Source organism: Oncorhynchus keta, chromosome 37, assembly GCF_023373465.1.
Source record: "Oncorhynchus keta strain PuntledgeMale-10-30-2019 chromosome 37, Oket_V2, whole genome shotgun sequence".
NCBI classification, from domain to species: Eukaryota; Metazoa; Chordata; class Actinopteri; order Salmoniformes; family Salmonidae; genus Oncorhynchus; species Oncorhynchus keta.
The window spans coordinates 16327750-16398992 of record NC_068457.1 but is presented as its reverse complement, the minus strand read 5'-3'; the positions used below and the strand labels follow the sequence as shown (position 1 = coordinate 16398992).

Sequence of the window (71243 nt, the reverse complement as noted above, 5' to 3'; positions counted from 1 at the left end):
GCTGAGAGTGTGAATGGACAAGAGGTCAGTCTGACCGATAGAACTGGAATTAGTTTCAATCTATTTCTAGGATCTGAGCTTACTCTACAGACAGCTCTCGCAGGTCTTTCAACTCCTGTGGAGTTGTCCTCCCTGCAGTCTCTAAGAAGGGGCTTTGTATATGTAGTATCTATGCTCTTTTTATCTTACCATATCATTCCTTGCCTCTTTTTTGTCACTTCTCCCTCTCACCCTCTGTTTGTATTTTTCTGAGACCATGCGGTGCAGCGAGGGTTTATAATGCAGAGCTCCAGCTCTTTGTTTTGTCGTTGTCTCTCTCTCTCTCTCTCTCTCTCTCTCTCTCTCTCTCTCTCTCTCTCTCTCTCTCTCTCTCTCTCTCTCTCTCTCTCTCTCTCTCTCTCTCTCTCTCTCTCTCTCTCTCTCTCTCTCTCTCTCTCTCTCTCTCTCTCTCTCTCTCTCTCTCTCTCTCTCACTCTCAGTGAGAATTCATTAAGTAGATCTCTAGACCAGACTGGGGAGGATATCACCCACAGTCTGGCTGTTGGCAGTAGTCACACAGCTCCACGTGGCTCTGGCTCAATGGACACACTGATGATCCAACTCCCTTCTGATCGTTTCCCACACTAATATAACTCCCATAATGACATTCTAATATTCGGAAAGAAATGTTTAGGCGATGTGATTTGTTATTTTCAGTTCCCTGTTTTGACGATCTTTCAGGCCCCTACAGTAAGTATTGAATGAATCTGCCACTAAGTATAGTAACATTGCCAGTGGTTGGTTGGTTTTGGGCTCCCGAGTGGCATAGTGTTCTAAGGCACTGCATCTCATTGCTAGAGACATCAAATCCAGGCTGCATCATATCTAGCCATGACTGGGAGTCCCTTAGGGAGGTGCACAATTGGCCCAGCGTTGGCTGGGGAAAGGCTGTCATTGTAAATAAGCATTCTTTTCTTAACTGAGTTGCCTAGATAAATATATATATATATTTTTAATTGCATCTCTCACTATCTTTCTATTTCTTGTCTAGCACCGTTGGCCTGCTGTCTCTACCAATCACAATGTGCTTGATACAAACACAACACTGCACGGTTCAAGGACACAACCTCCATTCCCAGCAGGAAATTCCACCTCCTGCAGGGGGGCTGGGGAGCAGGAGGTCACAAACTCACACCCTCTGTGTCTCCTGCAGAGAAGCTAATTCACACACCAGAAAGGGGTGTCGGAGAGTGTTTGAGGGTGTTAAGTTTGGGAATAGGACAACCGATTGGGTTTTTGTGAAGATGAAAGAGTATGATAGAAAATGGTACGCCTTGTGTAGCCTATGTGGGTGAATGTTGCTTCAGTGTGGTGTTAGTGACACCTTTGAATTGGATTTGCACTGGTTGTGTGGTACACTCCCCAAGAATCATCAACACCCTAGCCTCAGTGTGAAGTAGAAACATCCACGACTTTCAAACCTCTTATCTACCAGTATCACACAATTATGGCGGAAGTAAGGGAAGGGTAGGAACGCTAGTACACAAGTACCAGGTCAGACAACCGTGATTTATTGAAATGTCTGATGGACTTATTCACCTCATTGGATTGGAATCACAGACAGTAGTCTCAGTTTGGCCAAACTTCCTATGGGGGGACTTCGTGCACAGACTTAAAACAGTCAACACAGCAGAAGAGTAAGAGATGGTGCTGCAGTGGATAGCAGCCCTTTTACGGACCAATTCTGCTTTTTGAGTGTATTGTTACGCTGATCGTAACTTCTTTGTACATAACGTGTTCGCCATAATTTACTATGAACGAAAACAGCTTACGGACAGAACAGCGACCACTAACCTTGATTTGGATGACAATTTATACTTCAATGATTCGACAGCTCTGGACTTGCTGCTTACTCCAGACCAGGCGCTAATCCCCGGGACTCGAAAAGAGGAAGCGTCAGCCCAGGAAAGGCAGAAGAGCCGCCATCCTGACAAGGTTATGCTGATGAGCAAATAAACCGCCTCTACCCTCTGTTCTGTTGGCGAACATACAATCACTAGAGAACAAACTGAAGAACTGTAATATTCTATGTTTCTCCATCAAATATTACAGGCCTTTATGGTTGAGTGGCCAATCGGAAGCCATTCCTCAGTAAAAGGCACAGAACAGCCCGCTTGGAGTTTGACAAAAGGCATCTAAAGGACTCTCAGACCACGATAAACAAGATTCTCTGGACTGATGACACCAAGATTGAACTCTTTGGCCTGAGTGCCAAATCTGGAGGAAACCTGGTACCATCCCTTCGGTGAAGCATGGTGGTGGCAGCATCATGCTGTGGGGATTGTTTTCAGTGGCAGGGACTGGGAGACTAGTTGGGACAAGTCTCTGAATGTCCTTGAGTGGCCCAGCCAGAGCCCGGACTTGAACCCAATCAAATATCTCTGGAGAGACCTGAAAATAGCTGTGCAGCAACGCTCCCCATCCAACCTGACAAAGCTTGAGAGGATCTGCAGAGAAGAATGTAAGAATCTCCCCAGATACAGGTGTGCCAAGGATGTAGCGTCATACCCAAGAAGACTCGAGGCTGTAATCACTGCCAAAGGTGCTTCAACAAAGTACTGAGTAAAGGGTCCACACCTCTCTGATTCACAGGGCTTAAATGCGGGAAGACACATTCAGTTGAATACATTCAGTTGTACAACTGGCTAGGTATCCCCCTTTTCCTTTCCTTAGCTAATACATATTTAAATGTCATATTTCCGTTTTTTTTATACATTTGCAAAAATATCTAAGAACTTGTTTTTGCTTTGTCATTATGGGGTATTGTGTGTACATTAATGAGGGGGGAAAACGATTTAATACATTTTAGAATAAGGCTGTAACGTAACAAAATGTGGAAAAAGTCCAGGGGTCTGAATACATTCCGAATGCACTGTACATCTCGCTAGTTTTTCCATGCATCGTCAAGACCGGTCGGCAGCCTCAGGTAGAACAAAATGTCTCTTTGGTAACAACAGCGGGTGCATGATATTTAATGTTAAGGAAGTCTCAAGTTTTTGTTTGCCTGAGTTAGAATACCTCATGATAATCTGCAGACTATTTACCAAGAGTTTTCATCTATATTTTTCTATATCTATTTTCCACCACAATCCGATGCTGGCACTAAGACTGCACTCAATGAGCTGTATAGGGCCATAAGCAAACAGGAACATGTACAGACAGTACATACTGCGGTGCTTCTCATGGCTGGTGATTTCAATGCAGGGAAACGGAAATTAGTTTTACTGCATTTTTACCAGCATATCACCTGTACAACTAAATGCAACAAAACTCAATGTCACCTTTACTCCACACACCTAAACTCATACAAGGCTCTCCCCCACCCTCCCTTTGGCAAGTCGGACCAAAACTCTATCCTCCTGATTCCTGCTTACAAGCAAAAATTCAAACAGGAAGTACCAGTGATGCGCTCAATACGGACTGTTCCGCTAGCACAGACTGGAATATGTTCCGGGATTCATCTAATAACATTGAGGAGTTTATCACATTGGTTACTGGCTTCATTGATAAGTGTATCAACAACATTGTCCCCACAGTGACCGTACGTACATATCCCAACCAGAACCCATGGATTACAAGCAACATCCACACTGAGCTAAAGGATAGAGCTGCCACTTTCAAGGAGCAGGACTCTAATCTGGAAGCTTATAAGCAATTCGGCTACTATCTCCGACAAGCCATCAAATAAGCGAAGCATCAATACAGGATTAAGTTCGAGTCCTACTATGCCGGCTCTGACGCTCGTTGGATGTGGCAGGTTTAGTTTAACTATCACAGATTAAAAAGGTAAACCAACTGCCCAGTGACGTGAGCAAACCAGATGAGCTAAATGCCTTCTATGTTCGCTTTGAGGCAAGCAACACTGAACTAGTGTCACGCCCTGACCATAGAGAGCCTTTGTTTTTCTATGGTATAGTAGGTCAGGGCGTGACTGGGGGGTATTCTAGTTATTATTTTCTATGTGGGGTTCTAGTTTAGTTTTTCTATGTTGGTGTTTAGTATGAATCCCAATTTGAGGCATTTAGCGAAATGCTTGTGCTTCTAGTTCCGACAATGCAGTAATAACCAACGAGTAATCCAACCTAACAATTCCACAACTACTACCTTATACACAGTGTAAGGGGATAAAGAATATGTACATAAAAATATATGAATGAGTGATAGTACAGAACGGCATAGGCAAGATGCAGTAGATGGTATCGTGCACAGTATGAGATGAGTAATGTAGGGTAAGTAAACATATAAAAGTGGCATTGTTTAAAGTGGCTAGTGATACATGTATTACATAAAGATGGCAAGATGCAGTAGATAGTATAGAGTACAGTATATACATATGAGATGAGTAATGTAGGGTATGTAAACATTATATTAAGTAGCATTGTTTAAAGTGGCTAGTGATACATTTTTTAACATACATTTTTCCATTATTAAAGTGGCTGGAGTTGAGTCAGTATGTTGGCAGCAGCCACTCAATGTTAGTGGTGGCTGTTTAACAGTCCGATGGCCTTGAGATAGAAGCTGTTTTTCAGTCTCTCGGTCCCTACTTTGATGCACCTGTACTGACCTCGCCTTCTGGATGATAGCGGGGTGAACAGGCAATAGCTAGGGTGGTTGTTGTCCTTGATGATCTTTATGGCCTTCCTGTGACATCGGGTGGTGTAGGTGTCCTGGAGGGCAGGTAGTTTGCCCCCGGTGATGCGTTGTGCAGACCTCACTACCCTCTGGAGAGCCTTACGGTTGTGGGCGGAGCAGTTGCCGTACCAGGCGGTGATACAGCCTGACAGGATGCTCTCGATTGTGCATCTGTAAAAGTTTGTGAGTGCTATTGGTGACAAGCCACATTTCTTCAGCCTTCTGAGGTTGAAGAGGCGCTGCTGCGCCATCTTCACGACGCTGTCTGTGTGGGTGGACCAGTTCAGTTTGTCTGTGATGTGTACGTTGAGGAACTTAAAACTTACTACCCTCTACTGTCCCGATCATATTTAAGTAGCATTTTTTTCCACCTGTGTTTTATGGGATATTGTTTTGAGTTAGTGCACATAGCACCTCTGTAGTCACGGTTTGTTGTTTGTGAGTTTTTAAATAAATATTACGTGGAAACCATATGCAGTTTGGTCCGATAATTATTCCAGCGAACGTGACACAATATCCCATCGAATCAGGACCAAGCAGCGTGCCCAAAGAGGGAAGGATTTCTGGACATGGGAAGAAGTGATGGGGAGATGCAAAATCCTTCCTTAGCGACAGACAGAAGGAGATTATGGAGGACAGCGACGACGAAAGGGTTCGCGGCTACAGAACGCCTAAGGACAACCCCAAGTTTATATTTGGGGGTGGGACACATGGAGCTGGCGGCTGAGCAGAGGGAAGAGCCAGAGACTGTCAGGGAGGCAATGACAATGTTGGGAGAGAGTGAGATGAGAGAGACGTTGTTCAAAGTGTGTTCTGCTCAACATCTGACCAGAGGATCCAGTTAGCAGCCTGGTGCAACCTGTGCCAGTTCCATACTTCTGGCCTCAAGTGCACCTCTCCAGTCCGGTACGTCATGTGTCTCCTCCTCGCACTCTCCCTGAAGTGCATGTCCCCAGTCCGGTAATTCCTGTGCCTGCTCCTCGCACTCTCCCTGAAGTGCGCCTTCCCAGTCTGGTACGTCCTATGCCTGCTCCCCGCACTCGCCCGCAGTGCGTGTCACCAGTCCGGTGCCACCTGTGCCGGCCCCACACATCAGGCCTCCAGTGCGCTTCCCCAGTCCAGAGCTTCCGGCGACGATTCACACTCCAGAGCTTCCGCCGACATTTCACAGTCCGGAACCTCCAACGATGGTCCACAGTTCGGAACCTCCAACGACGGTCCACAGTCCGGAACCTCCAACGACGGTCCACAGTCCGGAAACCTCCTGAGAAGGTCCAGCTCCATGGCCGGAGCCTTCCTCTGCACTGACATCCAGTCCAGATCTGGTGTCCAGTCCCGCTCCATGGCAGGAGCCTTCCTTGACACCGAGGTCCAGTCCAGGCACACAGTGTTCAGCCCGGGTCCATGTCTAGATCCACGGGATGAGCGGGTTCTTCGGCCCACACCAGAGCCGCCACCAAAGCTGGCAGATCCACGAGCTGAGCGGGTTCTTCGTCCATCACCAGAGCTGCCTCCGATGCTGGCGGATCCGCGGGATGAGCGGTTTCTTCGTCCCGCACCAGAGCCGCCACCGACACTAATTAACCCCCCTACCCTCCCCATTTGGTTTCAGGTTTTGCGGGCCGGAGTCCGCACCTTTGTGGGGGGGGACGACTATCACGCCCTGACCATAGAGAGCCTTTGTTTTTCAATGGTATAGTAGGTCAGGGCGTGACTGGGGGGTATTCTAGTTATTATTTTCTATGTGGGGTTCTAGTTTAGTTTTTCTATGTAGGTGTTAGGTATGATTCCCAATTAGAGACAGCTGGCTATTGTTGTCTCTAATTGGGGATCATATAATTTTTCCCACCTGTGTTTTATGGGATATTGTTTTGAGTTAGTGCACGTAGCACCTCTGTAGTCACGGTTTGTTGTTTGTTTCGTTCTTTCGTTGTTGTTTTGTGCGTTTTCAAATAAATATTATGTGGAAACCATATCGTGCTGCAGTTTGGTCCGATAATTATTCCAGCGAACGTGACAACTAGTGTTGTCACGATACCAGCATTTTGACTTCAATACCAGATTTAGTATCACAATACTCAATACCATCACGACACTCAATACCAAAACAATTCCAAAACGATACCACAGCAAAAAATAAGGCATATTAGCCAATGCCACAGAATGGCACCTCATACAGACAGATAAACTCATCTACTGCTCTGTTAAATTGTTGGACATCTTTTGAGCGCATTTTTTTACATCAACATATTTCAGAGACAGTCATGTATACATTAATGAATCAATTAGACATTAATGAATCAATTAGAATGGTGAAAACCCGGGAAGAATTAGAAACCAGGAGCAAGAAACAGGCAGGAGCAGGGGAACAAATGCTGGTAGGTTTCACAAACAAAAGAAACTGGCAACAGACAAACAAAGAACACAGGTATAAATACACAGGAGATAATGGGGAAGATGGGCGACACCTGGAGGGAGAGACAAGCATAAAGACAGGTGAAACAGATCAGGGTGTGACAGTACCCCCTCCCCCTCTCTCTAGAGGCGCCACCTGGCGGAAACAAAGGGCTGTGAGACATGGGTTTAACTCTGGACACATGAAAGGTCAAAGGACACATGAAAGGTGGACACATGAAAGGGTACAGGAGCCGGGGTCCGGTGGCAATCCGCTTGTCGTCGATACCTGGAGGTGGTCTTGAGAAGGGCCGACCAGGCTCTCCTCCAGGCACGACGATAGCGGCGGACAAACATCTGGGCAGAAGGTATGACGACCTCTTCATCCTTTTCAGGGAAGAGCGGGCTGATACCCCAGGGAACTCTCAAAAGGTGATAGACCCATGGCAGAGCAGGGAAAGGTGTTGTGGGCGTATTCGACCCACACAAGCTGCTGGCTCCAGGTGGTGGGGTTGGCGGAGACCAGGCAGCGCAGAGTAGTCTCTAGGTCTTGGTTGGCTCACATCGACTGGCCTTTGGACTGGGGGTGGAACCCGGATGACAGGCTGGCCAACGACCCAATGAAGGTGCAGAATGCCTTCCAGATCCGGGACGACAATTGAGGACGCAGGTCGGAGACCATGTCAATGTGCAGTCTATGGATCCGGACATGCTGACATGCTGCACCATGAGCTGAGCCGTCTCCTTGGCAGAGGGTAGCTTGGGGAGAAGAATGAAGTATGCGGCTTTGGAAAACCGATCCACAAGGGTCAGGATGGCGGTGTTGCCATCAGACAGGGGGAGACCCATGACAAAGTCTAGGGAGAAGTGGAACCAGGAACGGTGAGGGACAGGCAGAGGTTGGAGGAGACCAGCCAGAGCTTGCCGAGGAGTCTTATTCAGTGCACAGACCATGCAAGCGACGACAAATGCAGAGACGTCAGGAACCATGGTAGGCCACCAAAATCATTGTTGCACAATAAGCCAGGGTCCGCTGGGAGCCCAGGTGGCAGGCAAGCCTGGAGGAGTGGGCCCACTCCAGGACCGTCGAGCGTACTGCGTCAGGAACGAACATCCGGTTTGGCTGGGAACGCTGTGCCTCCCAAACATGCTTCGCTATTCCCCAGCTGGGTGCTGTCGCCAGGCATGAGGTGGGTAGGATGGTCTCAGGTTCTGGGGTACAGCCCCTCTGTAGTCAGCGCAGCCTGCACCGGGACGTCTTCCTGGGGCCTCGGAAGACCTACATTGAGGACTCCCTAGCAGCTTAAATTTAGAGAGGGAGATATAAAACTCCAGCTTCAGAGATTTTTGCAATTCGTTCCAGTTATTGGCAGCAGAGAACTGGAAGGAAAGGCGGCCAAAGTAAGTGTTGGCTTTGGGGATGACCAGTGCAGTATACCTGCTGGAGCGCGTGCTACGGGTGGGTGTTGCTATGGTAACTAGTGAGCTGAGATAAGGCAGGGTTTTACCTAGCAAAGACTTATAGATGACCTGGAGCCAGTGGGTTTGGCGACGGATATGTAGTGAAGGCCAGCCAATGAGAGCATACAGGTCGCGGTGGTGGGTAGTATATGGGGCTTTGGTGATAAAAAGGATGGCACTGTGATAGACTACATCCAGTTTGCTGAGTAGAATGTTGGGGGCTATTTTGTTAATAACATCGCCAAAGTCAAGGTTCGGTAGGATAGTCAGTTTTATGAGGGTATGTTTGGCGGCATAAGTGAAGGAGGCTTTGTTGCGAAATAGGAAGCCGATTCTAGATTCAATTTTGGATTGGAGATGCTTAATGTGAGTCTGGAAGGAGAGTTTACAGTCTAACCAGACATCTAGGTATTTGTAGCTGTCCACATATTCTAGGTCAGAACCGTCCAGAGTAGTGATGCTAGTCGGGCGGGAGGGTGAGGGCAGCAATCTGTTGAAGAGCATGCACTTAGTTTTACTTGCATTTAAAAGCAGTTGGAGGCCACGGAAGGAGTGTTGTATGTCCTTGAAGCTCGTTTGGAGGTTTGTTAACACAGTGTCCAAGGAAGGGCCAGATGTATACAGAATGGTGTCGTCTGCGTGGAGGTGGATCAGAGAATCACCAGCAGCAAGAGCACCATCATTGATATATACAGAGAAAAGAGTCGGCCTGAGAATTGAACCCTATTCCACCCCCATAGAGACTGCCAGAGGTCCGGACAACAGGCCCTCCGATTTGACACACTGAACACTATCTGAGAAGTAGTTGGTGAACCAGGCGAGGTAGTCATTTGAGAAGCCAAGGCTATTGAGTCTGCCGATAAGAAAGTGAGTTGATAGCCTTGGCCAGGTCGATGAAGACGGCTGCACAGTACTGTCTTTTATCGATGTTGGTTATGATATTGTTTAGGACATTGAGCGTGGCTGAGGTGCACCCATGACCAGCTCATAAACCAGATTGGATAGTGGAGAAGGTGCGATGAGATTCGAAATGGTCAGTGATCTGTTTATTAAATTGGCTTTTGAGGATTTTAGAATGTCAGGGCAGGATGGATATAGGTCTATAACAGTTTGGGTCTAGAGTGTCTCCCCCTTTGAAGAGGGGAATGACCGCGGCAGCTTTCCAATCTTCGGGAATCTCAGACGATACGAAAGAGATGTTGAATAGGCTAATAGTAAGAGTCTCAACAATTTTGGCGGATAATTTTAGAGAGGTTCCAGATTGTCTAGCCCAGCTGATTTGTAGGGATCAAGATTTTGCAGTTCTTTCAGAACATCAGCTGTCTGGATTTGGGTGAAGGAGAAGCGCGGGGGGGGGCAAGTTGCTGCAGGGAGTGCTGAGATGTTGGCCAGGGTAGGGGTAGCCATTTATTGAAATGATCGATTATCGTAGATTTATCGGTGGTGACAGTTTTTCCTATCCTCAGTGCACTGGGCAACTGGGAGGAGGTGTTCTTATTCTCCATGCACTTTACAGTGTCCCAAAACGTTTTGGAATCAGTACCACAGGAAGCAAGCCTTAGCTTTCCTAACTGACTGAGTATATTGGTTTCTGACTTCCCTGAAAAGTTGCATATCGCGGGGGCTATTTTATGCTAATGCAGAACGCCACAGAATGTTTTTGTTTTTGTCAAGGGCTGTCAAGTCTGGGGTGAACCAAGGGCTATATCTGTTCTTAGCTCTACAATTCTTGAATGGGTCATGCTTATTTAAGATGGACAGGAAGGCACTTTTGACGAGCAACCAGGCATCCTCTACTGACGGGATGAGGTCAATATCCTTCCAGGATACCTGAGCCAGGTCGATTAGAAAGGCCTGCTCGCTGAAGTGTTTTAGGGAGTGTTTGACAGTGATGAAGGGTGGTAGTTTGACCACGGACCCATGACGCATGCAGGTAATGAGGCAGTGATCGCTGAGAGCCTGCTTGAAGACAGCAGAGGTGTATTTAGAGGGCAAGTTGGTAAGGATGATATCTAAGAGGGTTCCCATGGTTACGGATTTAGGGTTGTACCTGGTAGGTTCCTTGATAATTTGTGTAAGATTGAGGGCATCTAGCTTAGAATGTAGGACGTCCGGGATGATAAGCATGTCCCAGTTTGTGTCACCTAACAGTACGAACTCTGAAGATAGATGGGGGCCGATCAATTCACATATGGTGTCCAGGGCACAGCTGGGGGTTGAGGGGGGTCTATAACAAGTAGAGAGAGAGAGAGAAGTGTTCCTGGAACTGGTGGATTTTTAAAAGTAGAAGCTCGAATTGTTTGGACACAGACCTGAATAGTATGAGAGAACTCTGCAGGCTATCTCTGCAGTAGATTGCAGCTCCGCCCCCTTTGGCAGTTCTATCTTGACGGAAAATGTTATAGTTAGGGATGGAATTTTCAGGATTTTTGGTTGCCTTCCTTTTTGGTGGAGTGTGCTAAAGCAATGAATTAAACAAACTTAGGGAGGAGGCTTCTAATGTTAACATGCATGAAACCAATGCTTTTACAGTTACAGAAGTCAACAAATGAGAGCACCTGGGGAATGGGAGTAATGCTGGGGGCTGCAGGGCCTGGGTTAACCTTTACATCACCAGAGGAACAGAGGAGCAGGATAAGAGTACAGCTTAAGGCTAAAAGAACTGGTCGTCTAGTACGTTCGGAACATCGAGTAAAAGGAGCAGGTTTCTGGGTGCGGAAGAATAGATTCAAGGCATAATGTACAGACAAGGGTATGGTAGGATGTGAGTACAGTGAGGTAAACCTAGGCATTGAGTGACGATGAGAGAGGTTTTGTTTCTAGAGGCACCATTTAAGCCAGGTGCGGTCACCGCATGTGTGGGGGGTGGAACATAAGGCATATTGAGCAGGGCTGGAGGCTCAGTGAAATAGACTAAAATTACTAACCAAAACAGCAATAGACAAGGCATATTGACATTAGGGATAGGCATGTGTAGCCGAGTGATCATAGGAACCAGTGAGTGAAGCCCAGGAATTATCTGATGAATTTCTTCGGCTAAGTCGGGAGATGGGCCTAGCTTGAGGCTAGCTCCAGGCTAACTGGTGCTTGCTTGGGACAGAAACCCCCTGGGACGGTTACGTCAGTAGACCAGTCGAGATGGATCGGCGGGGCTCCGTGTCGGCAGCAAAGGATCCAGGCTAATTGGCAAAAGGGGTATTGAAGCCCGGGAATTATCTGAAGGATTTCTTCTGCTAGCCCAGAGATGGGCCTAGCTCCAGGATAGCTCCAGGCTAACTGCATCACCGCTTGGTATGGCAACTGCTCGGCATCGGACCACAAAGCACTACAGAGGGAAGTGCATACTGGGCAGAGCTCCCTGCCATCCAGGACCTCTATACCAGGTGGTGCCAGAGAAAGGCCCTAAACATTGTCAAAGACTCCAGCCACCCAAGTCATAGACTGTTCTCTCTGCTAGCGCACGTCAAGTGGTACCAGTGCATGAAGTCTGGAACCAGCAGGACCCCGAATAGCTTCTAACCCCAAGCCATAAGACCGTTCAATAGTTACCCAAATAGCTACCCGCACTATCTGCATTGTCCCTTTTTGAACTAACTCTTTTGACTCATTACATACACTGCTGCTACTATCAACCCTGTTGCCTAGTCACTTTACCCCTACCTATATGTACATATCTACCTCAATTTCCCCTGTGCATCAACATTGTGTATTTATTCCTCTTGTTGTTCTTTTTTATTGTTAAAAAAATGATCTCTCCTTTGTTGGGAAGGGCCCGTAAGTAAGTATTTCACTGTCAGTCTACACCTGTTGTTTATGAAGCATGTGACAAATAACATTGTATTTGATTTGAGCCATTTTCCAGGAAGTGACTCAATTCCACCTCATCAAGCCAGTGTGTGTCCTTAATAGTAATGAATGAGAATTGTCTTGGCTAATATTGATCCCATGTTCCACATTTCCTCTACGGCGCGAGTTCCTTTAAAGCCTAAGCAAGCGAGGGGAAGGTGAGGGGAGGCAAGGGGGAGACAGCAATAGCGTCAAGTTTGCCCCACACACTCCGGGAAATCAATGAGAGGCTGTCTGCACTGCAGATGAAGGAGACTTGGAGATCAGGCCATAAGAGGGGCATAGAAATAGAATTCTAGGTCTATGGGAATACAAGGTGTTTCAAATCCTATTGCTCCTGTTTTAAGTGTCCCGTCCATTCATTTAAGTTAGTCATTGAGTGCTTTGTCTGATATAGCAGCATACTGTTTTCTTAGAGTTTTATTATTTTTTATCATAAGAGTTTGTGTCCAAGTATCTTCCCGACTACCATGGGTCCGAGTACCCATAACACCCTCTGTTCCCCTCAGACATTTCTAAACCAGAGAACTATGTCTAAAAGGTCAGCAGACACTGTATAGCTTACTGAAGTCCAGTGGATACAACTCCAGCCGTGTTAAATGCCATAAGCCAACTTTGCCCATTTAGTTTTTTTTTTAAGTATTTGACCAATTATCTTTATTCAACCATCCATCAGACAGACACTGGGAGTTCTGGCAGGGCAGTATTGATTGCTTGCCCAGAGTGCTCCTATGCACTGTTGAAATGGTCTGTTATGAATGATTGAGTGGCACTCATCTTATTAGTGGATAGAGGCCTCTCTGCCACTGGGTCAGATGCATCTAAAATGGCACCCTATTTCTTATAACAATTCACTACTTTTGTCAAAATAAGTGCACTACATGGAATAGGGTGCCATTTTAGACACAACCATTGCATTGACCATGCCAGAAGATGAGGGGTGTTCTTCTGAATGAAAATGATTATGTCGTAGTGAATTACGTTGTTGCTCATTTACTTACTTTCCCTATATTGCTTGGTTTGCTCTTTTATCTCAATAAATATTAGTGACTTCGTGGTTATGAATATTAAGTTATTTCGGCTTCTTACAGTACATGTTCATATTCCTTGTTGTAACACAACTTGAATTGAAGTTACACAGGGATTTTGTGAGAGCAACACAGAGAGGAGCTGGGCTCATTTCAATCAATCAATCAATCAATCAATCAATCAAGTGTATTTACCTGCACCTCTCTGATTGAGCTCTGTGCGAATAGTAGTTTGTTTCTCAATGAAGTCATCAGACAGGATCAGTCCTCCAGCCACGCTAATAGAATCCGAGCTGTCTCATTCCATTATGGAAACCCAGTAGAATTCACACATATTCATTAGAGGAGTAGCAACCCGCTACAGCTGTTGAAACAGTGGGAGGGAGTTGTAGTGTAGACGGTCATCTAAGGTCAGGGTTAAAGTACCGGTTTGAGGATGGTAAGCTAGATCTGTCCATCTACCTGCAGCATTTAACCTTTTACTGCAGTGGGCTGAACAAGGGTCACACACAGAGTGTTTCTTGGTAGTCTTAAACAAATCTTCTTTGAAACTAAATTATACACACATGGTTATGGGCTTTGAAAATAGAAGACACATGTACCATGTCAGTTAAATAGTTGAAATGGATTACATTTTGAGTTTGCATCCCGATATTACACTTTATGTACATTTACATACAAAAATATAAAAACTATTTGACATAAACCCACCAGATATTCTGTGATAAAAAAATAATTTATATCAATTATGAAATTATGAAAAATATGATGGACCCTGAGCATTGTTTGAGTGTCATTTATAAGGGATCGTAATATATGTATAAGCACACAGAGTATATACGATTTGGCGTTAAATAGTTTGGAGTACAGTTTCACAGCATGTTTTATTTAGATTTCATCCCATTTTATAGATGACTGGCACTAACACAGTAAAACAAGCCCTCAGGCTCTGGTCAGCTTCAAGTGACTGGAGTTCTTTCTGTGCTGTAGAAATGAAACTAGTATAATGAACAAAACATATAAATGCAACATGCAACAATTTACAGTTCATAAGGAAATCAGTCAATTGAAATAAATTCATTAGGCCCTAATCTGTGGATTTCACATGACCACCCACTGGGGAGCCAGGCCCAGCCAATCAGAAGGGCTTTGTTTTATCAGCTGTCCGGGGGGCTGGTCTCAGATGATCCCACAGGTGAAGAAGCCGGATGTGGAGGTCCTGGGCTGGCGTGGTTACCCGTGGTCTGCGGTTGTGAAGCTGGTTGGATGTACTGCCAAATTCTCTAAAACGACATTGGAGGTGGCTTATGGTAGAGAAATTAACATTCAATTCTCTGTCAACAGCTCTGGTGGACATTCCTGCAGTCAGCATGCCAATTGCACACTCCTGCAAAACTTGAGACATTTGTGGCATTGTGTTGTGTGACAAAACTGCACATTTTAGAGTGGCCTTTTATTGTCCCCAGCACAAGGTACACCTGTGTAATGATCATGCTGTTTAATCAGCTTATTGATATGCCACACCTGTCAGGTCGATGGATTATCTTGGCAAAGGAGAAATGCTTACTAACCGGGATGTAAACAAATTTGTGCACAAAATGTGAGAGAAATAAGCTTTTTGTGCGTATGGAAAATGTCTGAGATCGTTTATTTCAGCTCATGAAACATGGAACCAACACTTTACATGTTGCATTTATATTTTGGTTCAGTATATATGTAAATGCATGGAATGTAGCCAGTCTGTAAGTCAACATCCATCCTGTTACAGAATATGATGTTGTCCCAGGTCAATAACATGCCAAACGTGTGCATGTTGAAACAATGTGCGTGTGCACTGTTGTTTTGCACAGTAAGATAAAGCTGAACACTCCATTGTTTGATGACGGACTCTATTAACTGTTGATTGATGCCCTGATCTTCCCAACCACTCTGTCGCTCGAACACACACACACACACACACACACACACACACACACACACACACACACACACACACACACACACACACACACACACACACACACACACACACACACACACACACACACACACACACACACACACAGGCAAGTAATCGGAGTGCTTTGACATTCGCCCATTCATGTCAATAGGTCACTATGGAAGAATAGGAGGATGGAGCTAGAATGTCTGGATTGTGTAGAGACGTATTGATGGGCCTGTCCTGTTGTTAGCGGCCCAGATGTAGGATCTTAATTGGGCCTCTAACCAGGTAGCCTGATGGTCAGAGCGCTGAGCCAGTAAACGAAAGGTTCCTAGATTGAATCCCCGAGCTGACAATTTAAAACTCTGTCCCTGAACAAGGCAGTTAACCCACTGTTCCTAGGCCGTCATTGTAAATAAGAATTTGTTCTTAACTGACTTGCCTTGTTAAATAAATCATATTGTCACAGCAAAATAATCCTGCAGCAACAGGATTTGAACATTTAGTCAATAATGTCACTTGAACAGCGGTTAGGCTATTAGCTGGTCAAAATGTAGTAACATGAAAAGTAATATACTCTTAATAGAACTGTGGGTTTTCAGTGAATTTATGCATATCATTCCTGCGGTGAAGGAAAATGCTCAGCAACAAAAGGGTGATCAAATAAAGGTCCTACATCTGTAGGTAATGGAGGTCTAAAATGCCCTCTTCCCTGAAACACTGTGTAGGCAGCAGCTCTGGGAGTGTGTCCATCTCTCTGTACAGCTCTGGGAGTGTGTGTCCATCTCTCTGTACAGCTCGGAGAGTGTGTCCATCTCTCTGTACAGCTGTGGGAGTGTGTGTCCATCTCTCTGTACAGCTGTGGGAGTGTGTGTCCATCTCTCTGTACAGCTCTGGGAGTGTGTGTCCATCTCTCTGTACAGCTCTGAGTGTGTGTCCATCTCTCTGTACAGCTGTGGGAGTGTGTGTCCATCTCTCTGTACAGCTCTGAGTGTGTGTCCATCTCTCTGTACAGCTGTGGGAGTGTGTGTCCATCTCTCTGTACAGCTCTGAGAGTGTGTGTCCATCTCTCTGTACAGCTGTGGGAGTGTGTGTCAATCTCTCTGTACAGCTCTGAGAGTGTGTGTCCATCTCTCTGTACAGCTCTGGGAGTGTGTGTCCATCTCTCTGTACAGCTCTGAGAGTGTGTGTCCATCTCTCTGTACAGCTCTGAGAGTGTGTGTCCATCTCTCTGTACAGCTCTGGGAGTGTGTCCATCTCTCTGTACAGCTGTGGGAGTGTGTGTCCATCTCTCTGTACAGCTCTGAGAGTGTGTGTCCATCTCTCTGTACAGCTGTGGGAGTGTGTGTCCATCTCTCTGTACAGCTCTGGGAGTGTGTCCATCTCTCTGTACAGCTGTGGGAGTGTGTGTCCATCTCTCTGTACAGCTCTGAGAGTGTGTGTCCATCTCTCTGTACAGCTGTGGGAGTGTGTGTCCATCTCTCTGTACAGCTCTGAGAGTGTGTCCATCTCTCTGTACAGCTGTGGGAGTGTGTGTCCATCTCTCTGTACAGCTGTGGGAGTGTGTGTCCATCTCTCTGTACAGCTGTGGGAGTGTGTGTCCATCTCTCTGTACAGCTCTGGGTGTGTGTGTCCATCTCTCCCCACACTCTCAGTGTATCAAAGCTGCCAGTTTAATACATTTACAGCCTGTGCCGTGGTCGGATATCCATTACGGCTTGGAGCGTGTGTGTGCATGTGTGTGTGCATGTGTGTGTGCATGTGTGTGAGTCTCTGTGTGTGCGTGTGCGCGCACGCTCGCACGTGTGTATCATGAGAGAAAACTTTGTTAGGATCTATTTCTGCTGACACATTAAAATCTTGGTCGATGGTAGTCTGCCACCTGACAAATAATCTCCTAATTACCTTTGAGGGTGGTGTGTGTGTGTCCCCTGCACCAAAAGGTCAACAGTCAGATGGTTCTTTAAATGACAGTCACAGAGCCATTATTACCACTTCAGTGGTGCAGACTGACATTTCACTTTTCTCAATTACCCCTAAGAGGTTTGGTAGAAATCAATATTTGTTCATCAGAATAGAGACAACATCAGACATACTCTGACTACTCAACCCCATTGCTCACCGTTGAGAAAGTCCTGTTCAAGCAATTCAGTTTCTGATCAGGCAAAATGTTAGCAATTCAGTGTTGACTATGGCATCTATTTTATAAAGTGTCTGTTCCTTATTCGTCAAGTGTTCCCATCTGATTCAGAATGTACAAGTGAATGCTTCGTGACGCTCCGTCTCCTCTGACAGTCTACTCTTTTCCTACCCGCTCCTCATAAACCTCTAGCAGCTCGCCGTTAGGGATCTCAAAGTGGAAACAAGCAGCGCTCTGTTTGACACAGTCTGACTCCATGTAGCTGCAGCTTTCAATTCTCAAACTCCCGTCACTACCTGTCAAGGGGGGTGCTACTATTTTTTTCCAGTGCCCAAAACGGTTCCCTTACTTTTTTTGACTATGTAGAAAACGAATGTAGAAAATACTGCAATGCGAGTTGATCTGTGTTAGAAGAAGTGATTCTATATACATAGAATGGGATCTCTCTGACTACACGCTCATCTTTAGCCTATATTCCCTTTTTTGATTTATGAGAAATCCTCTAGGGATTGGATGTTCGATAAATTGATCATCTTCCCGAAAAAGTACAGTGGAGCGCAATGAAAACGGCTTCTTAAATGTAGCTATTTGTTATGTAGTGAAAGGAAGATACCAAGGCATGCATATTCAGGAGCTAGGGAGGCCTAGCAATAAGATGAGAAATATCTCTTATTCCGTATTAAAAATGAGATAGCCCACTGTGCTCTCAGCTCATTAGGATCACTGTTTAGAGAGAGCGTTATCAGAGTTCTGGCTATTTTTAAATGTGATAAATATAATATTTTCTTCACTCTTTTCATCGCCCCATTTCCACCTTTTTGTCTCTCTCACATGGTCAAATAATTATAGCTCATTGCCACCATCTAGCTCATCAGTGAGTGTTAGATAGAGGGAGGGAAAGTGAAAGACGTGTGCCAGTCTCACTCTCTCTAACTCTCCCACTTCCCAGTTCTGTCATTACAGATTGGAGAGCACGGAGGAAAAAAGATAAGGACAGGAGGCATGGAAAGGAAGCAAGTATTGAAACTAATGTCTCTTTCTGTCTTTGCTGCTGCAGGAACTTCTACTACATCACCATGCTAAGGGACCCTGTCTCCCGCTACCTGAGTGAGTGGAAGCACGTGCAGCGTGGCGCCACCTGGAAGACAGCCCTGCACATGTGTGACGGCCGCTCTCCCACCCAGGACGAACTGCCCGCCTGCTACAGTGGCGACGACTGGACCGGGGTCACGCTGACCAACTTCATGGACTGCCCTTCCAACCTGGCCAACAACCGGCAGGTCCGCATGCTGGCCGACCTCAGCCTGGTGGGCTGCTACAACTTCTCCACCTTCACCGCCGGGCCCGAACGGGAGCGCGGCCGCGTCCTACTAGCCAGTGCCAAGAACAACCTCCGCAACATGGCCTTCTACGGCCTGACCGAGTTCCAGCGCAAGACGCAGTACCTGTTTGAGCGGACGTTCGGCCTGCGCTTCATCCAGGCTTTCACGCAGATCAACAGCACGCGGGCGGCCAGCGTGGGGGTGGGGGAGGGGGCTCTGCGGCGGCGCATCGAGGGGCTCAACGCCCTGGACGTGGAGCTGTACGAGTACGCCAAGGAGCTGTTCCTCTGGAGGTACCAGTACAGCCGCCAGACACAGCACCAGGAGCAGAGGCTGAGGAGGAGGCAGGAGAGGCAGGAGGAGAGGCAGCGGCTACACCAGCACACAGCCTCTATCTCCAAAGCCAGGAGGGAGGAGGAGAGGGAGATAGAGGGGGTGGAAGGGGAGGAGGTGGGAGGTGTAGCCACCACAGAGGACTACAGCAGCCAGGTGGTGAGATGGTGAGGCCGTAACACCCATGTAAGGACTAGTACTCTAGTCTCTCTCTCTCTCTCTCTCTCTCTCTCTCTCTCTCTCTCTCTCTCTCTCTCTCTCTCTCTCTCTCTCTCTCTCTCTCTCTCTCTCTCTCTGCCTGCTCCCTCCCTCTCTCTCTGCCTTGGGCTGCCCAATGGTGTCTTAATCTTTCAGATGGATGTATTTATTTATTATTACTATATATTATGATGTGGTAAACTTTTGTTTCTCCTCTCATGCAGAGTGTATTGTGTGTGTTCATTTTCTAATGCTTGTCTGTTCTTCAAAGTTGCTGAGCAACTCTACGGTGTCAAATGGACAATCTACAAGATTTTATCAGAATCTCCATGGGACTGTATGTAAATAAAATGAGCGCCTCAGGATTCTTGAAAAGTAATGTGGTTCGCTTCGGGTTGCAAAGGGAGGGTGCAGTACTGTGCAAACGTTTTAGGCAGGTAAGCTAACACGGTGAGGTTGCTGAAGACAGTTTACTGTCAAAAGTCATACACCATGGCAAGACTGAGCCCAGCAACAAGACACAAGGTAGTTATACTGCATCAGCAAGGTCTCTCCCAGGCAGAAATATCAAGGCAGACAGGGGTTTCCAGATGTTTTTTGAAGAAGCACAAAGAAACGGACAATGTTGAGGACCGTAGATTCAGTGGTTGGCCAAGGAAACTTACTGCAGCAGATGAAAGACACATCATGCTTACTTCCCTTCACAATCAGAATTGGCAGAAAACAGAGGGACACTGGTACACCCATCTACTGTCCGTAGATGTATGCTCAGAAGTGTCCTTCCTGGAAGACTTGCGGCCAAAAAGCCATACCTCCAGGCCTCCCGGGTGCCACCAGAGACTCTGGGTTCGCGCCCAGGTTCTGTCGCAACCAGCCGCGACCGGGAGGTCCGTGGGGCGACGCACAATTGACCTAGTGTCGTCCGGGATAAGGAGGGTTTGGCCGGTAGGGATGTCCTTGTCTCATCGCGCACCAGCGACTCCTGTGGCGGGCCGGGCGCAGTGCACGCTAACCAAGGTTGCCAGGTGCACAGTGTTTCCTCCGACACATTGGTGCGGCTGGCTTCCAGGTTGGATGCGCGCTGTGTTAAGAAGCAGTGCGGCTTGGTTGGGTTGTGTATCGGAGGACGCATGACTTTCGACCTTTGTCGAGCCCGTACGGGAGTTGATGAGATGAGATAGTAGCTATTAACAATTGGATACCACGAGATTGGGGAGAAAAAGGGGCTACATTTTTTAAATAAAAATAAAAACCATATCTCCGACATGGAAACAAGGCCAAGCGTCTCAACTATGCACAAAAACACAAGAACTGGGGTACAGAAAAATGGCAGCAGATGCTCTGGACTGAGGAGTCAAAATGTGAAATATTTGGCTGTAGCAGAAGGCAGTTTGTTCACCGAAGTGCTGAGAGCGGTTCACAAATGTGTGTCTGCAGGCAACAGTGAAGAATGGTGGAGGTTTGGGGCTGCATTTCTGCAAATGGAGTTGGGGATTGGGTCAGAATTAATGGTCTCCTCAATGCTGAGAATTACATGCAGATACTTATCTATCATGCAATACTATCAGGGAGGCATCTGATTGGCCCGAAATGTATTCTACAGCATGACAACAACCCCAAACATACTGTGAAAGTCATTAAGAACTATCTTCAACGTAAAGAAGAACAAGGAGTCATGGAAGTGATGGTATGGCCTCCACAGAGCCCTGATCTCAACATCATCGAGTCTGTCTGGGATTACATGAAGAGAGTAGCACCTGAGGTTGCCTAAATCCACAGAAGAATGTAAATGTAAAAGAACTGTGGTTAGTTCTCCAAGATGTTTGGGCCAACTACCTGCTGAGTTCCTTCAAAGTGTGTGCAAATGTACCTAGAGGAATTTATGCTGTTCTGAAGGCAAAGGGTGGTCACACCAAATATTGATTTGATGTAGATTTTTCTTCTGTTCACTCACTTTGCATTTTTGTTAATTGATAAATATAATCTATTAACATGTCTATTTTTGAAAGCGTTCTTACTTTACAGAATTTTTTCACACCTGCCTAAAACATTTGCACAGTACTGTATAATACTGGAAACTTTCAAAGTTTACCAGTAAACTACCAGAATTTTGGTAGCTTTTTTTGGGTATTTTATCAGATGACATCTACAGGTCATTTTGGGTACTTCAGTTTATCACAGGTGTCTGTAATTATATATGGCCCTCTATGTGGCCTTATCACATGTAAAATGTATAAAATAATCACATAAGATTTTAAAAGAAGAAATTGAATGAAAAACCTGTAAAATATTATCCAAATATAAACCATCAACTTAGTGAATACCATTGGTGTTTAATATGAGGGTTTCAGCGTAAAACACCTTTATATTTTTTTACACACTTCTATGTCTTTGTTGTCACTGTTTTGGCATCAAACTGGTAGCAGTTGTGAAAAAAGTCAATAGTTGGAAGAGTTGCAGAGTTAAATGAAAATAATGCCATTCTTGATTAGATGCTTTTTTTTCATTAATTAGGCTATTTCCTCTTGAACGATATGGTCTATACACTAGAAAGTCATGGACAATATGGACACAGATATAAAAAATGTATACATATATGAATATATATTTTTTAAGTTATTCGAGTAAATGACCAAAGTTACCAAAGATTACATTTTAATTACCAAAATTACTGAAAATTACAGTAACTTTGGTGAATTAGCGGTAGCTTTGCAACCTAGAACTTGCTCATGATATCTAAAGTAAGATACGATAGTAAATAACACAATAAAGTATTCATTAACCACCCTCCCATACTTTGGTTATTTAGGACAGGACTTGTATTAGTTGACCTTGTAAGTTTGCTTTCCAACTATGAGTTAGTATGTACAGTATGATGGTATTCAAGACGTTCACCTGTAGGAAAGCTGTTCATTAAATGTACGCAGCGTACCACTGATTTCCAAGCTTTCCAAAATCTGTCCTTTTTTCTGCTTCCGTTCACATTGTGTTATTCATGACAAAGAGAAGTCTTGATGACATCCAGTTCTCTTCGCACGCCTTCCCTGTCAAATCCACAAACGCTCACACACAAACACACACACAAACACTCACACACACACGTAGACACACACTCACACACAAACACTCACACAAACACAAACACTCACACACACACACACACACACAAACACTCACACAAACACTCACGAACACACGTAGACACACACACAAACACACACACAAACACTCACACAAACACGTAGACACACTCACACACTGTGTGATGGAACTCTGTTTAAGATGTTAGAAATAAACACCGGGGGGAGGCACAATAGGCTGGCTGTCTGAACCAATTAGAGCCTTCTTACGTCATGGTGGTGCAGAGCAGCTGTTAGCCATTAGTTTTGGTTACAGGCAGTTCAGGGTGAAATTAAGTGTTTAAAGTGCCATTGAGCTTGACTCCAACGCAGCACAATAAAGAGTAGGCTGTCTGAATGCCGTTCTCCTTCATCTGGGTACATAGTCACCCTGGGGATTTCTACACACCAGAGAGGCTGGTGTGATGTGATGAAGAGAGAACAGAACCAGTGATCTACAGTTGGAAGTCAGAGGTTTACATACACTTAGGTTGGAGTCATTAAAATCCATTTTTCAACCACTCCACAAATTTCTTGTTAACAAACTATAGTTTTGGCAAGTCGGTTAGGACACCTACTTTGTGCATGACACAAGTAATTGTTTCAACAAATGTTTACAGACAGATTATTTCACTTATAATTCACTGTATCACAATTCCAGTGGGTCAGAAGTTTACATACGCTAAGTTGACTGTGCCTTTAAACAGCTTGGAAAATTCCAGAAAATGATGTCATGGCTTTAGAAGCTTTTGATGAATTTCAAGGCCGACCTTCAAACTCAGTGCCTCTTTGCTTGACATCATGGGAAAATCAAAAGAAATCAGCCAAGACCTTGAAAATAATTGCAGACCTCCAAAACACTGGTTCATCCTTGGGAGCAATTTCAAAATGCCTGAAGGTACCGTGTTCATCTGTACAAACAATAGTACGAAAGTATAAACACCATGGGACCACGCAGCTGTCATACTGCTCAGGAAGGAGACACGTTCTGTCTCCTAGAGATGAACGTACTTTGGTGCAAAAAGTGCAAATTAATCCCAGAACACCTCCTTGATTATCTTCCCTATATCTGTCACTCCCCTTGGTTCTTTCCTCAGGTGTTATTGACTCTGTTTCGTGTCAGTGCGTTGTTTGTGGTTTGTTTATTTATTACAACACTCACTCACTCCCTGTACTTGCTTCCTGACTCTCAGCGCACTCGTTACAGTGACACATAAAGGGATATGACACATGGTGTAGTAGAATCGTTTGGTGACATCATTTCTAAAGAACAAACAATCCAATCACTCCTCATTTCTGAAGAAGATCTCTCACTGTTGATTGAAATGGGCCATTCCGGTTGTTCGGGTTGACTAATTTACCTTAAATATACATTGAAATGAAGACAGCCCTGAACCACATGGAGTCCTTATACTCAGTACACTTATGTCATATTCAACATATTATGTAGAATTGATGTTTGGGAATTATATATATATATTTTAAATAGAAAGGTAGCTGTGGCCTGTAGAGACACCTCTAAAACAGTGGCTTTGTCAACTTACATTCCAGTTGACTTATATGGGAAGGGCATGTGCTAATAGAAAGACAAGTGGTTAATCGAGAAACATGAAATTATACAGATAGAGAGGGAGGTGTGGAGGAAGGAAGAGCCAGGTTTACCAGACAGGAGAGTGTTTACCAGACAGAGACAGTTACTTCCTGGTTCCCAGTCAGTGTGCAACACAGCACTAATCTGTACATCTGAACACCTCTGAATGACAGTAGATACTATGATAGGAGACCACATGCTCCTGTTGGAATACGCCTGTACATTCTCGAAAGGTTCAAATGCATTTAACACTGCTTCTAATGACATGGGGTATTCATCAGAGGAACTTCTCAACAATGTTTACCGGAACGGTAGAGGAAGAGATTGAAAAGTTGACAAGAAACAACAGCCGGCAATCAATTGCAGCTAGAGACAGGAGCAACTTGTTACACACAAAGGCCTACTCATTTATATTCACATTCAAGTTTATATCCTAGCCTATCACTCCTCTATACTGTTCTCATTGTGTTATGGTAGCAAGATACTATACAGAGGTCTTTTTTACTGTCAGAGAGTTCACTCAAGGGTTTCTTTGCGGTAGATACTTGCTTTCAGCTTTGAATCTGAAGTGAGGTCTGGGCTCCCACAAGGGAGGGTGGACAGTGGACATTACCACCCTTTGATGTGGGATTCAAATAGTACAGCCTCAAATGAACATTTAAGCACCTCTAATCTGACACTAGTTTGTTAGCTATTTGCTACTATCAAATGATGAAATTATTTGAAATCAAATTGGATGAATAATATATTATAGTAAATAGCCTTCAGAGGAAAAACAGGATCATAGAGTTGATTATCAGTGTCCTTTTTAGGAAGTGGTTCTGTGATTCTCCATAATGTAAGATGTAAAACAAACGTCACTTAACAGCAGGAAATCTTTCTGCCCAGCCACTCCTTTTCGTCCCTAGCCAACCTGTTCCTTGTTCCTAGACTAAATGTTATTGTTGCTTGCGTCAAGTACGTGAGAAATACATACCTGAAAGAGTGCCAACACTGGGTATAGAAGTGAAAATATTTGGTGTCTGAATCATATTGACATGTTTCTGGTCCTGGGACAAATATCATGTTCTTGTTTCTCTCAAGTCATGCATCAAATATGTTGAACGTTTATTTATAATAAAGTGATATGGCAATATCAATTAGACTATACAGTACATATAAAGTCACTCTTTACAAGTATCTAACATTTTTTATAGAAACCACATCAATGCTGTAAACCTCATATTGGCGTATAATAAAATCTGATAAAAGGTTTTCTATTTACAGGATCACAGTACAGTATATACAATATTGAAGGAAAATATATTGCCATGATAGTAATGTCCACACAGAATTAAACAGAACACTGTATTATATTTCATGCCATATCCATGGCTGCTGGCCTTTTGGCTGAAGCTGTGTTACTGGGCTTACTGACGACAGCCAGGCTGACTTTGAGGTGAGTCCTGAACCTGGTCCACCAGGAACCCCAGGGGAACACACTGAGGAAGGCCTGCTGGAACTTGTCCCCGGCCAGGGTGTACAGAGCCAGGTTAAAGAAGGTGTTGAGCCCCGCTACGGGCCTGGACACGATATAAGCGGTGTGGACCCAGTGCACCAGCATACATGACGACTCAGGCTTCATCCTGGTGTCTACTCTAAGGATCCTCAGGATGTGGTATGGCAGGAAGCATACCACGAACACCACCAGGATCAGTACTGTGAGGCGGCGTGCCCGTACCCGGCAAGGGTTGTGGGTGTGGGGCCCCTTGGCTAGTTCACGGACCACACCGGCGTGACACACCGCCACCACCACCAGGGGCAGCAGGTAGCCCAGCACGGTCAGCAGCCAGCCGTACCACCACAGGACAGCCGGGTCGCCGCTAGCAAAGTCCAAACACTGGGTCTTGTTGTTTTCAGTCTCCATGGTGATCATGGTGAGCATGGGAACGATCTCTGCCACGGCTATGGCCCAGACCACAGCGCACGCCAAGATACCCCACCTCTTCTGCTGCACCTGCGCCGCCCTCAGAGGATGCGCCGCCACGACATATCGAAACACAGCCAAACAGGTGAGAAACAGTATACTACCATATAGGTTAAAGTGGAACCCGAAACGCAGAAAGCGACACATGAAGTCGCCCAGGGTCCAGGATTCACCGTTGGTGTAGTAGTAGACCATGAAAGGCAGACTCAGAACATACAGAAGATTTGTCAACGCCAGGTTGAACATGATGATAATGCTGGACTTCCAGGGTCGTAGCTTGATCAGGTAGATGGCGATGGAGGTGACGTTACCCAGCAGCCCCACAACGAAAATGACGCTGTACATGACGGGCAGGTAGTAGCGTTTCATCAGGCTGTCCACATTGGTGCAGTTATCGTCGGATTTGTTCCCGCTGTAGATGGCACTAGACATGACGTGCTGTGAGTGTTGTTATAGGCCTAGAAGAGGAACCCAAGTAGAGACAAACAGTTATATAATTATATACAATACAAGTCGAAAGTTTGGACACACCTACTCATTCAAGGGTTTTTCTTTATGTTACTATTTTCTACATTGTAGAATAATAGTGAAGACATCAACACTATTAAAAAACACATGGAATCATGTAGCAACCAAAAAGTTTTAAACAAATCAAAATAAATTGTATGGTCCTTCTGTGGCTCAGTTGGTAGAGCATGGCGCTTGTAACGCCAGGGTAGTGGGTTCGATTCCCACCCATACGTAGAATGTATGCACACATGACTGTAAGTCGCTTTGGATAAAAGCGTCAGCTAAATGGCATATATTATTATATTATTATAATTCAGATTCTTCAAATTAGCCACACTTTGCCATGATGACAGCTTTGCACACTCTTGGCATTCTCTCAACTAGCTTCATGAGGTAGTCACCTGGATTGCATTTCAGGTGTGCCTTATTAAAAGTTAATTTGTGGTATTTCTTTCCTTCTTAATGCGTTTGAGCCAAACAGTTGTGTGTGACAAGGTAGAGGTGGTTAACAGAAGATAGCCCTATTTGGCAAAAGACTGAGTACAAGTTAATGTCAAGAACACCTCAAAAAGGCAAAGACAAATGACAGTCCATCATTACTTTAAAAAATGAAGGTCATTCAATCGGAAATTTTTCTTCAAGTGCAGTCGCAAAAACCATCAAGCACTATGATGAAACTGGCTCTCATGAGGACCTCCACAGGAAAGGAAGACCCAGAGTTACCTCTGCTGCAGAGGATATGTTCATTAGTTACCAGCCTCAGCAATTGCAGCCCAAATAAATACTTCAAAGAGTTCAAGTAACAGACACATCTCAACATCAACTGTTCAGAGGTGAATCAGGATTTCATGGTCAAATATCTGCAAAGAAACCACTACAAAAAGGACACCAATAAGAAGAAGAGACTTGCTTGGGTAAAGAAACACGAGCAATGGACATTAGACCGGTGGAAATCTGTCCTTTGATCTGATGAGTCCAAATTTGAGATTTATTTTTCCAACCCTGTGTCTTTGTGAGACGCAGAATAGGTGAACGGATGATCTCCACATATATTGTTCCCGCCGTGAAGCATGGAGGAGGAGGTGTGATGGTGTGGGGGTGCTTTGCTGGTGACACTGTCTGTGACTTATTTAGAATTCAAGACCCACTTACAATTTTGATGAAACTATCCAGGACTGTAGAACCCACCAACAGTAACTATCACTAGGCCTACTTCTACCACAGTCAACACTATTACTACTACTATTACTACTACTAATACTGCTTCTGCTGCTACTACTGCTACTACTACTAGTACTGCTACTGCTGCTACTACTACTACTACTACTACTACTTCTGCTCCTACTACTTCTGCTACTACTACTGCTACTACTACTACTACTACTACTATTTCTAAAACAGTCACTTACCCTCAACTTTTCAACACTAGCCTCTAACAATTTCAACTTTAAAACTTATTCTACTATTCTATACCAGTCTCTAAAATAATTTAAATCATCACTATACCAGAGTCTCTAAAATCATTTAAATCATCACTATACCAGTCTCTAAAATCATTTAAATCATCACTATACCGGTCTCTAAAATCATTTAAATCATCACTATACCGGTATCTAAAATCATTTAAATCATCACTATACAAGTCTCTAAAATCATTTAAATCATCACTATACCAGAGTCTCTAAAATCATTGACAGGTAACACCATGTCTTAAAATAAATAAATACATCTTATTTTGAAAAAATGTGTCAAATAATCTGCATACTGGAAGGCACCATCGAATCTGGTCACAATGCAGACACAGTGGAAGGATAGAAGACACATTTTAATACCGTGTGTAGATGCAACGTTAACAATTTGGGCACATTCAAATATGGATAAGATCAGAAAAAAAGACACATGTTAGCACCAGGTATAAACAAGGCTAGAGACACAGTGATATGGCAACTTACAATCAGTCAGTCAGTGCTGTTCCCTCAGTCATCGATATCCTGTCTGAGACTTTCCTCCTCCTCCTCCTCTCTCTTATACATCAGCCACCTCCAGTCCCTCCTTTCAGCTCCATTAAACCTCCTACAGCTCTGTCTTGGCCTCACTACAGGAAACACAAGCATGTCACGCACTGTGCCTTTGTTGGGCCTTACCTCATTAACTTCTGCATAGAACCCTTATTCACAAAGAATTCAGATCCTATTTCAGCTGTATTTGACATGAAACTATTGAAAATCTAGGAGAAGGACAATAATATTTCCTCTTCACTATGGGTACAATACATCATTCCTGTGCAGCAGTTAAATAAAGGGAGGAATAGCGTGGAGTACATGGAGCGACATTATTCCCCCTCAGTGCTAGTGGTTTAGTGTCACATGTCCTGCATTTGGCATCAGCCTGCAGGTTGATATGCTTGATACATGTTGATGACAGACATTAGTGAACTAGAAATGGATGCCGATGAAACGGTCAAAAGCTGTGGTGGTTATAAGTATTTAGTAATGTTACAGTGCAAGTTCAACTCATGAATGTAAAAGGTATCTAGACGAAGTTACGATCTAGTGAAAATGCCCACATTTACAATAGTACAACATATGCTCCTAATATTCTTTGTGGTGAAATGTGGAATTTGTTTCTAGAGTTTTGGTGTAAAGTTCACCTACATTTAATCTCTAGGACAGACTACGTGACATAGGGATTTCCAGTTCTCGGTTACCATGGGTGTAAAGTACTTGAGTAGTACTTTAAAGTATTTTTTCTTAAGTCGTTTTTGGGGGTATCTGTACTTTACTTTTTATATTGTTGACAACTTTTACTTCACTGTATTCCTAAAGAAAATTATATACTTTTTACTGCATATATTTTCCCTGACACCCCAAATTACTCATTACATTTTGAATGCTTAGCATGACAGGAAAATGGTCCAATTCACGCACTTATCAAGAGAACATCCCTGGTCATCTCTACTGCCTCTGATCTGGCGGACTCACGAAACAGAAATGCATTGTTTGTAAATTATTTGGAGTGCCACTGGCTATCTGTAAATAAAAAAGAAAGAGGATTGTTTGTTTGCATAATATAAGGAATTTGAAATGATTTACACTTTTGATATGGAAGTATATTTAAAACCAAATACTTTTAGACTTTTTCTCAAGGAGTATTTTACTGGGTGACTTTCACTTTTAGTTGCGACATTTTCTATTAAGCTAAGACAATAGGGTATTTTTGGTTACGGAGATTAACCTAGTGTATGTCAAATCTACTGTGGAAATCTACTGGGATCTACAGTGTTGGTATGACACATACTGTGGTGTACATTGTGTATGCATAATGCAAGGACAGTTGTTTAAACCGGCCAATGAGTTGGTGTTTACCCTGTTAGGTTTTACTATACCAAATGGCTCACACCTATATTTCATTTCCTTAGTTACCATATCTCGACCTGAATCTAGTTCTAGTAAAACATGTGTGCTATGGACAGACAGATGTTTAAACTAAACTTAACTTACTCCAAATTCAAATCAACCATGACAGTAGTTTTTGAACAAATGTTTATTTTACAAAAAAGCTAGCTAAATACACATTGTGGGTTACTCTATAGTGAGGGAAACTAATATACTGATGCGGTCTTCACTGACGCAATGTAGATGTTGTTTATATTTTACCGAAAATCACCTGAGATCATAAATAGACAAATTGACACAATCAACCAATAAGAGTCCACATTTGAGTTGTCATGTGACGGTGACACCACCTCTATTACTGAAATGGAACGACAACCCAGAGAAGATGGTGGTAATCCGGGCAGACAGAGGGCACCATGGGGAATCATGACTGGGCAGTGAGGGTCTAGAGTTTGGGCATCTTGGCAGCATTGAGGCGCATGGACACGCAGGAGGAGCCAGCGGCGTAACGCATCTCCCTCAGCATCCCGCTCCATTCCTTCTTGTCCTCCTCGTACCTAACACAGGGAAAAGGAAGATACAGTGATGAAGAACAAACCAAGACGTCGTTGATTGTTTGTACAGTACCACTGACCAAGTAGGGCGCTCTCATTTATTTTTACATTTATTTTTAAATTGATTTATTATCATACATTTATACAACAAATTATTATAATTGAACTAAGATGAATAAGTTCTACTTCTTTGTCCACAGGAATGGAAATGCAAGCCATCTAAAATAACAAACCCACATCAAACAGGGCTGAACGCTGTGAATGTGTGTTAGCTCACTGAGTTACTGCCTAGGCTTTAGCATAATGGGCTAACACAGTCCTGTTGTATTTATGAAGAAGACCTTGGTTCAAATCCTGGTTGATGACATAATAACGTTAAAAGAGGGGACTTACTGCCAAACATCTGTGACCTCTGCGGGGACCACCTCCTTGTTGTCATTCTGGATGATGGTGAAGCCCCCCACGGCGTACAGGGTCCCCTCACTGCTCAGCAGGTTCACTGAGCTCCTCTCCTGGGGAAAGTCTGTGAACGTCTCCCATCTGTGAAAGAAGGTCATTAGGGATAGCATCAGGGGGACTCTTTATAATTAAGGCCATCCTGACTCAAGATGACTAATAACGTTTACCATCCAGAAACAGCAAATGGTATTGTTATGGTGAATGATATTAAAAGGTGTAACAAGTTCTTAAACTGATTGATCACCAAAGAAAATGCTACATACTTGTTTGTTCCAAAGTCGTAGACTTCAGATGCAGCAGTGAGGCCTTCCTCGTTGACTCCACCAGCCACCACGATCTTTCCATTGTAAACGACAGCTCCGAACATGGCTCTGGCTGTCTTCATGGCAGCCAGCTCCCTCCACTCTGACTGCTTGTGGTTGTATACGAACATCTTGTTCAGGGCTTTGCTGCACGGGAGAATGACAGACAGGGTTGTCAGATCTCAGGAAATGTCCTTCTGGCAACAGTATAGAAAGACTGTGATGGATTTGCAGTTAAGGTTTGGATCCTATAAATAAGATGCAGTGGAGGCTGTTGAGGGGAGGACGGCTCATAGTAATGGCTGGAATGGAGTCAATGGAATGGTATCAAACACATCAAAGACATTCTATTGACTCCATTCCTGCCATCATTATGAGCCATCCTCCCCTCAGCAGCCTCCACTGCTCACATGTAACCCATAGAAAACATTATTTTCACTACGGTCACGGTTGAATAACTGTTTACTTAACCATGTGTAGTTCCATAATGAAAATAATGACTTCTACACTAGCTCTATGGTCTGACATGCTCAGGTCTTAGAATTATAGACTAGAAACAGCTGCAGCTCACACTATATCTTTAGCACACACACACTTGATTTTCTATCATCATGGCGACCTAAAATTGATTTTCATTCAAAATCCTATTTTCCCTAACCTAACCCTAATTGTATCCCAAACCCTAAACATATTCCCTAAGCTTAAAATAACCTTTGACTTTTCCCATTAATTTTCCTTGTTTTACTATCCTCATGTGGAATTCAGGTCCCAACAAGGATAGAAGAACAAGATCACGCACGCACGCACGCACGCACGCACACACACACACAGACACACAGACATACATACATACTTGTCATCAGTCTTTCCTCCAATGCAGTACACCAGGCCCTTATGGGAGACCACAGAATGGCCGTGGATCTTCAGGGGAAGCTTTTTGGTCTCACTCCACTTCATCTTCCTGGGGAAAGCCATTAGAAAACAGGAGGGTAAAAAAAACACTTCAAATGGTAGAGAGAAGCGCTGAGAAGTCCTATATCTTTCTACTGTACTGAGTGAATGAGTCATATGAATGCTATTCCACTCACTGTACATCATAGCACATCACAGAGTCCAAACACTCGTTGCTTTGGAGGTCTTTTCCAGCAATAGCGAACAGCAGGTTCTCACACTCTCCCATGTTGAAAAGGACTCTAGGGGAAGGCATGGGGGGCAGAGCTACCCAGTCAGCTGCAAGAGTGTCCAACTGAAATACACAGGGTTGAATGAATGAATGAATGACTGTTTGAATGACTGCACTCATCTATTACGAATAAGTGTTCTGAATAAAAACAGTTTATTCTAACATCAAACAAAGACTTTGTCGATGTAACTTAGGGAGCTAACGTAGATTCTGAAAGGCAAATATTACCAATAAAAGATTTGAAACCATCAAAAGAAGTGACCCAAACTCTAAATGAACAATAATTGGTTACCTGATAGAAGTAGCACTGTAGGGGAGCGTCCTTGTCCTCCTCGTCCACAAACAGTCCTCCGATGAGGTAGAGCTGGTTCTTCTGTGACGCCAGGCTGACGTGGTTCCGGGGGATCTGTTCCGACATGGCCGCTAGGAAACACTCGTTCTCGTTGACGTCGTACGCCACCGCTGCCGTGTCATTGATCATCAGGATCAGGTCGCGGACGTACATGCCGTGGCGACGGTTATCGTTCAGGAAACCTGGGAAAACGTCCTCTGCCTCGCCACCCTCGCCATCCGCCCCCTTATCCCCAGCTACCTTGTCCTTCTTCTCTGGGAGCTTCCCCTGGAATGCGTCTTTGATAATCTGGACCTTCTTCAGAAGTTCCGGGTCGGCCTTGATGATCTCATCTGTCTCCACTTTGTCGTGGAAGTATTTCTCGGGCATGAGGCGGAAGCGGATGCACTCAAAGGCGTCACCCAGTACCTGGAGACGTTTGTCTTTGTCGTTGCGGACCCATTTCATGAGGGCTTCGAACACCATCTCCTCCCTCTCCACATTGAGCGAGTCGCCACCGATGACAGCGAACAGTTCATGAGCGGCCAGCTGGAGGAACTCCTCGTCTTTAGAGAGGATATCGAAGCGGTCTGCGATGTAGTCACGGGCGGACACCGCCAACCTGGGCACGTTGAGGACCAGACCCATCCTGAAGATTGCCAGACAGTTGGTCACGGAGAGCTTCTTCTGAAGATAATTAACACACACGGTGAAGACTGAAGGAATCTGGAAACGATTGGCTACGGCAAATATGTCCTGCACATTTTCGTCGGTGAGGTCAATCTCGGCCGAGTACAGATACGTGATGATCATGTCCAAGATGGCGGGATTGACATCGTCCAGGACCACCTCCTTGTTGGCCTCCACCTCCTTGCTGTCCTTGGAGAAGAAGATCTCTCTGAAGTATGGGCTGCAGGCAGCCATGATGAGTTTATGGCAGGGGAAGCTCCGATCGCCCACTTTCAGAGTGCAGTCCACAAACTTGTTTTCGTTCAGCAGCTCCTTGAGGCCATCCTGGAGCAAGGTGCTCTGGAAGAGGCGCAGCTCCTCCTTCATGGCTTTGGGGTCCATGGTGTTGGGAAATCGGTGGCTTGCAGAGAGGAAGAAATGGTGGCCACAGGTCCTCTTGGCACCCAGTCCAGGCTAGAAAAGGCTGAGCAGAGAAAAGGTTCCCAGCTTGAATCCCCCACTGGCTACTGCAATTTAATCCTATCCCCTCTAAATATAGCCGCCTGCCTGCCTCAGTCGGTAGGAATCTCAGCACTGCCAAATCTGAATGCGGAGACCGACTCATACAGCTGTCACAGACTGAAAGAAGCAACTGGGGTGTTCCGGGCTATAGTCCACTACCATGATTCAGCCTCAACACTGTCATTGGTTTAGTAGTGGCTAAAGAGGGATAATGCTGTCAATGCTAATGGTTAATAACCAAATATTGGTTGTTTTGACCAGTGGCTCCACCCTGTATCTCAGTAGCTTTAAATTATTTCAAAGGATGTTACATGTCCTTTCATTCCTTCATTCCCATTCCTTCATTTCCAAACAGCCATACAAGCTACGGTAATGCCTCTCAATTAAACTTTTTAAAGTGGATTCTTGGATAATATGTCCCTATGCTACTGTACAAAATACAATGTACTGTCATGTTGCATGAATTTAGCCCTAAGACTGACAAGGCTTGGATTCTACTGAGGAAGGTTGAGAAAAGTTGAGGATGGTCGAGCGGCAGCAGCTGGCCTCTCCACCTATCAACACTCCTCATTTTCCCTTCATTGTTCTGGGGGTCATAGGACAGCTGACAGGGGGCGAGGCCTTCAACTTCAAGCCCTGAAAATAGCCACTTTGTCCTGAATTACACTGTACTATCAGAGTAGGCTTTAATCTCTGTAAAACTCAGGTGACTACAGATAAAATATATAGCAGGTAAACTTAGGTTAATTATAAGTCAAAGTGTTTGGAGTTGGGTGGCAGTGTGGACACTAAATATAGACCATTTGGACAGGAGTGGAGTGTCTCACACGTAATATAAATATAGTGTAGTGCACAGACTAGTGTCACCTCGCCAATATTAGAAATGGATCCCTATGGATTGCTGTGGCTACAGGAAGAGGTTCCTAAGTCCATAGAAAGTGAGATTTAGAGAATACTTTCAGCTTGTTAGTAGTATTGATGAAAATATTAAATGGTTTAGTTGAACTCACAGACGTTTATTTATTCTCTATGAAAAGTAATTTTCTCAGAGCATGATACATTTGTGGACAGACACCATCCATATTACTAGGACAAGTTCCACAAATGGTTGACATCTCATTACAGGCTCTCAATCAAATAGATTGTCGTTTTACCTATGACCATTTCTTCTGACCATGTAAGTGTGATCTCTGTCAAACTTGATTGAATTTGCAACATGTGCACATATTATATTGTTACAGTTCTATAGGCGTTATCAAGTGAGCTACCACTGGAACCACTGGGGGTCCCTGATGAGAGAATTGAGAACAACTGACGGATTCAGTCAACCGTTCTCAATGGACACAAGGTCATTCGTGAGTCTTTCACAAGACACTGCACTGGCCATAGACATATACAGTATTTAATAGCATAACACAACAGATGACATAAACTGGATTGACACACTCATTCAAAAAGAGGTGAGAGCAAACCGCGCCGTGAAATATTCTAATGAGCCGGCGCACCTACGTTTGAATTACCACTAAAAAGAGCAAAGAATCCTTTTGTGAACTGTAAAGAACCATTGAAGAGCTCAAAGGATTTTGAGAGTCATTATGGTTCCAAATAGAACCATCACCTTTCCCAAAGAACCTTTGACGAACCCTCGTTTCTGGTGTGTATCAGGCAAGGCAACTTTTCACCAGTAGAGGACACCATACAACTATAATATAATCCATGTGAACCAGTGTGAAATAAATGGCAACAATTGTAATGTAGAAAACTGTACCCTAATGTACTTGTATGACAAACATCGCAAATTCAGACAAACAAAAATCACATTTTTATTCATAGAAATCTTGGTAAAAAAAAACAACACATTCAAATGCACAAAACTATCCCTAGACATGAATGGTAGAGCACCGTTGTCATTTCCTAGCATGGTTTGTTGATACAGGGTTGGTTCTTGGATATAAAATGAGTTGCTCATAGTTTCTGTAAACGTGTTAATACTGGGTCACAAGCTAGATGTATAGCATTATTGCAGGAACATGTTGTGGCACCAATGTTGTTATTCCTCAATTTGAACAAAGCAGATATTACGCTAGCAATATAAAATCAGTGATCAGCATAAAATAGTTATGACATGAGATATATACAATACATACGGATTCTATCGAAACAAATCTATAGACCATTCTGATTTGGCACTGGAACCATGTATGTATTAATTAATCTGTGAATCAGTGTCTAATACAGAAAGTGGTATTTTCTATTATTTCTTGACTACATTCCTGAGTGAGATTGACTGAATTGTGTGTTAAAATGATGTTATATGATGAGCTATCCATTCATTTTGAATGAAAATGGTAATGTTAAGTTAAAGGCCCAGTGCAGTCAAAAACGTGTGTAATATATATATATATATATCCACACTATAAGGTTGAAAAATGACTGAAATTTCAGCCTGTTTTGGTGGGTTGGAGTTTTGGCCTTCCATGGTGACATCACCAGATGGTAAATTAGTTAATGGACCAATGGACCAATACGAAAGAGAGTTCCAAACCACAGTAAGGTACTTAATTTTTACCCAGAAATTATTTGATATTGAGATAAAACCAGCTGCATTGGACCTTTAAGGAAACATTTTACAGAGATTGGCAGTAAAATTAAAGTTCAAATCAGTCACTGGAATTAGTTTAGGAATATTTATAATAAGTGCGTAGAGTTTTAGGTCAAGGGTAGGAAAGAGGAACTAGGGAGTGTCAAAGGAGCATTTATTCAATAGTTGTGTCATAGTGTCATGACTTGACCTCCTTCCATTGTGAAGTACACGGTGCCATGGAACATCAGCTTAAAGACTGAATTGAGCGAGACAACGACAGATATCTTCTCAGCCTGTGAAGAAACCACATGACAGCATTCACAGAAAACCCATACTTGATGAATATTCAACCGAAACCAAAGATCATTGAAAGATGAGCTATACAATACCGGCTCGTTCTTGCACACATGTCCTCTTGCACTCCTCCTCCGTGTCAAAGCGGTTCTGGTTCCCCTCACAGGCTCCATACCAGAACTGGGCGCATGCGTTGGCCTGCTTGTCATAATACCAGCGCATTTTGTAATCCCGACATGGGCCCTGGTCTAGGACCAGTGCACAGCGAGGGTCCAGAGGCACAAACTCTGACCGGGCAGAACACATGAAGAAGATTGTTAGTGAAGGCCCACTAAATAAACAGACGTATATAAGGATTTAGAGGCCATGGCACACTAGTATACTGATTCTGTTCATTGGCAGATATAGCTAAAGCATCAACAAAATTAGGGTCAATTTCAGTTGGAATCATTCAGTAATTGATTTCGACAGGCTTTGTAGTAATCTGAACGGCTCATATGAATCAACAGACACAGGGTAGACTGCCATGACTACATAGATATAGCACAACACTCAGCTGTTGTTGGCAGTGGGTCCAACATACCTTTGGGAAGTTTGGGTCGTGGTGCAGGCACTAGCTGGACAGAGCCTGAGGACCCAGAGGATGAAGATGACGTTCCTGATGAGGAAGAGGACCCTCTTGTATTTGAAGATGAGGATTCCCTGGAGGAGGAGGACGTGTTGCGGTTCAACGTGGGAACGTCCCCACGACCAGTCTCCCAATCTGAGGTGTAAACACCTCCATCCTGGCCTCCCTTACGCTGCCCTTTCTGGAGCCGGAGGAATAGAAAACACACAAGGAAGAATGAGGACCAACAAAGTCCTTACCCTATTGTCAATTAGTAACAAAACACAAATACACCATTTTAAAGCCTGAAACAGAGTAACGAGACCAGTGTTACTATAGTGAGATAATGTACATTAGACTAAGAGGAGACAGTGTTACTATAGTGAGATAATGTACAGTAGGCTAAGAAGAGACAGTGTTACTATAGTGAGATAATGTACAGTAGACTAAGAGGAGACAGTGTTACTATAGTGAGATAATGTACAGTAGACTAAGAAGAGACAGTGTTACTATAGTGAGATAATGTACAGTAGACTAAGAGGAGACAGTGTTACTATAGTGAGATAATGTACAGTAGACTAAGAGGAGACAGTGTTACTATAGTGAGATAATGTACAGTAGACTAAGAGGAGACAGTGTTACTATAGTGAGATAATGTACAGTAGACTAAGAGGAGACAGTGTTACTATAGTGAGATAATGTACAGTAGACTAAGAGGAGACAGTGTTACTATAGTGAGATAATGTACAGTAGACTAAGAGATAATGTACAGGACTATAGAGATAATGTACAGACTAAGAAGAGACAGTGTTACTATAGTGAGATAATGTACAGTAGACTAAGAAGAGACAGTGTTACTATAGTGAGATAATGTACAGTAGACTAAGAGGAGACAGTGTTACTATAGTGACTATAGAGATAATGTACAGTAGACTAAGAGGAGACAGTGTTACTATAGTGAGATAATGTACAGTAGACTAAGAGGAGACAGTGTTACTATAGTGAGATAATGTACAGTAGACTAGATAATGTACAGTAGAGGAGACAGTGTTACTATAGTGAGTATAACTGTGTTACTAGTAGTACATAAGACTAAGAGACAGTGTTACTATAGTGAGATAATGTACAGTAGACTAAGAGGAGACAGTGTTACTATAGTGAGATAATGTACAGTAGACTAAGAAGAGACAGTGTTACTATAGTGAGATAATGTACAGTAGACTAAGAGGAGACAGTGTTACTATAGTGAGATAATGTACAGTAGACTAAGAAGAGACAGTGTTACTATAGTGAGATAATGTACATTAGACTAAGAGGAGACAGTGTTACTATAGTGAGATAATGTACAGTAGACTAAGAGGAGACAGTGTTACTATAGTGAGATAATGTACAGTAGACTAAGAAGAGACAGTGTTGTCATTAGTTCAATGGAGCCTGCAAGTCAGGTCAACTATACATTGACAGTAGATTGTTTTCTGGCAAGTGCCTCTGCTAAATGTCTGTTAATGTGCTGTATAGACCTGTACTGTGGCAGTGCCAGGGTTGATAGGCTGGGTCAGGTCTACCCTGCCACCCTGACTTTGAGTGCTGGTAGTGGTGACTGTTCGCCTCCCGTTGTTGAAGTCCTCCTGGTTGGTGGTCCCATAGCCATTGCCATAGTTCCCGTTGCCATAGTTCCCATTCTTCCCGTTCCTGTATCCATTGGTGACACGGTTGTATATCAGATCACCGTTCTCGTCTTCACAGAACTTGCTGACTAGCTTGGACTCCAGAGCTGAGAGAGAGCGACAGAGTAACAGGAGTTGTGATGACTTGGAACAGGTAATGAATCACATTGTACCGGTATTAGCCTTGGAGACTTTGCAGCAACTTGATGCAGTTAACTTGGTACATTAGGTCAATTTACAGACTACACCGTATAATAACAGTAGACCTACTGCTAACAAAGGGGCAGGAGTTTTTCTTCACTATGTCAGCTGACCAGGAACAACTCTAGAGGACAAATATACCAGGGCCATTCAACATTCAGCTAACAGTGTAATGACCTAAAGCATCATGACACCACCTACAGATAAAACACTATGGTGTCTTAAAGGAGGCCTGGGTAAGGCAAAAATGTTATAAATATTTCTCATTTTTGCTTTTCGATAGAAATGTCAAATATATGTCAACAATCCTTCCTGCAAAGGACTATTCTACTGATTATATTGAGTGATAATCCCAAAAATCATGGCCTTTTTTGTTTGGGTTTTGTGAGGAATCACTGATGACTACACCAACACGATAAACCAAAACCAACTGAATGTAACACCAACCTGGCGTTTTAACCTTACCTGGCAGCGTGTTAAAGTCATCAATGAGGTACATGTGTTCACTATCAGGGTCCGACGCGATCAGGTTGAGCTCCCTCAGGAACTCGGACTGCGTGGGGTCCGACGTGTTCACGATCCCCAATGCGTACATCTCGATGTTGGCTGCGTGCGCCTCCCGCACCGCAATATCCAGCTTCACCGGCTCCCGCTTATCCGTCTGTCCGTCCGTAATAACTATAGCCACTTTACTGACCCCTTTGCGAGAGCTGTAGAAGGCCTCCTGGGTGGCCTTGCGGATGGCGGTGCCTGTGTGGGTGCCCTCACCTATGTAAGGGATATTTCGTATGGCCTGTTTGACGTCCTGCTTGGTCATGTGGCGCGCCAGGTTGAACTCTAGCTTGACCTCCAGGCTGTAGAGGACCAGGCCGATGCGGGTGGCGTTGCGGCCCACCGTCACGCGGTCCACCAGGGCCGCCACAAAGTCCTTGATGATCTCAAAGTTCTCCGGCCCAACGCTCTCCGAGCTGTCAATGACGAACACCAGCTCCATGGGCCGCTCCTTGCATTTGATTCCGCAACCTGGAAGCAATGCAGAGATATACGATTCGGACGTAGAAAGGATGTTTTCCAATGCACTCTCGACAAAGGCCTACTGTATGTTGCAATCAATGTTAAATTATACTACACAAGCACAACAAATAAATGCTTTATTTACCACAAATCTCCTTGATCATTTTAATGATGTCTTCTCTCTGTGGGTCAAAATCCGGATTGACATGGTGACTAAATGGAATAAAAAAGACTAATGTGAACTCAAAAGACAGCTAAAGACTGAGAACTTACTGTGAGACCCATGTCGCCTTTGAATCCTGGTCTGCCCTAAAAGGAAGCAGTAAAACATTGGTCTGATCAGTTTCTACTCTGATTGCAGTTAACTGTTTATTATAGCATGTATCCCTGTTATCGAATGAATCGCCCTGATTATAAAAGTGACCCATGACATGACTCACTGATTGGCCAGGAACTCCAGGGTCACCCAAATCACCTTTGACCCCCTTCAGGCCCCTCTCCCCTCCAGAGCCGCGGTCACCCTGTCATAGAGCCAGATAACACAAGGTCAAAGGTCACAAAAGTTCAAATACACTGCCATATGTTTCAAACCACTGTGTCTGTCGTCACCTTGGCCCCTGGGAATCCTTCCCCTGGTGGCCCCCGAGGGCCCGTCACGCCCTGAGACCCTGCCTCGCCCTGAAAGGGTCCACAAAATACAGAGAAGATTTGTCATGCTCAACTCAACATTTTAAAGAAACAACAAAATGTTTATTTGTTTGCTTAGTTCGAATTACTAGACCTACCTTCGGGCCCTGAATACCCTGCCCAGGGGGCCCCGTTGGCCCTGGTGGGCCCGGTCGTCCAATGCCACCCTAGAAATGAGCAGAAGTTATAACCATATGTACAATAGCAATTAAAAAGTGTCAGCACAACACAACATTGCCCAACCACACTGCACTACCTGTGTCAAACCTAGCTAGTCACACAAAATGAGCTAAGCCAAGGGACAAATCCTTCACTTTTCACTTAACAAACCTAGACTTAAAAAGTGACCTGATCTCACAGGGCAGCCGTTTCACGAGCAGGCAATTTCACAGCTTGACTGTCTCTGGCTTTACTGTTCATAGCCTGACACACATTAGCAAACTTACTGTAGGAGACCAGACCTACTGATGTGATGGACAGGGCTACTTCAACCCTCAGGTCTGCCCGCTCCCTAGGGCTTCTGGGGCTATAGGAGATGAAAAGCCTGGAGAGAAACCTGGATGTAATATTATAAGCTAGACTGCCGGCTCTGGGTATTGTGTTGGTTATAGGCACCCTGGCCCCAATGGTTCTCATTAGACCCTTATGTTGGGATATAATCACATGTTCTTGGAAGTGTGTTAAAATGATATATGTCCCGTAAGAATGAAACGCTGATTATCGCAGCCTTACAAGGTTGAATACAAGGTCCCTGGGGATATGTGTTCAAACGTACAAGGTGGATCTGAAATGTGGAGTCTGCCAGCATGATGTAATACTAGTATTGATCACCATGACTCAGTGGGTTTATGATGGGTTTATGATGGCGCTGAACAAGGCTAAATCGGTTTTGCATCAGAGCTGGGATTGATTCTTTGCCAACTGTTTAGCAGGTCAGCTTCTTCACGTCACACTACAATACATACCGGTAGACCCTGTAGCCCCTCGCCGGGGGGGCCTGCTAAACCTGGCAAGCCCCTGAAGCCAATATCGCCCTAAATGGGAGAAAACACACGGCTATCATGATGTCCTCTGCTAATTGAGGTCTTCTGTTCACCCAGGGCTGTTGTCACTATCCAAAATAACCCAAATCCGACACCCTCACACAGAACCATATCTTTACCTTCGGTCCAGGGATGCCCAGCCCCTCCAGGCCTGGTTCACCAGGAAGCCCCGGTAGACCAGGAGTTCCCTACAAACCACAGGTAAACACTGGGATCAACACTGGTACAACTCATGCATAGCAACACATGAATAAGCAGCAGTGTTGCTCACCATAGGGCCAGGATAACCATCGCCTTTGGGCCCAAATGGACCAGATGGACCAGGACCTCCACGATCACCCTAAAGGTTTGTGATTAAATAAAAGTACATCAAGATTCAAGTAAATAAATATCAGTACATCAATGAATTATGCTGATTATTCCGATAAATATGTAAATCCTATGAATTATTCCCTATTATTCTAGTAGTGTGACATAGTGCGTCTCACCTTAGGACCAGGCAGCCCATAGCCTGTCTCCCCTAATGGTCCAGATGGACCAGGTGGGCCAAGATCGCCCTGAGACAAGAGTTATAATATGGTTAAGAGAAAGTTATAACATGGTTATGATATGGCATAAACCTCATCTACATGGTGAATTGTAGGCATTTTGGGACAGAGGGCTGTTACCTTAGGTCCTATGATGCCCCGCCCTGGGAGTCCTGGCATACCCAGTCGACCTGGTGTCCCAGGCTCCCCCTAGAAGAGGTCAGAAGTCAAAGGTTGCAGTGTGACCACATTACACTACAATACAGAGTGTTGACTGATGATAATTGAGGACAATGTCCTCACCTTTGCTCCAGAGGGCCCGGCGATTCCAGGAGGCCCACCCAAGCCCCGAATGCCCCTCTGGCCCTGGTCTCCCTATGTTGAGAGACATCATTCGTCAAAGAAACAGCACAGAAAACCGACCTCAGAATACCACAGCTGTCCAGATTAATGAAGATTAAAATCTTGAAGCAGCGATGTGAGGAGAAAAACCTGGGAATCTTCTTACCTTCTCACCCTGGGTGCCAATCCCCGCAGCTCCCTCTGGTCCCCTCAGACCACCAACACCTGGTTCACCCTATATAGACAAACACAAACAGACACACAAGCAAAGCATATGAATCCAATGGTCACATTCAAAGAGGTACAGTATCAACCTACGGTGACGGAGAGATGGCAGAAGATGAAATACCTTCTGTCCCGGGGCCCCATCCTCTCCTGGGAGGCCAGGAAAACCAGCCAATCCTGACGCTCCTGGCTCACCCTGAAGAGAGATCGTTGGTTGTCTGTCTCACATTGCATCGACTACATATCCAAATGTGACACCACAACGAGGACAAACTACACATTGCGTTTCCATTGGAGGAGGACTCACCTTAGCCCCAGGTTCACCAGCCCCTCTCTCTCCTGTTGAACCTAGCTCCCCTGGTAAGCCCTGGTCACCCTGTGGATGAGAGGAGCACCCATACACAGTCATTAGCATTAGCGATCGCCTAAACATACCATAACCACAATTGATCCAAAAGTAAAGTCAAGGAAGAAGCATTCAAACACAGACCTTGGGCCCTGGATATCCATCTCCTTGTGGACCCCTGCCCCCTGGTGGCCCCCGAGGCCCCTCCATACCCTGGTAGGACAGGAAGCACAAAGTAGGCACATTAGGACAGTAATCCATAAACTATGTATGGGTGATACTTGGTGAAACCTGTAATAATGAATAGGTGGGCCTACGTACCTTCTCCCCCTGAATGCCCAGCCCTGGCAGGCCGAGAGGCCCTGGAAAACCTGGAGGGCCAAAGCCACCCTGAGGGTCACAAAGAGAGTCATTGTTGGCATCATAGCTATAATTACACCAACACAAGCTTGTGGATGTGTTACAGGAACAGTGAATGAAATAAATATACATACATATATATTAGTTTGGATATTCACCCTTTCATTAACTGTTATTAAATGAAGGGAAAGTAGTCAACATAACACAAATACTGTGCTAAAAATCCTCCTGCTAGTCACCTTGCTATTAAATATTGAGAATGTTCATGCAATTTACTATGTTGATAGGCAATAAAGTAAACCAACTCCAGATCCAATGACCCAGTAATAATGGGGCAAAAAAGTATTTAGTCAGCCACCAATTGTGCAAGTTCTCCCACTTAAAAAGATGAGAGGCCTGTAATTTTCATCATAGGTACACTTCAACTATGACAGACAAAATTAGGGGGGGGGGGGAAATCCAGAAAATCACATTGTAGGAATTTTAATTAATTTATTTGCAAATTATGGTGGAAAATAAACTTTTGTTATTGACCAAATACTTATCTCAATACTTTGTTATATACCCTTTGTTGGCAATGACAAGAGGCCTCATATATAACCTCAGTCTGAATGAGACCCAGACGCCAGTGCTTCTGGCCACTCCTTACCCAAGGCGCTTTATGTGTTCCTGGGGAACACCGTGTTTGTGTGAAGGCCATTCACCCAGATGTAGTTTTACAGTCTATACTGTACCTCGTCTCCTTTGATTCCAGCGCCGGGCTGTCCTCTGGGCCCCCTCGGCCCCTCCAGGCCCCGGTCCCCCTGCGGAGGGACAAACACAGCTCTGAGGACAGCTCTATTTTCAACTCTGCAGTCTCTCACACACCCGAGAGAGAAACTCACACCAGCCATTCAGTGAAGGCAGAATCCCAATTTGAGATCTGTGCCCATAACTCAGACTTTCATCTACTGATGTCAATGAGTGATATAGATTTCAGATTAGGATTCTGCTCTAAGAAAGATAACAGCAACACAGACAGTTATTAATTGATGGGAAAACAACCATGATCCCGCTAACCAACAACCACAAGGCTGATGGGAACAATGGAACATTTTGGAAACGTTAAACTGAGCTTTTCCTTACGTCTTGGCAAAAGGTTCAAGCATTCTGTTGTAATTTGTGTTTACGTCTATCTATGTGCCACACCGAGGATGGTTCGGAAGGTGACAACGGACGTTCGTTTACTGTGTCTGTTCCTGCGTGAGAGACAGGAAGTCTAAACAGGAACGTGAAAGGGGTTCTGGAAACTTCTTCAGATATCTTCCCAGCCTTGCATGCATCCACTCTGGACCTCCAAGGAAAGTTCCAGGGAGACCACACAGGTCGAGGCGGGTTCTGACAGATGTTGAGATGCTGGAGGACATGTTTAGTGTTACTCTCATTTTTCCAGCGAAGGGCTTTGGCACTGAGCGTGAGTAGATCAGCACTGGGGGAGATGGAAACCACAGCGACCACCTGAATGTCGCTGAGTGTTCTTTGTACTTAGTTACTGCAGGAGTCAGGCTCCGACTTGAAAATGATAAAGACTAAAATAAATAAACATGGTGAAGGACTTTACACAAGAATCAAATCTGAAGCAGAGAGAGATGTGTGTAAAACATGTCCATTACCTCAGAGGTTACCTCAGGTCTGGGGAGAATACGCTCTGCAGCTACAGCATTAGCAATACCTAAGAACAAACCAGCAACATACCTGCACCGGAGCTTAGATATAATGTACTCATAAATCCCCCATTTCTTCACCCCAGCAGGTGTTGATGACAAGGGTAGCAGGAAAAATCTTTTCAGCTCTCATGAAACTGGAACTTGTCAGAACTTGTGTGACTAGCAACAGAGCACTGCTGCTCATAACCAGAGCTGTGTGTCTGGGGTCAGCCTCAATGCAGGAAAGTAAAAGCCTTGAGGCCATCTCTAACGGTAGACGCTTCTAGATGACTGGTGGAAACTCACAGTCACTCTCTCCAGGGTAAACTGCCAGATAAATATCTCTAATGATAGGATCTGAGTGGACTGAGGTTTCAATGGAAAACATGCAATAAAAAGGATGCATCTCCTCAGTCAGTTGACTAGACTATTATGAGTCAAAGTTGCAACTTCGCCAAACAGAGATCACATTTGGCATGATGTTACTCAAGTGCGTTCCCAAAACATAATCAAGCGTTGTTTACACAGGCCATTCAGGAATGATCAAAACAATTGTTGATCGGTGTTACCTCACCTGCCACTGGAAGCATAATGTTTTCCTTGTCGCGAAGTAGGCAATATATATCTATATAAAACTGTCATTACCATAACACAGCTCTCTCTCTAAAGGAATGGCATGTTTGCATTGCATTTACAACCATTCTCTTACAAGTCGCAACAAGAGCGTAAGCTACAGTATAACATAATATATTTTGAAGGCAAGACACTCACTGCAATTCAAATAGCATAGCCGTATCCTGGTAACACTTGAGTTCAGAGGATATGTTAGAGCAGGGAGAAAGAGAGAGGTCTGGTTTGGGCAGATGTGGCCCATGTGTGCCTGAGCAACCCAGTGAAAAGCAGATGGACTCATTTCTTCCTTCTGGTCTCAGTTGAATGACTCACTCCTTTCATGTTCTACAGGGATTCTGAATAGCTTCTGGGTGTTTCCCAGCCCAGGGCCTGTATGGGTTCACCTGATGTCCTTTGGAACTCTGCCTACCTGCATGCTGGAAGTTACTCCGTAGTAGAACAAGAAATCACTGATCGATAGATCCATTGCATGTGACACTGTGATACCAAATAGAGGTGTAATTCAGATGGACTTTTATGGCGCTGCATCTTCTCCTATAACCATCATCCATGTGATGTTGCTGGTTTTACAGCCACATATCTGGAGCCCAGACCGGGACACATCTCTGCAGACGCTCAGTCATACCTTTGGCCCGGCGAAGCCTTCTCCTATAGGACCCTTCTCTCCTTGGACGCCCTGTGGCCCTTGAGGCCCCTGTGAAACAAATCAACCAATGGTGAACAGACTTGAATAACCATAGACTCCATACACAGCTACATGAACACCCATTTCACTGAGTCATTTATGAGTATTCATAAATGCAAGCGTACATTGTGGTCAAGTATGCATACATTGTGGTCGTGCTAACTCACCGGTTGTCCAGGCTCCCCTAAGCCAGGTGGCCCTGGAGGCCCCAGTCGCCCCTGGAACCCCAGATCACCCTGCAGAGAGAGAGTGGAACACCCGCGAGGTGAGATACAACAGGTGGTTGGGGGAAAACGTAATTCTCTCATTTTTCAAAACAATGGGATGGAGTGATACCTTGGGTCCAGGAAGCCCAATCCCAGTTTCTCCTTGGATTCCAGGTGGCCCAGAAAGTCCCCGCTCCCCCTATAAAAAACACACACACGTAACCATGTAGGAACAGACACATACACTTCAGTATACAGGAAATTCATATCGAAAAGTGTTTGGCACAACAGCAATTCATAACTCTGTGTCTCTCCCTCCTTCTCCTCCACTATAGGCCATCAAGACCAGAACTCTTCGAATGAGGTGACATCATTTCCTTTGAATTCCTCTCATCTCTAACCTCACACCATCTCCATCACTAATCCAGCCATTACCTCACCACATAAACCACTACACATACACACACTGACCTCAAACCTTAACTTTTTCCCCCTCACACATCTTCCATCAATCAAATTCTACTGGGGGGTTCAGGCTAGCACTAGGTGTTCTGAAACTCCTGGAGAATTCCCTCATAGTCAAATCACTATTGTTAAAAGCCATTATTCAAAACACAGTGCCCTCTGTAATTATTGGGACAGTGAATCATTTTTTTCTCTTATGACTCTATGCTACAAAAGTTTGGATTTGAAATCAAACAATGACTGAGGTTAAAGTTCACTGTCAGCTTTAATTTGAAGGTATTTTCATCCATATCCGGTGAATCGTGTTTTTTTTTAACAGCACTTTTTGTGCCCCCCCATGAGTAAGTTAGACACACAAATGTCATACCCCCCCAAAATGCTAACCTTCCCTGTTACTGTTATGGTGAGAGGTTAGCATGTATTGGGGGTATGATATTTGTGCATCTTTCTCCCTCATCATTATTGATGATTCACTCAGGATGATCCGTAATCATGGTAGCATCTGCATTAATGTATAAGTGTTTAGAAACATATTCTATTCTTAATTACAATAAAAGTGACTCCAAAATTACACAATACATCACTTAACATTCATTTTTTTGGGGCTCAAAATAATCTGAAACAGAACCAAAACAAAGAGCAAATGCATTCAAATGTGTAGAGCTACAAGCTTGATATAGTGATTGTATGCTATGAATATGGGACCATATACTTAACATTTTACTACTTTAATACACTTAAGTGAAATGGGGGGGAATATGTACTTAAAGTGCTGTAATTTCAAAACGGTTCACCCAATATGGGTGAAAAAAAAACTAAATTTAAAGCTGACAGTCTGCACTTCAACTTCAAAATCATTGTTTGATTTCAAATCCAAACTTTTGGAGTATAGAGCCAAAAGAAGAAAACATGCTTCACTGTTCCAATAATTACGTATGGCATTCTAATAGCAGTGTGAGTAGTCTACATACCGCACATTCTTTTCTGTTCCATTTCCAACATGTCGTGCAAAGCTAAATGTCAGACATTAGTCTGCCATTCATTTGATCTTGGATGATAGTCAAACAAGCAACATGAAGAATCTTTCGAAACAATTAAGCCTCTGACTGCCTGACTGAGAGTGTGGGCATATGTCAGACTTGGCAGTAATGTCACTGAGAGAAGTTTGAAAAACAAACTGACAAGATAATAACATGATTACAAATCCCTCAAAGGGTCTGTGGCGTTCGTGCAATGACTGATGATACTTAGAAAGTAATGTATCCATTCAAAACATTAATGTACACATACTTGGTCAATCGTCTGCCATCTGCTTTTGGGCCACACTTGAATCTGTCTTTCTGTAGCTCTGGTCCAGGGCGTGACGTGCGGCTTGCAGAAGGCTCAGCATCGGCAACCCGCACGGAACACCCTGGACCAGAGCTAGTCAGTCTACTCAGTGGGAATGATACCAGCGTAGTACTCAATACCGAGGTCTCGAGACTAGAGGTTGACCGATTATGATTTTTCGATACCGATTATTGGAGGACCAAAAAAGCCGATACCGATTTAAAAATCAGCCGAATTTTATTTATTTATTTGTAATAATGAAAATTTCAACAATACTGAAGGAACACTTATTTTAACATAATACATCAATAAAATCAATTTAGCCTCAAGTAAATAATGAAACATGTTAAATTTGGTTTAAATAATGCAAAAACAAAGTGTTGGAGAAGAAAGTAAAAGTGCAATATGTGCTATGTAAGAAAGCTAACATTTCAACATGAGAACATATGAAAGCTGGTGGTCCCTTTTAACAGGTCTTCAATATTCCCAGGTAAGAAGTTTTAGGTTGTAGTTATTATAGGAATTATAGGACTATTTCCCTCTATACCATTTGTATTTCATTAACCTTTGACTATTGGATGTTCTTATAGGCACTTTAGTATTGCAAGTGTAACAGTATAGCTTCCGTCCCTCTCCTCGCTCCTCCCTGGGCTCGAACCAGCAACACAATGACAATTAGCACGCGCTAACTAGCTAGCCATTTCACTTCGGTTACACGAGCCTAATCTCGGGAGTTGCTAGGCGTGAAGACATAAACAGCGCAATGCTTGACGCACAACGAAGAGCTGCTGTCAAAACGCACGGAAGTGCTGTTTGAATGAATGTTTACGCGCCTACTTCGGCCTTAGCACCACTCAGTCAAATACTTGTATGCTCAGTCAGATTATATGCAACGCAGGAGTAGTGTAGTTAACTAGTGATTATGATTGATTCTTTTTTTATAAGATAAGTTTAATGCTAGCTAGCAACTTATCTTGGCTTATTGCATTCGAGTAACACGCAGTCTTCTTGTGGAGTGCAACTTAATCGGCCATTCCGATTAATCGGTCGACCTCTACTGGAGACTACATATTGAGCATCTCTGTCTTGTCTCGGGTGTTGGATACATGTGAACTCGGTCTTGACTCAGAGTAAAAAAAAAAAACATTGAATTATCAGCTTCCATTCAGTCAGCCAGATACACACATTCCCATCTTTAAACATTCATATCTTAATAGCCGTTATATCTATTATAGACATTTTTGCACAGTCACAAACCTATTGGACCCAGGCCAGTGTGTGACAGGTTGGTGATTCTGAAAGGCCAGCAACCGCAATACCAGCCCACTCATGTAGGAGAGTGCATATTTTGTAAAACACGAAGGGCCAGTGGTGTGGTGTATATGCAGGTACCGTATAAGCCTTATACCCACTTTTTTTTCAGTGGGCATTGCGTATACTTACTTCTTAATCCCCACTGAGGGTACCAAAGTAGTATAGTTAAAAAATATATTATATATAGAGTGGGGCAAAAAAGTATTTAGTCAGCCACCAATTGTGCAAGTTCTCCCACTTAACAAGATGAGAGAGGCCTGTAATGTTCATCATAGGTACAATTCAACTATGACAGACAAAATTAGGGGGTGTTAAAGGAGCATGATGTTAAAGGAGAAGTAATCCATTCACTCAGACATAATAAACCAGTGGGTCCCAATCATAAAACCATAAAAAAACACAACCATTAAGCATTTCCCATTGCAAAAACATTTGAAGTTTAGCACACAAAGTAAGTGGTAAACTAAAGTTAAAATGCAACAATGTTTCATACACAAGTTATTTTCAAAGAGATGGCTAACAACAGCAAGCGCACTGCAATAAAAAAAACAATTCCACTCACCAGATGACGATTATTTGAAACATAACTTCTTGTTGAAGTTATTATTGAAAAGGGGGAAGCTAACAAATTAGCAACAACACCCTCATCCTTCAATAACACCTGCTGCTGCAAACTAGCCTACAACAAAAGCTAGCTAGGCCATGGGAAAACTACAGCCCGCTATTGCACAGTGACCTCTTGGCCTTCGAGAAGGCTTTTGTAAAAAACGGTCCCACACAATAAATCAACATGTGATTGGTTGATTCCACTGTCATTCCAAAATACAGTTTAATGGCAGATGCCTTCTATCGCGCTTCTGATGGCCTAGCCAATGGCTGACTTCGTTAGCTAGATTGATCTCCCCAGAGACCAGCAAAATAAAAATCCTGATTGGATGTTTTTTTTCTCACTTCAGTGTTAACCCTTTCCTTTCCAACAAAAACTGAAGAGATTAAATCAGAACATAATTGAAAAGAATAATATAATTATAATAATGATTTTATAAATCCTTAGCCCTTCTTTCATGTTATAGAAGGCATTTTTCCCCACTGTAATAATTTGTAGAGTGGCCCTATTTTCTCTCAGCATGCATTTTTCCACTATTCTGAATGTCTAAAGAATCCATATGTTGTTCTGAAATATGAACACAGAAACACTCTTATTATGGTGGTGATTTGACAAAATGACTATCTTCTGGTCTCGGTCTGGACTTGGTGTCAGATCTGATCCAAACCAGATTCCATAAACCCAGACAGAACTGATGTAGTCCTGCCAATAAACTATGATGTAGTTTATTAGTTATCCCTATGGATTTGAGATAGTTTCAACCCATTGATCAAATGTGACCTAAGGAGTGGGTTTTTTTTGGCACGTAAGACAGACCAGTCAGTCAGTCAGTCAGTCAGTCAAAGTAGTTGCTTTCTCTTCCATCCTATGGGCAGATGTGGTTCATCTAACTAATGGCTTTCTGTGAATGATACTGTTAATGAAAGGTATTGGGTATTATTAAGTAAAACTCACTTTTTTCCCCATGATACCCTCAGGCCCGACATCGCCATTTGGACCAGGTAACCCCTGTGAGAAGACAGAATAAAGTAGTCTGCAAATGGACAAGTATACAAACACAATTGAGTTTTAAATTTAGAGGACAGCTTGAAGGACATGTTTTACTTAGATAGTAAACTGGGGTCTGTCAGTGACTAACCATTGAAACTACCTTGCTTGTGACATTCTTAACAAAGATGGCTGACACAAAGGATTCTAGAACAGAGGCTTACCTGTAGCCCTCTGTTTCCCCTGGTGCCAACGGGCCCCTCAGGCCCCTGGAGAAGGAGCGGGTCAGTCAGTTCATGTCAAAACATAACAAACAAACAGAAGGCACAGTCAACACTGTCTGCATTCATCAGTGCTACATCATAGCCCAGACAAACAAAAACTAGCCAGCAACACAAAAGGTTGGCTAAAGTATAAACAGACTGGTATGTACTGACACTAAAGCTAAACACATAAAATATCATTAAACAAAAATGCGCTGCAGCTCGCATTCATGGAGCTAAAGAAGACACTTTGACCCAATGGTCCCTTAGGTCAGGGGTGTCAAACTCATTTAGTTCATTGTTTAAATATGTTTTTTTAATTACTCAAACCGCCCAAGGGCGGAATTGGACCCCGTCGCAGGCCGGATCCAGCCCGCATGCCATATGTTTGACACCCCTGCCTCAGGTCCTTGGTAGGGGTGCGATTGGGACGGGGGCAGGGGAGTTGTAACTTAATTTGACTAAATAAAAAAACATTTGATGACAAAAACAAAAGAAAAAGACACTGTACCCTGTCTCCTTTGATTCCAGGCGTGCCACATTCTCCTCTCTCCCCCTACAAGGAAAATGAGGTAGGTACATTGTGTCACATTTACGAAATACTAGGACACCCAGAGGGATATTGATCTGGATATTCATACTCTACCTGCTCTCCTTTGTAGCCCGGCTTGCCCTGAGTAGAAACAATCTTGATTAGCGAGGAGACAGTGATCAAAACATTGTCACAGACCTCAGAACAGAATCCTTGTCTTTATAGTTAGCAATGCTGAGTTGTTGAAGTCTGCATCAATAGCTGTGTACATTCATCTAATAATATAACAGCAGGTGTTTTGGTTATGCCCTCTGTACTGACCTCTTCCCCATCTCGACCAGGAAGTCCACTGTGCCCGCTCTCACCCTGTAAGAAAGAGAGAATTAAGGTTTTGAAAACAGAATGACAGACTAATTGGAAGAAGACACACAGGCAAAGCAAATCACCAGTACCTTCGATCCTTTAACACCTGGGTTCCCATCATCCCCAGAATTCCCCTTCTTGCCCTGTGGAGGGAAGGGAAATCACATCAGCATGGTATGGAGAGAAACATCTCATTTGTGGTGTGTGTGTGTGTGTGTGTGTGTGTGTGTGTGTGTGTGTGTGTGTGTGTGTGTGTGTGTGTGTGTGTGTGTGTGTGTGTGTGTGTGTGTGTGTGTGTGTGTGTGTGTGTGTGTGTGTGTGTGTGTGTGTGTGTGTGTGTGTGTGTGTGTGTGTGTGTGTGTGTGTGCGTGCGTGCGTGCGTGCGTGTGTGTGTGTGTGTGTGTGTGTGTGTGTGTACTTTTTTTTTTCATAAAATTGTACAGTTATCTTAGCTAGCTGAATTGCTAGCAGAATTGTTTACTTGTTGCTAAGCAGTTGCTAGGGACTCTCCTGGAAGAAGCTAGCTAGCTTACAAAGAATAACAACAAAAAATATCTAGTTAACAGAAGAAAGGAAGACAAAATAAGGACAAAAGAAGGACAGAAGAAAAGGAAAAGAAAGAGGACAACAAAGTGAAACAGTCAGCACTTCTATTGCAACTTTGTATTTCGTCGTCCTAACGTAGTCTACACTGCTATCTGCCCAGCAGCTAGCCAGCTAGCAAACGTCCACCGTCTACCGAATAGCAGCACTGTAGAAACTATTACACTCAACTGAACGACTTGATTAGTGTAGTGTTAGCTAGCTACATAGTTGTCTTTGCTGTCTTCGTATCCAAGATAATTGTGTAGTTTAGAGCGTGTAGTCTTAGAGTGATTATCTTAATTTACAGAGGTTAGCTAGCCAGCTATTTGTCGTCCTTAACGTAGGAGACACTGCTAGTTAGCCAACAGCTAGCCAACGTCTACTGAATAGAACTTCCGCACTCAACAACCCGGTCGCATTCCGCTTCGCTCCACAGGTAGTATCACATTTTCATTTCATTTCATTACAGCACAACGGTTTGATTTGTTTGATCGTAGCTAGCTATGTAGCTAGCTACATAGCCGTCTGTGTATCAAAGATAATTGTGTAGTCTAGAGCGATTTTCTAGGTTAGCTAGCCAGCTATTGTCGTTCTTTTAACGCAACGTAACGTAATCAACACTGCTAGCTAGCCAGCTAGCCCCCGAATAGCAGCACTGTAGAAACTATTACACTCAACGGAACGACTTGATTAGTGTAGTGTCAACAACGCAGCCACTGCCAGCTAGCCTACAAAGTCAACAACGCAGCCACTGCCAGCTAGCCTACTTCAGCAGTACTGTATCATTTTAATCATTTTAGTCAATAAGATTCTTGCTACGTAAGCTTAACTTTCTGAACATTCGAGACGTGTAGTCCACTTGTCATTCCAATCTCCTTGCATTAGCGTAGCCTCTTCTGTAGCCTGTCAACTATGTGTCTGTCTATCCCTGTTATCTCCTCTCTGCACAGACCATACAAACGCTCCACACCGCGTGGCCGCGGTCACCCTAATCTGGTGGTCCCAGCGCGCACGACCCACGTGGAGTTCCAGGTCTCCGGTAGCCTCTGGAACTGCCGATCTGCGGCCAACAAGGCAGAGTTCATCTCAGCCTATGCCTCCCTCCAGTCCCTCGACTTCTTGGCACTGACGGAAACATGGATCACCACAGATAACACTGCTACTCCTACTGCTCTCTCTTCGTCCGCCCACGTGTTCTCGCACACCCCGAGAGCTTCTGGTCAGCGGGGTGGTGGCACCGGGATCCTCATCTCTCCCAAGTGGTCATTCTCTCTTTCTCCCCTTACCCATCTGTCTATCACCTCCTTTGAATTTCATGCTGTCTCAGTTACCAGCCCTTTCAAGCTTAACATCCTTATCATTTATCGCCCTCCAGGTCCCCTCGGAGAGTTCATCAATGAGCTTGATGTCTTGATAAGCTCCTTTCCTGAGGACGGCTCACCTCTCACAGTTCTGGGCGACTTTAACCTCCCCACGTCTACCTTTGACTCATTCCTCTCTGCCTCCTTCTTTCCACTCCTTTCCTCTTTTGACCTCACCCTCTCACCTTCCCCCCTACTCACAAGGCAGGCAATACGCTCGACCTCATCTTTACTAGATGCTGTTCTTCCACTAACCTCATTGCAACTCCCCTCCAAGTCTCCGACCACTACCTTGTATCCTTTTCCCTCTCGCTCTCATCCAACACTTCCCACACTGCCCCTACTCGGATGGTATCGCGCCGTCCCAACCTTCGCTCTCTCTCCCCCGCTACTCTCTCCTCTTCCATCCTATCATCTCTTCCCTCTGCTCAAACCTTCTCCAACCTATCTCCTGATTCTGCCTCCTCAACCCTCCTCTCCTCCCTTTCTGCATCCTTTGACTCTCTATGTCCCCTATCTTCCAGGCCGGCTCGGTCCTCCCCTCCCGCTCCGTGGCTCGACGACTCATTGCGAGCTCACAGAACAGGGCTCCGGGCAGCCGAGCGGAAATGGAGGAAAACTCGCCTCCCTTCGGACCTGGCATCCTTTCGCTCCCTCCTCTCTACATTTTCCTCCTCTGTCTCTGCTGCTAAAGCCACTTTCTACCACTCTAAATTCCAAGCATCTGCCTCTAACCCTAGGAAGCTCTTTGCCACCTTCTCCTCCCTCCTGAATCCTCCTCCCCCCTCCTCCCTCTCTGCAGATGACTTTGTCAACCATTTTGAAAAGAAGGTCGACAACATCCGATCCTCGTTTGCTAAGTCAAATGACACCGCTGGTTCTGCTCACACTGCCCTACCCTGTGCTCTGACCTCTTTCTCCCCTCTCTCTCCAGATGAAATCTCGCGTCTTGTGACGGCCGGCCGCCCAACAACCTGCCCGCTCGACCCTATCCCCTCCTCTCTTCTCCAGACCATTTCCGGAGACCTTCTCCCTTACCTCACCTCACTCATCAACTCATCCCTGACCGCTGGCTACGTCCCTTCCGTCTTCAAGAGAGCGAGAGTTGCACCCCTTCTGAAAAAACCTACACTCGATCCCTCCGATGTCAACAACTACAGACCAGTATCCCTTCTTTCTTTTCTCTCCAAAACTCTTGAACGTGCCGTCCTTGGCCAGCTCTCCCGCTATCTCTCTCAGAATGACCTTCTTGATCCAAATCAGTCAGGTTTCAAGACTAGTCATTCAACTGAGACTGCTCTTCTCTGTATCACGGAGGCGCTCCGCACTGCTAAAGCTAACTCTCTCTCCTCTGCTCTCATCCTTCTAGACCTATCGGCTGCCTTCGATACTGTGAACCATCAGATCCTCCTCTCCACCCTCTCCGAGTTGGGCATCTCCGAGAATCTGTCTCCTCACCACGCGCTCTCACCACTGGTGTCCCCCAGGGCTCTGTTCTAGGCCCTCTCCTATTCTCGCTATACACCAAGTCACTTGGCTCTGTCATAACCTCACATGGTCTCTCCTATCATTGCTATGCAGACGACACACAATTAATCTTCTCCTTTCCCCCTTCTGATGACCAGGTGGCGAATCGCATCTCTGCATGTCTGGCAGACATATCAGTGTGGATGACGGATCACCACCTCAAGCTGAACCTCGGCAAGACGGAGCTGCTCTTCCTCCCGGGAAGGACTGCCCGTTCCATGATCTCGCCATCACGGTTGACAACTCCATTGTGTCCTCCTCCCAGAGCGCTAAGAACCTTGGCGTGATCCTGGACAACACCCTGTCGTTCTCAACTAACATCAAGGCGGTGGCCCGTTCCTGTAGGTTCATGCTCTACAACATCCGCAGAGTACGACCCTGCCTCACACAGGAAGCGGCGCAGGTCCTAATCCAGGCACTTGTCATCTCCCGTCTGGATTACTGCAACTCGCTGTTGGCTGGGCTCCCTGCCTGTGCCATTAAACCCCTACAACTCATCCAGAACGCCGCAGCCCGTCTGGTGTTCAACCTTCCCAAGTTCTCTCACGTCACCCCGCTCCTCCGCTCTCTCCACTGGCTTCCAGTTGAAGCTCGCATCCGCTACAAGACCATGGTGCTTGCCTACGGAGCTGTGAGGGGAACGGCACCTCAGTACCTCCAGGCTCTGATCAGGCCCTACACCCAAACAAGGGCACTGCGTTCATCCACCTCTGGCCTGCTCGCCTCCCTACCACTGAGGAAGTACAGTTCCCGCTCAGCCCAGTCAAAACTGTTCGCTGCTCTGGCTCCCCAATGGTGGAACAAACTCCCTCACGACGCCAGGACAGCGGAGTCAATCACCACCTTCCGGAGACACCTGAAACCCCACCTCTTTAAGGAATACCTAGGACAGGATAAAGTAATCCTTCTCACCCCCTTAAAAGATTTAGATGCACTATTGTAAAGTGGCTGTTCCACTGGATGTCATAAGGTGAATGCACCAATTTGTAAGTCGCTCTGGATAAGAGCGTCTGCTAAATGACTTAAATGTAAATGTAAATGTAAATGTACTCCTCAACAGCATCTGATCAGTGTGTGGCAGCTGCTTCTGGTTTGGGAAACTGCTCTTTTGGGCTGTTGAAGGATAATGGCGGTGATTACTGTGTACAGGCCCTAATACTAAAGTACATCCAGTGTGGCTTCCTGGTTTTGACCCTCTAGATTATGATCGTCTACAATGTCTGCTCACCAAGGGAACAGTCTACAGTAGTAATTATCAGTTAGGTAAAATGACTACAATTACCTATTTACTGGTGAGGATATCGTGACTGCCTTTGTCTTAAAAAAAACGAATGCATCCTTATTAGATATCCTGGAAACATACATTTTTATGTAACCTACAACAGCAGAATTCTGCAGATTTTCCCAAGCCAATATCTGTACCAGTTTGCTGATCATAAAGTGAAGTAGGAATGTTAAGCATTTGCTACACTACCACTGCTTCAGGGAAGCAGATATGAATTTCCTCTAACCACGCAAATCAATAAAGCCTTCCAAAGCCCCTCAATTATCTCACGTGTAAGCATCAAGGCAGGCTTTGTGTGTTGGTACTGTACAGTCCATCAAATTGGAAGTAATCGTCCACTACAGGATGTTCAATTCGAAAGGGGTCTGTGATCTCAATGTATTGATGTCGAGGGGAGCTTGAGGATGATGCTGGTCATGTTCAGACACTTACCTGGAGGCCAGTGGGTCCCCTCTCTCCCTTGTCACACGCACACTTCAGGGCCAGAGGACACTTAAACCACAGGGACACAGCATAGGGGGTCAGACAGGAGTTCAGACTCCTAAAGAGGAGAGTTCATTGACTAATGTGTGAAAAGGATGCAGTATATCAAGATTAGTAGGTCTAGATAACTGGGACTTACCCCCTCATCAGCCAACTCCGTCTGTGAAATGAGAAAAACAAATCATTGGTCAAAATGTAGTGCACTTCATATTTATTCTACACATATCTCATGGCGAGACAGTGACTGTTGAACAAAGTCAGGACATTCCTCTCCCCACTTGGCGCAGACATAAGTCTAGTTTTGATTTACGTTTGGTTGAGATTGTCACGGATTCCCCCAGTACTGCTGCTCATTCTGTGCAGGTCTATCCCCGGCCTCTAGGCGTCACTGAACTGTCTCATTACGCACACCTGATTCCAATTCCCCCCTGATTAGTAATTGTATATATGTTCCCTCTGTTCACCACTGTCTTGTGGGTTATTGGGTTATTGTTCCCATGTCCATTGGGCGTAGTAGTAGTAGTAGTAGTAGTAGTAGTAGTAGTAGTAGTAGTAGTAGTAGTAGTAGTAGTAGTAGTAGTAGTAGTAGTAGTAGTAGTAGTAGTAGTAGTAGTAGTAGTAGTAGTAGTAGTAGCAGCAGCAGCAGCAGCAGCAGCAGCAGCAGCTCTTCTGTTTGGGTTACATCCCTGTATTTTATATACGTGTTTGTTTTGGGCTTCGTCCCCATATCTTTTCATGGCATGTCTTTTTGGGTGGAGTATTAAACCCCCCTATTAAAAATTCCTCCGCCTGTCTCCAATCATTTATACTATGTGACTGATGTCAACTAGTGTGAATTAAATGTTAAATCAACAAAGAAATGTCACTGGGTATAAAAAAAATACATGACTTTTAAAAAACATCCAATCAGTTTTCCATGCTAATTCAACATCATGTTGAATTGTATTGTTAAAATGATGTGGAAACAAATTTGATTCAACCAGATTTTGCCCAGTAGTTTCTTTCCATAGTTTAGGCCACAAACAGACTGCTAATGTTGGCTTATGTTTATTCATGTTGCTTGCGATTTCAATCAAATTCCTACTGCTGGACATCTCATATTGTTATACAGAAGATTAAACACAAGTAGCCTAGCTTTAACGTTTAACAACGAATTTAAAGTTACATTGTATCACCGACATGTAGGCTACACCGATGTGGATTGTGTGTAGACTGGTAATTTTAATGTTGATTGCTGAAATACCTGTTGAGGTGCATTTTGGATTATCCAAGTGATATGGGGTTGGTTCATGTAACCTGTTGAAAGTTGCTCATTTCAGGAAAGTTTAGGCTGGAGTGGTAAGTTTTCCCAGGGTTCTCTAAACTCAGTTGTGTGACTAGTTCTTAGTCCATCTCAACCTCTGCCTCCATCTCACCGTACAAGTCTACTACAACCTCCAGCCCCTGATCCTGTCAGCTGGAGACCTAATCCTAAAAAAAACTGGTACAAAAATTCTTCTGTTGCCCAAAACTTGTTATTGCTTTTCTGTCTGGACATGAAAGCCAGCCACATTCTTTATGGTGGGAGAATGGTTGAAATTCCACAGAAACAAACACAAACCACATGCAATGGTCAATATAACGTCTCGGCGCAGCCAAAGTATATTTCTGCTTGCAGAGAAGCACCTGAAGCCACCACAGAAGGTCTGCTTATTCTTACTGTGAGCGGGTTGGAGCTGAACCAGACGGAGACAGAAGCATACAAGAGATAAAAGACGAGCTAATGGGACAGACAGTCTTATGACATACAGATGCTGCCTGAAACAGGATGAAAGCCTCTGTGTGGACTGGGTGCTATTGTGTACCCGACTGAAACTCAAACCAGTCCATAAGGATCTAGCAGTAGAGCGCTTAACTAATGCAAGTGCTGCTGGTTAATGTGGATTTGATGACCAGATTTTCTTGATCATGTTATGTCTAACGCCTGTGTCAACAGTTGGTTTAGAAGTCGAGTGGTGTGTGTGAGACTCATAGAGCTACTTAGCCATGCATGATCTTGCTGAGCTTCCTTCCTACTGCACACAGCAGTTTTCCACAAAGAGTTTTAATGTAGAACATATTTTATAGTTAAACAGGTCCTGAACTCATTGTGTCTCTAGACCTACTGTACTGTTTCATGCCCAAATTAGTCTTCTTGGAGAGACATCAATGGGTTAATTTCCCTCAATACTTCCTTAATACTTACACCTGAGGTTTAAGTTAATGTGGTTAAAATAGTTTGAAACACCAGAATGGTTTCCAACAAAATGCCTCATCAACACCAGCCAGGGCCACAGTCAAAAATAGTGACGTCTGCATTTCCCCATGTCAAGTTTAGACGAAACAAGGTGCTAGAGCGATAACAGTATGATCATAAAGGTACTGTGTCTGTGATGACAGAGGGGGCCAAATCACCAGGAACTATGACAACAACTTAGCAGGTGCAGTGAGTTGAAACCACACAGGATGCCCCCAAAAAGTATATAAATTATTCTCAGTCCTAAACTGAATGCTTAAACACTAAATATACATGAGTACTTTCCAACCGGCAAAGAAAAAGCATGCGAGTCTTGACATGAGTAAGCCTACATACTATTGTGTAATCCAAATATATTTGCATCCATTTCTTCTCAACACATTGCCATGGCCCAGTTTGTTGAAAACATGGTAATATCCAAAAAGCGATGAGCAAACTAAGGCCCGGTTTTGAAAAAGCCTGATTTGTCCTTCTGATGGAGGATGCTAATTCCCAAGAGGGAGGAGTCCACACAGATTTAAAATGCTCTACCTTCAGCAGTTATACAGCCATGAGACACATGCAGCAAACTACAGAGAGACTTCTTCTTTAGACACCTAAAATCTCAACAAACCACAATCTGAACCAGATGATGAAACGTGATGACGTTGCACTTACAATCTCTTTGATGACCTTGTCCACGATGCCCCTGTCCTGAAGGTTATGTAGGTAGCGATTGGCTGGGGAGCTGGCCAGCTGGCGGAGCTGTGCCACGTTGGAGGCGTCATTGGCCGCGGGCGTGATGCCCACCATGAAGAACTTCACGCCCTGGTTTTTGGCGTCTGCCACGGCGGAGAAGATGTCTGGGTTCCTGGGGTGGGGGATGCCGTCCGTCAGCAGTATGGCCACCCTGATGCTCCCTGGCTCTGACTCCTCCATGTAGATCTTGGTCAGGTTGGTGATGGCATAGGTGGTGTAGGTGCCGTGGCCGATGTATCTGATGGGCGCGATGCGAGTCTTGAAGTTAGCCACCCCCCTCCACTGCTTGAAGGTCTGCTCAATGATCACATGGCTGCTGAACTGCAGGAGGGCGGCTCGCGAGCTGAGAGCCCGGCCCGTCTGGAGCTTGACCACCTGCAAGCGTTCAACCACATCTGTGGCGAACATCTTCTCCTGGGCGTGGTTGTCCTTGGCGCTCTCCGAGCTGTCCACCAGGAAGGCCAGCTCCAGGCCACAGCCCTCGTTCAAAAGTGCTGAGAACATGAAAAAAGGATTAACCAATTGTTAATTTATCATGTACCGTGCACATTACACAAGAGGTACTGCTAATTTGTCAGTCTTTGGTTGGCAGAGGGCAGAGCTGGGGTCAATCCCATTTCAAAGCAGGAGATCCGATATGGGTAAAACTGGGTACTTTCTTATGTTAACCGCTAACACCAAAGAAGGTTCATTCATCCGTTCAATCATCATGTATGTACCGGGTACAACATTAGCTAGCTACATTACATGGTTCACAGAGATGAGGTCACTACCATTTCAAAGCAGGAGATCAAACCTGGATCAAACTAGGTACTTTCTCACATCCAGCTCAAGACCAACATTGGCCAGCAACTGATCAGAAGATTAAGTTCTGAGATACTGAACCTTAATGACAGAGAGAAGATTGAACCCAGAAAAGGTCTGATATGATTTATTGATCAAGGTGGAAGTGAAGCTTGGAGGGGCGCCATGACTTGTACTGTGAACTGATGTTCCTGATTCCTGTCTGATATCTAAAAGGCTCTAGGAGACACGACTCACACGAGGCATCCTAACCTACAATATTTTTAAAGGAGCTAGGGCAAAGATCCAATATAAACCGGGAATAAATCACATTTATGTTCAAAGAAACATGTCCGAGAGAATGTGCCCGGGGATACATAGCTCTTGTTCTGTTCAAGGAACAGAACAGTTGCCACTGAGATGGATGGGTTTCTAAACCTGGCTGTGAGATATAATCATTTTTTAAGTGGGTCCCATCTTCTGCCAAAGACTCTTTAAAATGAGATGATTGCAAGTTTTTCTTTGTAGCCACACATTTTTTCAGTGATGGAAGCTTAACCTATGTATTTTCTGAAGTGAAGGTATCCTACCATTTCTAGCAACACTATGTCTCAGAAAAGCTTTTCTTTGTCTCTCCTTTCAAACTAATAAACAAACTAATAAACAATAAACATTTTTTTTTACTCTTACATTGGCCATTCTTGGGTATGACGTTGGTTGTCAGTAGTTTGTTCTTGCCTCTCCTGTCCACGGTTCTCTCATCATAGTCATCCTGAGCCCAGAGACTGTGGAGTCTACAGAGCAGCAAGAACCAGTACAGACAGGGGGACATCACCACCTGTTCTCCTCCAGAGAGAGAGAGAGAGAGCGAGAGAGAGAGAGAGCGAGAGAGAGAGAGAGAGAGAGAGATTCATCTTGTGTTCAGGTAGAAACTCACATGAACATCTGCACACCAACACAGAGGTGCAAAAGTCCACCATTGACTGAAACCCATAACCTGTATCATTTTAACTTGATCCTGCACATACTCACGAGACAGTGCTGCAGGCTCAGGTCTCCAATATACTCAGCTCAGTACAGTGTTCAGGACAGGGTAAGGTGAACGTGAGCGAAAGAGAGAATCATAGGGAAAAATGAAGACTGTTTCAGGTGTTGTTCAAGTTAAGTTCCACTTAGACTCCAGATGTTGTCCTGCTCCTGTGGTGGTGATGGTGTCCAGTCTGCAGGATGGGAGCTGGTCAGGCCAGGTAGGATGTCTGCAGTACGGCAGCAGTGAGGGGAGGGTCTGTGAAAGGGCTGCGCTCTGGCTCACACTGGGTTCCCTGAGGTCTCTTTAGTTGCAGCCATCCTCACACAGACACAGTGAATAACTGTAGAGGCAGAACCAGCCCCTTTTCACTCACAACCACTCCATGTTTGGAGAGGGGTGGGGCAGGGAGCTCTCGAGGGGCAGGGCTAGGCTGTGGGAGAGAGTGGGAGTGAAATGTTATTTTTTATAATAGTTTTCATTTTTATAAATAGGGGATGGGATGGCACATCTGGGCTGTAATAACAAAAATCATATGTATATGCATATATATACATAATATGGGCCTTTGTCCATTCTTGTTTGTTGCCTTGTAACTTTCACTATTATCCACTGGTGAACCAGGGTCAATTCCCATTTCTGACCCATATTCACCTGATGTCTCATTCTGGGAACAATGGCTTCCGGAAGCCTCACCCACAGAACAAAGCAGAGCTTTTTGGAAGGAGACTGGTATAGATTTACTTCTAGGGCTCTAGGCAGCACACCTTGCTAGCACAGTTTTCCATGATTCACATTAATGTGAAGGCACTAGTCTTTGGCTGCAGCTGCAGGGGGTGAGGCAAGACTATAACAATTTTAAAAGAATAGCTGTAGCTTCTCCTCCAGAGAATTTAGCACTCCAACAATCAGTTTCAGTTCACAATTCCCTGTTCACCTTGTCTTTATGGATTGGCATTTTTAAATAGGAAGATTTTTTTAACTTTTGATTCACTCCACTGTGCGAAACCAAATCTGGAATATAGAGCTCATGCAAAGGTAGTGAAAATCCAAACCCATTTCCCTGGCCGCCAGACTTCTGGCCGCCAGAAAGAGAATCATGCAGTTCTGCTCCAGCTGTGCACTTGATGGTGACAGCGTGTTTTTTTTTATAGCCCACAGTATTCCAAACCTGGAGGCAGAAAGCAATCAGAGGTGAGCTGTCACTCAAAAATGCCATTGTGAGAAATAGGCCTGCTCAAATCTGGTTCAGATACCTCCCCCTTTCACGGTGAGAGAAATAAAACATGGTGAGGATCTCTCTAACACTTCCTATATGGTGCTGATCAGCCCAAAATGATCTCTGCACAGTTCAATTCAACCATCAAGCAATTATGTTTCACGGTTTGGTTCATTTCAAGTTGAATTCATGCTTGATGACAAGGTGATGATCTGACGTCTTTTCCCAGTGGGATATACATATTGTGTGGTGCGTGTACACCTGTACAGTAAATTGAAAAGGGGTTTGGCAAGGACATCAATTCACCTTTTCCTGATAACTGATGACATGATTTTGACATTAAGTTGAGCAGCCAGGTGCTTAATCTAAAGCATCTTTGTACATTCTCAACACACACTTAATGCAATTCACAATGTGCTTGCAACCTGTACAGAGTTGGCGTTCTCTTTGATTTCCTAGCAGGTTAGAACTTAGTGTGGGGATGTCCCAAGGATCCCGGATAGCACTAACCAATCCAGAACGTGTCTGTGAAAGGTCAAAGGTCTCCTGTAGACCGTCTTCCATCAAAGTGGTCATGTCACGGACTGTCATGAATCGCAGTACAAGCTGCTTTCATTATGATGAATGGCCGAGGTGTCGGCTGAAAGCGCCTCGGACATTGATGTGAAGAAGAGCATGAAACAGCCAGTGAAGGATTCCCAGAGAGGTGTGGGCAACATGTGAAAACATCAATTGTAGTTGACAGGGAAAGTTGGATGTTGTAGCATCCAATCTAGTCCAATGTCTGACTTCTGATCCTATGCGTACTTATGAAACTAAGTATCTGTGTTTATTTCAGTAACACTTTCAGGTGTAATGAAATTGATTTATAAAGGGTTACAAATGGTTAATTATCAGTTTATAGATACCAGATATACGAAATACCAGATAGATAGCCCCATAGAAAAGACACAAGGCCACTCAAAATCATTTACGCTGAGTGTACAAAACATTATGAACACCTGCTCTTTCAATGACATAGACTGGTGAATCCAGATGAAAGTTATGCTCCCTTATTGATGTCACCTGTTAAATCCACTTCAATCCGTGTGGATGTACAAGTTAAGCCTTGTGATAGTTGAGACATGGATTGTGTATGTATGCCACTCAGAGGGTGAATGGGCAAGACAAAATATTGAAGTGCCTTTGAACGAGGTATGGTAGTAGGTAACAGGCGCACAGGTTTGTGTCAAGAACTGCAACTCTGCTGGGTTTTTCACGCTCAAGAGTTTCCCATCTATATCAAGAACGCTTTCGACTTCTTGTAGAGTCCCCCATGCCCCGACGAACTGAGATATAGAGTGTGTATGTCTTTCTTATTAACCAGACAAAACCATCTTAAGAATGTTGAAAAGCCCTGACTCATCTGTGTAGACAAAGCCTGAGGAGACAGGGGCATGGAAATCATTACCACAGTACTTCAGTAACGTTCATCCATTTTCGTATTTAAAGACAGAAGAATGTTTATTTTGGAAGTTGGTGTGACAACCTTGTCATATAAAAGGCTTAAAAGAGGAACTGAGAAATACATTGTAATAAAAGTACTAATTTTAAAAATGCAGACTTACAAAGTAAACGCACATGGCTGGTGTCTAAAACCAATGGCTCTTCCACACAGTCAGGAAACGCCTTTTCAAGAAAACCGACCCGATTTAACATTGTAGGCTCCTGTGCTGATTAGCCACTCCCACAACTTAGGCAATACAATGAGCAATGCAATTTAACAGGAAATGTTTGGAGATGATAGAAAGTGCAAGTTATGGATTAAATTAATTATGAATCTATACAGAAAATAAATAACATTGCATCACAATAAATTACATTTTTAAAAATGTCAATAAACAATTTAAATCTATATATTAAAAAATAGTATTGTAGTCCATAGTGAAGGCTCTCCTTCACATTTGGCATGTAGCCTTCTTCACTTTCCATAACAGAGGATATTCCAGCTATTCCATACTGGAATTCTAACACTGAGTGGTAGCATTCACGATCACACTTAATTCCACGTTGCAACAATAAAGAGAGGATTTGAAATTATTTTTCAAATGTCATTCAATCAATCAAATGTATTTATAAAGCCCTTTTTACCTCAGCCGATGTCACAAAGTGCTATACAGAAACCCAGCCTAAAACACCAAACAGCAAGCAATGCAAATGTAGAAGCACGGTGGCTAGGAAAAACTCCCTAGAATGGAAGGAACCTAGGAAGAAATAGAGAGGAACCAGGCTCTGAGGGGTGGCCAGTCCTTTTCTGGTTGTACCAGGTGGCGATTATAACAGTACATGGCCAAGATGTTCAAACGTTCATAGATGACCAGCAGGGTCAAATAATAATGGTTGTAGAGGGTGCAACAGGTCAGCACCTTCATTTAACTAGGCAAATCAGCTAAGAACAAATTCTTATTTACAATGATGGCCTTCCGAAGAACAGTGGGTTAAGTGCCTTGTTCAGGGGCAAAACGACAGATTCCTACCTTGTCAGCTCAGGGATTCAATCCAGCAACCTTTTGGTTACTGGCCCAAAGCTCTAACCACTAGGCTACCTGCCAAGGATGAGGATGGAGAGGAAGGACCAACATTTCTAGTGCAGCCCCACACTCTAGTGGAAAGACAGTGTACGTGCTGAAATTGAGCTTGTGCACAGTGTACATACTGTTCTAAACACAGTCGGGGGTGTGGAGCTGTGTCTGTGTGTGTTGCTGTGTTTTGGGAAAATGAATATTCACTTGCTGCATTATGCAGACTCAAATCAAATCAAACTTTATTTGTCAAATACGCCCGAATACAACATGTATTACCTTGAAATGCTTACTTACAAGCCCTTAACCAACAGTGCAGTTCAAGAAAGAGCTAAGAAAATATTTACCAAATAAACTAAAATAAAAAATAATAAAAGGTAAGACAATATAATAATTTGGACATGTACAGTCATGGCCAAACGTTTTGAGAATGACACAAATATTCATTTTCACAAAGTCTGCTGCATCAGTTTGTATGATGGCAATTTGCATATACTCCAGAATGTTATGAAGAGTGATCAGATGAATTGCAATTAATTGCAAAGTCCCTCTTTGCCATGCAAATGAACTGAATCCCCCCCAAAAAACATTTCCACTGCATTTCAGCCCTGCCACAAAAGGACCAGCTGACATCATGTCAGTGATTCTCTCGTTAACACAGGTGTGAGTGTTAACGAGGACAAGGCTGGAGATCACTCGGTCATGCTGAATGAGTTCAAATAACAGACTGGAAGCTTCAAAAGGTGGGTGGTGCTTGGAATCATTTTTCTTCCTCTGTCACCCATGGTTAAGTGCCGTCATCATTGCTTTGCACAAAAAGAGCTTCACAGGCAAGGATATTGCTGCCAGTAAGATTGCACTGAAATCAACCATTTATCAGATCATCAAGAACTTCAAGGAGAGTGGTTCAGTTGTTGTGAAGAAGGCTTCAGGTCACCCAAGAAAGTTCAGCAAGCGCCAGGACCGTCTCCTAAGGCTGATTCCACTGCGGGATCGGGGTACCACCAGTACAGAGCTTTCTCAGAAATGGCAGCAGGCAGGTGTGAGTGCATCTGCATGCACAGTGAAACAAAGACTTTTGGAGGATGGCCTGGTGTCAAGAAGGGCAGCAAAGAAGCCAGTTCTCTCCAGGAAAAACATCAGGGACAGACTGATATTCTGCAAAAGGTACAGGGATTGGCCTGCTGAGGACTGGGGTATAGTCATTTTCTCTGATGAATATCCTTTCCGATTGTTTGAGGCATCCGGAAAAAAGCTTGTCTGGAGAAGACAAGGTGAGTGCTACCATCAGTCCTGTGTCATGCCAACAGTAAAGTATCCTGAGACCATTCATGTGTGGGGTTGCTTCTCAGCCAAGGGAGTGGGCTCACTCACAATTTTGCCTAAGAACACAGCCATGAATAAAGAATGGTACCAACACATCCTCCGAGAGCAACTTCTCCCAACCATCCAGGAGCAGTTTGGTGACCAACAATGCCTTTTCCAGCATGATGGCGCTCCTTGCCATAAGGCAAAAGTGATAACTAAGTTGCCCCGGGAACAAAACATTGATATTTTGGGTCCATGGCCAGGAAACTCCCCAGACCTTAATCGCATTGAGAACTTGTGGTCAATCCTCAAAAGGATCATAAGGCAAACAAAACCCACAAATTCTGACAAACGCCAAGTGTTGATTATGCAAGAATGGGCTGCCATCAGTCAGGATGTGGCCCAGAAGTTAATTGACAGCATGCCAGGGCGGATTGCAGAGGTCTTTAAAAAGAAGGGTCAACACTGCAAATATTGACTCTTTGCATCAACTTCATGTAATTGTCAATAATAGCCTTTGACACTTATGAAATGCTTGTAATTATACTTCAGTATTCCATAGTAACATCTGACAAAAATATAGGGGTAGGGGTGAGGGGTACGGGTGAAGTAACTGTTTATAGATAATAAACAGCAAGTAGCAGCAGTGGGGTGGGGGGTCAATGTAAATAGTCCGGTGGCCATTTGATTAATTGTTCAGCAGTCTTATGGCTTGGGGGTAGAAGCTGTTAAGGAGCATTTTGGTCCTATGCTAGGCGCTCCGGTACCGCTTGCTGTGTGGTAGCAGAGAAAACAGTCTATGACAATTTTTGGGGCTTTCCTCTGACACCTCCTAGCATATAGGTCCTGGATGGCAGGAAGCTTGGCCCCAGTGATGTACTGGGCCATATCCACTACCCTCTGTAGCGCCTTACGGTCAGATGCCGAGCAGTTGCTATACCCGGCGGTGATGCAACTGGTCAGGATGCTCTCGAGGGTGCAGCTGTAGAACTTTCTGGGGACCCATGCCAAATCTGGGGACCCATGCCAAATATTTTCAGTCTCTTGAGGGGGAAATGTGTTGTTGTGCCCTCTTCACATGCTACACACACACACACACACACACACACACACACACACACACACACACACACACACACACACACACACACACACACACACACACACACACACACACACACACACACACACACACACACACACACACACACACACACATGACTCCAGACTGATTGTTATTGGTCAAACATAAATTACACCAGATCCTTCCAGAATCCTCACAGTGTTCTCCCATGTAGTATCTCTATTCTGTAGTGACCTTGAGTTTGTATCTGTTGTTGTCTGGGTTGTTAGAACACTGTGCATTATTATTCTTGCTGCATTGACATGATAAATAATTTGTAACGTTTGAAAGACAATCACAATGTATTGTAGCTTATGACGGTCATATCAATGCAATACTAATCAGCTGGACGGATGTCACGAAGTGCGCGTGCTCAGTTTGCCCCGGACGTTGCGCGCAAGCTCAGTTCAGCTCACATTCATTCATTATAAAGGCACAAGTCGTTTCGTCTCTTTCCACCTTCAGCCATTTTGACAATGTTAGGAGCTGTGGGACGCTGCTGCACCGGGGCTCTCCAGGCACTTAAGCCTGGGGTCCAGCCCCTGAAGGCCCTTGTTGGATCGCCATCTGTCCTTGGTCGTAAGTTTTGCAGGGGTAGCTAATTCATTGGAAAAAACGCTGTTTGGCGCGGACCTGGTATTAGGCAAATTGCTAGGTTAAAGCAACAAGCTGGCTTCTTTCAGTGTAGCAGGCCTCACTTTTTTTTTCATCTATAATTTCGTCTACTGATTTAATATTGAGCGTGAAACGTGTGTCATGTATTCAATTTAATTGCTATAGTCGTATGTGACCCAAGTACATATAGCTGCGTGGCATGATTTTATTGCAAATAGAAATGACCTTAGTATGTCATGACATGAGGTTTGGAGGTTCGCGCTAGCTAGTGCGTACTGTAGCTGGCCAGCTAACTGGCATTGAATGACTGTCACTGACGTTAACTAGTCAAATAGCATTGGACGAGTAGAAATGAATTTCTAAATGTTTTGCTTTAACTAGGTATTAATTTGCCAATTTTTGCTTTCGTCGTACGTTGTCTTGCTAACGTATCTAGTTTGCTTGCCATCTGTCACCTAGCTAACGTTAACTGATTAGGCCAAGTTGCAGAAGTATAAGTATCACCTTAGCTTAACGTGACTTGGTTGCCCAGACATTTTGTCGTTCTTCGAAGGGAGTCGTTTTCTATGAATTTGGTAACAAGCTGACGTTAGTTGATGACTTTAATGAATGAGCTGTAACTGATTATCCTACACAACATGGCCGAAAATACTTGACATTGAGTCAGTCTGGTTCTTTGCTTTTGCGCACATAGCTAGCAACACAGGTGATATTAAATGTATTTCTCAGCATTTCGTAGGCTAGCTTGACAATGGCCAGCAAGACATCACTGCGTCTTATTAGTTCATTCACTGCAAGGTCATGTTTCTGGGTCAATGCATTCTTACATTGGTTTACTTTTACAGGCAGAGACTACTCTGCACCCGCTGCTGCTGCCGCCTTCGCCCATGGCAGGATCGTAGCGGTCATCGGTGCCGTCGTCGACGTCCAGTTCGATGAGGGCCTCCCACCCATCCTCAATGCCCTGGAAGTCGCTGGGCGTGAGTCTAGGTTAGTGCTGGAGGTGGCACAGCATCTTGGTAAGTAATAAATGTTAGCCTGCGTTTAGAGGCAGTATAATTTGTATCTTTTTCCTGGTCTTTTGAACAATCAGATTGACCCTTTTGCTAATAATTGGGAAAAATATCATAATTGTGTAAATGCAGCCATTGTTTTGCAAAGGCATTGTACATTGCATAATCGGTAACATCCAGCTCAGATATGATTTGAATTGCTCCACAATAAGTTGTCAACTTTCAGGTGAGAACACTGTGCGTACCATTGCCATGGATGGTACAGAAGGTCTTGTCCGTGGACAGAAGGTTGTGGACACTGGCGATCCCATCAGAATCCCAGTAGGTCCCGAGACCCTAGGCAGAATCATGAATGTTATTGGGGAGCCCATTGATGAGAGGGGACCAATCTCCACCAAGCAGTAAGCACTTTGTCTATCAGCCAATTCATAACAGGTT

The 71243-nt window shown here is 44.3% G+C and overlaps 5 protein-coding genes across 6 annotated transcripts in view; 2 read left to right on the top strand and 3 right to left on the bottom strand.

Moving 5' to 3' along the window:
• The window catches only part of LOC118370003 (heparan-sulfate 6-O-sulfotransferase 3-B-like), a 29867-nt gene extending 7112 nt beyond the window's left edge, over window positions 1–22755 (top strand). Inside the window, exon 2 of the mRNA XM_052499318.1 lies at window positions 18540–22755. Coding sequence (XP_052355278.1) covers window positions 18540–19308 — 769 coding nt within the window. The 3' untranslated portion in view covers window positions 19309–22755. The remainder of the gene's footprint in view (window positions 1–18539) is intronic.
• A 2380-nt stretch (window positions 22756–25135) lies between these two features.
• Window positions 25136–29923, bottom strand: LOC118370260 (2-oxoglutarate receptor 1-like). Its single transcript, XM_035755191.2, has 2 exons — window positions 28474–29923; window positions 25136–26469 (listed from the first exon to the last, which is right to left on the bottom strand). The coding sequence occupies exon 2, from the start codon at window positions 26441–26443 to the stop codon at window positions 25403–25405; it is 1041 nt and encodes a 346-aa protein (XP_035611084.1). The 5' UTR covers window positions 26444–26469; window positions 28474–29923; the 3' UTR covers window positions 25136–25402.
• Window positions 29924–30046: 123 nt separating this feature from the next.
• On the bottom strand, window positions 30047–33949 carry LOC118370259 (kelch-like protein 41b). Its single transcript, XM_035755190.2, has 6 exons — window positions 32707–33949; window positions 32320–32477; window positions 32085–32192; window positions 31193–31378; window positions 30864–31010; window positions 30047–30473 (listed from the first exon to the last, which is right to left on the bottom strand). Exons 1-6 carry the CDS (start codon window positions 33814–33816, stop codon window positions 30362–30364), a joined length of 1821 nt encoding a protein of 606 aa, XP_035611083.1. The 5' UTR covers window positions 33817–33949; the 3' UTR covers window positions 30047–30361.
• Window positions 33950–35746: 1797 nt separating this feature from the next.
• LOC118370002 (collagen alpha-1(XXVIII) chain-like) lies at window positions 35747–65816 on the bottom strand. Of its 2 annotated transcripts, none has more exons than XM_052499280.1 (37): window positions 65793–65816; window positions 62972–63399; window positions 62630–62785; window positions 61076–61650; window positions 58283–58303; window positions 58093–58152; window positions 52992–53045; window positions 52861–52905; window positions 52654–52680; window positions 52519–52563; window positions 51969–52013; window positions 51712–51765; window positions 47173–47241; window positions 47004–47072; window positions 46777–46845; window positions 44568–44636; window positions 43795–43863; window positions 43618–43686; window positions 43435–43503; window positions 43252–43323; window positions 43069–43137; window positions 42864–42935; window positions 42702–42770; window positions 42522–42590; window positions 42305–42373; window positions 42153–42221; window positions 41956–42024; window positions 41089–41157; window positions 40913–40981; window positions 40744–40824; window positions 40577–40612; window positions 40449–40485; window positions 39755–40312; window positions 38942–39195; window positions 37398–37623; window positions 36910–37101; window positions 35747–36813 (listed from the first exon to the last, which is right to left on the bottom strand). In XM_052499280.1, exons 3-37 carry the CDS (start codon window positions 62769–62771, stop codon window positions 36809–36811), a joined length of 3636 nt encoding a protein of 1211 aa, XP_052355240.1. In that variant the 5' UTR covers window positions 62772–62785; window positions 62972–63399; window positions 65793–65816; the 3' UTR covers window positions 35747–36808. The 2 variants fall into 2 exon arrangements, with proteins under 2 accessions (XP_052355240.1, XP_052355239.1); XM_052499279.1 differs by having other exon boundaries at window positions 62630–62777; window positions 65793–65815.
• A 3770-nt stretch (window positions 65817–69586) lies between these two features.
• The window catches only part of LOC118370258 (ATP synthase subunit beta, mitochondrial-like), a 5363-nt gene continuing 3706 nt past the window's right edge, over window positions 69587–71243 (top strand). Inside the window, exons 1-3 of the mRNA XM_035755189.2 lie at window positions 69587–69756; window positions 70638–70811; window positions 71032–71206. Coding sequence (XP_035611082.1) covers window positions 69654–69756; window positions 70638–70811; window positions 71032–71206 — 452 coding nt within the window. The 5' untranslated portion in view covers window positions 69587–69653. The remainder of the gene's footprint in view (window positions 69757–70637; window positions 70812–71031; window positions 71207–71243) is intronic.

What these genes read in the sequence shown, in the direction of transcription:
- LOC118370002 (XM_052499280.1), bottom strand. Translation starts at nt 62,771, where the DNA reads ATGTCCCCCTGTCTGTACTGGTTCTTGCTGCTCTGTAGACTCCACAGT. An exon ending in GGGGAAACAGAGGGCTACAG is followed by an intron (nt 51,766 to 51,968) that starts GTAAGCCTCTGT and finishes GTCTTCTCACAG; the next exon opens with GGGTTACCTGGTCCAAATGG. An exon ending in GGGGCATCATAGGACCTAAG is followed by an intron (nt 42,591 to 42,701) that starts GTAACAGCCCTC and finishes CTCTTGTCTCAG; the next exon opens with GGCGATCTTGGCCCACCTGG.
- LOC118370259 (XM_035755190.2), bottom strand. Translation starts at nt 33,816, where the DNA reads ATGGACCCCAAAGCCATGAAGGAGGAGCTGCGCCTCTTCCAGAGCACC. An exon ending in TACAGTGCTACTTCTATCAG is followed by an intron (nt 32,478 to 32,706) that starts GTAACCAATTAT and finishes TGTGTATTTCAG; the next exon opens with TTGGACACTCTTGCAGCTGA. An exon ending in GAGGTCACAGATGTTTGGCA is followed by an intron (nt 30,474 to 30,863) that starts GTAAGTCCCCTC and finishes TCCCTGTGTTAG; the next exon opens with GTACGAGGAGGACAAGAAGG.
- LOC118370260 (XM_035755191.2), bottom strand. Translation starts at nt 26,443, where the DNA reads ATGTCTAGTGCCATCTACAGCGGGAACAAATCCGACGATAACTGCACC.